Genomic DNA, 72,089 nt, shown 5'->3' on the forward strand with positions numbered 1-72,089 from the left:
AGACTCACGGTTCCTGAAGCTTCCGCCGTGGGGACAAGAAGGAGGATGGCTGGACGGTCCTGCACTGTCCAGGAAAGAAGCCAGCAGCAGAGCAAAACAATGAATAAAAGGTGCACTCCTTAAACCCCAAACTGGTTCTCTTCCACTGGCTATCCGATCTACTGCAGCGATGCACAGTAAATTTGACCAGAATGAGGACCGGTGTCTGGTGTTTGGCGAGCTGGTTGTTCCCACCAAGCTCAAAGGAAGAAGATTCCTTGCAGATCTCCTCTGTCGTTGAAGTTTCAGGCAATTCGGACCTGCATCAGGGCTGCACCAGTAGTTGCAGAATTTGCAGTAGTTGCAGCATTCGTCTTCCTTCCGCTTCTCGTTGGTTCTCTCGTTCCAGTGGCGACTCTGCCTTCTAGTCCCAAAAACCGGCTTTTTATGCACCAAATCCCTCATTCACACAGCCTGGTTGTCAATCACACAGCAGGGTGGCTGTCCTGGCAGGGCAGCCAATTTACGAAAAATGGGGGTGCGAAAGAGTGAGTTAACAGCAGGGAAGTGCCCTTACTCTATCAACATGATACCACAAAATGTGGGGCAAATGCCAACTGTGATTCTGATTTGGTTAAAACCAAAGCACGTCTGATCTCCAAAAACAGGCAAGCCGCCTGCTTTATGGATAAAACTACTGTGGTTGAGGGCAGAATTAGTTTTGAAGGGAGACAACAAAAGACTGCTGTGGATTTAGCCACTCGCAGAAACAACAAGGCTGTGTGAGAGGACAGAAAGGGATAGAGTCGAATTTCTAAATATCCCTTCAACCTACACAAATCTGTCCCTGTGTAGCGCTGGTGTATCACCTACAAATAGGAGACAGAATAAGAAAATAAACCATTTACTTCTAGTTGTTGTTAATAACATTCAGCCTTGTTGAAGTCATGCTCCTCAACCACTCTCTTCCACTATGTGTCTGTATTGGAAGAGACAAATAGCCAGGTTTACACTCGATAGTGTAGTGGTTGGGTATGTACACATCCACATGTTATAAAATCTTTAATGACCCCGGGATTGTGTAACAACCACACACATCGAAGTTTAAAAAGAAGAAACACAAATACAAACACAAAGTATAAAAACTCACAAATTGTGTTTTTAAACCAACATAAAGACAATCCTCACTTCAGTATGAGTTTCCCTAGATGTTATCTTACTGCATATAATGGAGTGAGGTAAGAAATTGCTCTTATATAGAAAATTGCATTCGTATCTATAGACTGTAGCAATTACTGTCTACTGGTTTCAGCGACAGCGTGTGTGATGTGGTCACTTTCTTCAGGACAGTTTTATGGTTTACAACTAGGAGGTAGGTCTAATTAGTAAATACCAATAGTTGGATTTCAAGCAAATAAAGAAGGCGGGAGAGTTACTTTACCACCTCCTTAGTGTGTCTTTTGGCTGGGACAGACGGGTGACTCTGTGTAACAAAAACAACAATATGCACACGTCACTGTTTGGTTAATAACTGCCAATCATGGCTTTCAAATGAACAGTTCTATTAGTACTATTCAAACTATAAATACACAACACAAGATATTATTGATTCTTGCCTTTTATCATGATTCACAATCTGGTGTTAGTCTATGTTTCATTTAATATTTTCCCAAAGGGGATCCCCACTTTGCATATTTTCACCTGCTGGTGTTATTTTGTAGTCTATGCATGCCATTTGCAGTGTATTATTCAACAGAGCCCTGGTGTATACAATATCTATAATATTTATATATACATCATATCGCACTGGCGAACATTAGGGGTCACTAACCTTATTGTTACAGTTGATTTGACATGGTGTTTTCATCTGGGCTCATGTGGAAAATATTCCTACAGTAAATTGTGTCCTCGGTGGTCAGAGGTGGAGTCCTGACCTGGCAAAAGTGAGCAGGGGTTAGTAAGCGCCCTATCTCTATGTCCTGGTCTTTTTAGTCTCTGAATTATAAACCAATTGTAAAGCAATGCGGGGAGCGAGATGATAGAACAGCCCGGAGCCGAAAAGTGTGTGACGTGAGTCACTTGCTCCCAGGCCGTAATCCCTCCACATTTGTCTTTGTTTCCGGCCCGTGGATACTAGGTCTTACCTGGTTGTTTCAGGTGCTATGTGCTATAGTTCGACCATGTACGCAAGGACATCTGCAGCGTCTGTCTGCCCGACCCGTTGTGCAGTCCGTCACTGGTCATGTGACTGTTACCGAACGCATCGCGTTATATTATTTGACCTGAGCGTGCGTTCGCAATCCGCCACCGATCATGTGACAGCTGCCAGGGAAAACGTTGCATTTCATTGGTTATCGCGAATACGCGTTACCTGGAAGACAGGCACCTCTGTCAGTCAGACACTGGTGCCTGGCCACTTCGGTCTCGGCTCACCCTGCACATATTGTTGTGCCGGGGCCGTGTTGGATAATTGAGAACGAGTGTGTGCAATTGCTCTCACTTGTACAGGCTGATATCGTTCCTTGCCCATGTGTTGTTATATATGTCATCTTGTAGCCCAAAGGTTAAATGGCTTCATTCTGGGTCTGCAGGTTGTCACTGTTTTGTAAACGTCATACCTGCAAGATGTTTTGTGGATAAACACCCACAATTGTACATATCCATATGGATTGAAATTGGCGGGCATGGTTTTATACGTGATGTATACATATAGGTGACTGAATTCATGTTATTTGCTGGCATATCTGGAGGACATTTAAAACACATTGGGCCTCATTACGAGGTATGCCGGTAGCCATGCCGCTATTGGCGGCATGGCTGCAGGCAAAACCGCATCCGTGTCCGTGTCCTCGGAATGAGGACTTATCGGACCATTCCGAGTTCGGATGGCCCGGTAATTCCTCACTCGAGGACACGGACACGGTTCATCCCCATTCCCATTTCAGCCCCCATAGGGCTGAATGGGAATGGGAGAGGGAGTAAACAACGGGCCATTACGAGATGGCCCGTTGTTTGCTCCCTCTTCCCCTCGCGGGACCCGGTATGCATGCCTGGTTTTCCCAGGCGTGCTTAACGTGTCCCACAAGCCTTTTACGGCACCGTTTAACCCGTTCCGCCACGGTCGTAATGAGGCCCATTGTGTCTGATCCCAGAAGTTTAGCTAATCATAGCTAAAGTTTGCCAGGGGATATTCTCATTCAGCCCTAATTGGTCTGATTTCAGGCGGAAGACCATTTTTGCTCTCTTCTTAGGAGCAAATTGGCCATGTCCCCACCTCTCCTCAGACATGTCACTTTCTCTATTATTGTGCATGTAATTTGGTTGGCTTTATGTTTACTTAGTTTAAAGTGTTCCACCAATGGGGCATTTTCCCGTTCTGTTCTTATACAAGACTGGTGCTCTTGTATGCATTTTTTTATAGGTCTGGTGGTCATGCCTATGTATTATTTATTGCATGGGCAGTTAATCATGTAAATAACGTTCGAAGTATTGCAGTTGGTCAGCGACTGTTGCAGCCCTGGGGTCGTTAGACCAAGGTCCAAGGTTTGAGATCTTTTTGTGAGGGAGCAAACGTTGCATTGACCGCATGGAGAGTGTCCAGATGCTGGTGTTGTCTCCCAAAGAGTGATTTGTTTGGGAGCTGACTGGGATGGCATATTGGAGTGTATGAGATTGTCTCTCAAATTTTTCCTCTTTTTGATGGCAAAACGTGGTAAAGGGAGGGTCATCGGGCCCATGTTTAGTAATGGCCAAAGTTTCACGATTTCTCTTTTGATTTGGTTCACCCTATTATAATAACTGAACACTGCCGTTATTGTCTTTTCACCTATTGGGCGTATTTTCTGCTGTAAAGTAATGGCTCTAGGCATATTTCTGGCTCTTATTCTGGCCATTTTGGCTTACTTTACAGCAGAAAATACTCCCAATAGGTGAAAAAACAATAACAAAAGGCTATTTTCATAGTCTGCAGTAGAATAGAAAGGGTAGATACCACTGCCACAAGCCGAATCTCAGAAAAAGGGGAACATACAAATGCTCCATGAGAATCAGACAAAAGGGGATAACTATTAACCCCTCCAGTACTCTATTGGAAGATAGAGTGTACTGGGTCTGTAAATCAAAAAAGACTAGTAAAGTCAATGGTAACTTTACATGTTCTGGGAGACAGTAGTCCATCCCAGAAAATGGAGTTTAAAGTGGGAAGTCTGAAAAGACAACCCTGTGTCACTGCACTAAAGGTGCTGGGTGACACACAGTAATAAGATGATGCCTTTGGGGTGGGTGAGACTCCATAGTCCATGAGCATAAAAATGTACAACACACAGCAAAACACATGTAAGAGTGTGAAAAAAGGCTCAAGCTCTTACCAGGAGAACAAGATTAAACCCTAGAAATCTAGCAAAGCTGCTGAGGGACTCTTAGCCATTCTGGAGAATTCTCCCTAACAAACCTCCATATGGAGCCTCTTGGGAAACGTCCTGAAAGACCCCAATACAGCCATTCATCAATATGCACATGAACTTCCTCACAGTCAACGGCACCCAGCACTTCACCCACCTCCATGAGTGTCGGCCACCATCCAAATCTGGATGTTGAATCCCTGCTTTCAGTTTTACCCCACCAAGTGAGAAGGTATAGCTTATTTATGATTGGATTTTGTTGAAACAAACAATGGATCAAATATCCATTCTACTGAGCATAGGAACGTGCTGGAATGGATGGGATTACACCAGAATAATTCTGGTGTCCAAATAACGGAACCAACTCAGGAATATGGCAAAGTACTGTTTCATTAAAAATGATCTAAAACAGGGAGGTTACAACAGGCTGGTTGCTGACACAGTGCTGTTGGGCAGACAGTGGCGAGGGAAAGGGAAAGGTGGTCCATTCACTGCCTGCGTTGATGCCTGTAGAGACACAAGTGAGGCGAGAGAGGGAACACATGTATGTCATCTCCAGCCACTGTAGCCATCTTTACAAAATGTATGATGCGATATAGATGGACACCCCATGCACAGGGTCAACACATATCTGCAGCCGGCATGTCCTGTGCACAATACCTTAACACAACAGCCATGCTGGGTAGCATGCAGAACCACACTTGTGTAGCAACATACTCCCTAGTGCAGACAACTGAAAGCCCATTACATAGAAAGATATGTTTCCATGATGGAGGGTCTGCTTGTTGATATGCCAGCCTACTAGTGTCCTGATATCCAACCAACCACCTACATGACTCAAATGATATCTAACACCAATGTTGCATGGTAGGTGTAGGACAAGGGAAGGAGTTTTCTCCATAGGAGATGTGCATGGAAGAGACTGGCTGTGTTTGCACTTTCATGCAAAAGGCCCCCTCAGGGAAGACTTTCAGGGGAGGGGAGATACAGGCAGCAAGGCAAGACAATTGGGAGGCTGCTCACATGGCCCCAGAACAGGCCTTTGTTGCAGCAGCTGCAGCAGCTTCAGAGATGTGGGCTTGGCCCACGGAGGATGCCTGATTTGTTCAAGAGCAAGCCTCTGCTGCTAATGCTGTGGATGCTGCTGTAGTTGCACAGAGTATACCCGATTGGCCCGAAGCAAGCATCAGCTGCAGTATCTGTGGCATCTGCAAAAGTATGTGACTGCTGGTATGGATGCAGCTGCAGATGTCTGCTTTCAGGCCAGAGATGATGCCTGATTGACCCAATAGCAGATCTCTGCTGCTGTGGTTGAAGATGCAGAGGCTGTCTCCAATGCCAGGGACGATGCTTCATTGACCCAGAGCAGGCCTCAGCTGCAGGTGCATTTGCTGGGAGCAGGCTCGATTGGCACATGTTCTTCAACTGCTGCAGCTGAAGCAAGGGCCTATACTGGGGACAGGGAGGATGCAAACATGACCCAAAAGCAGGACTCCAGGCATAGTGGCTTGCAGTGATACACTTTCTTCTTATTTTCCTGTGTGATACTTGCCAACAGCAATTCTTCCCTTTGCCTCTGGATGATGGAGGCCATCCTGCAGCTTTACTAATCACATTTGGACTTTGCTGGGCTGCTGACCTAGCAAGAGCAAACCGTTCGCTCTGGTAGCAACATGTTGAAAGGGACCCCCCCCTAGCAAATCTACCACCACCCTGCCATACTATGCACCCAGATCGGTACAGCAGCCCTGTCTGTACTTCACCCTGTTCTTCCCAAATTTGGTGGCTTGCCCAGCCAGAGACACCAATTAAAGAGTGTAAGTGATTTCAACCCAGCATTCCACCTAAGTCAATGCCTAGCGCGTGATGCACAGCTGGAACCCTTAATTATATATTTGTGTCTATAAGTTCTTTTATTTCTGAATGATGTACCCTTATATCACGCCCCTCTCTTTGAATCCCCCCGGTCTCACTGAACCAAGAAGAAGGTTGTTTTGCAAAGTTAAAATATTTATTTTATGGATTTGAACAAGATATATATCACACTTTTATCAATTTGAACAATATCTAGATATCACACTATTGATATTTATACAATGATCACCAATGGGTGATATTACAATCAACAATCTCTTTAATCAGTAGGAGTATAGATGAGAAGAATAATGTAACATAGAATAACATTTTGTGTGGGTTCAGTCAAATGCAATGATAGGAAATTAATGCAGCACAGAAATAATACTTTTGGGTGTTCAATCAAATGCAATGTAATCACTCTTTCCCCCTGATACTACTCAGTCCCCCCTAATATGCAATATAGAGATGGAAGGAGAGAAAACAGGTTTCAAGAATATACAATCTCAACCAATACAGTTTCAATCCCAGTCCCCACATCAAGCATAGAGAAACAGGAATGATTTCAAAACAGGTCAAATGCTTTTGAATGTGGCTTGTAATGAACGCGAAAAACACTGAAAATGGATTTAATTCTCTAAATTGGATTCAAAACTAGTGGGAGCCGCTTTGGATAGTTTCAGGTAAACACTAGCAATGATGATTGAATAACTAGCAGATTGGAAACTGAATTCTGAGGTCAGATGCAAAGAATAGCTATTTTACACATGTTCAAATTGAGCCAAATGCAAATCCGCGGCAAACTTTTCTGCGCGCACATTTCAGAAGTTATTAAGGTTTTAGTGGAGGTCAATTTTTCTCAAAAAAAGTCAAGATTTTCAAATGAAAGATGCGCTTTTGAATTACAAACAAGGATTTTCGTTACACTAAGGGAGGCTATGAAAATGCAAGATACCCAACGGGACAGCCACCAGAACAGTGGCGCCTTTGCTCTGACTTTTGGCCGCCAAGACACTTGTCTTTCTTCAGCAAATATATTAGCGCAAAGATGAATTTATCACTACAATTAACAAAGGACTATATGGATGAGGGAAAGATTCAGAAAAACAAGAAAGTTCTACAATGCAGTTCTGGATATGCTAGAATGGGTTGGATAGGATTACTTAAGGATAAGATGTTGGCTCTGGACAATTCTATGCTATAGATACTCACAACTATGGTTTGGAATAGGCCCGTCAAAGATCTGGTCAAAGGGTTCTGGACTGGAATTCTGCTAGCCCACCGGACAGGATTCAGGCGCTTGGTTCTGCACTCAGCACGGCACTCTGGTATCTGCCCGGCCTTTGGACTGGATCTGGCAGGTTGGTTCTGGGTTACAGGTCTGCACTACTGGTTTGGATCTCTGGGTTCCAGCAAGAGTTCTTGGCAAGAAGCAGAATCAGCACAGCCAGGCTGTTCAATTTTTGGTGTGCCCCTTGGAAGTCTGGGGTTAAAATCAGGTTTCAAGATTTTAAAGGCCAGCTGAGAAGGGTTCAGCTTTGGAGTTGGCATCTCTGCTTTCAAAGTTCTGGAGTCTTTGATCTGGGTTCTCCTGCAGAGCGCTTCACCAGTAAATCAGTTGATGGGTGAATCTGTGTGTGTGTCTCTAGGTCCTAAACTGTCCCTATTTATGTATTCCCCAAAGGGGTGGGTAGGCTGAATTTTACTAAGCACACCCTCTAGGATTCCTATTGGTTACATTATTTCCCCTCTCCTGATTTGAGAAGGAAATCTAGTGTCATAGTGATGCTTAATTTCACAATCCAGGGAGTACCTCCCCTTTGTTTCAGTAAAGTAAATCTATTTTTCACATAAATCATATTTACAATATCACCTAACTTGCTAATAATACATATTCACATCAAAGATTTAGTACAGCACATGTCCGTCCGAGTTCCATCTCGGTGAGAGCTTTAGTTCCAGTTTTACAGTTTTTTGCGCTTTTGTTTGGGTACCCAGTGTCAGATCTGTCCACATTTTTCTCAATACATGCACATGACATCTGGGCATAATCCTGTCAAGCTTCATATCTCTAGCATTATCACAATTGCTACAACATCCAAATTTTAGTTGCGCTGTCTCTGAACATCGCACAGAGCTCAGAGTAGTTTCAAACAGTGAGTAGCATTTTCATATTAACAACCTCTAATTTACAGATTTTTACAAATTGTTCACAGTTTTTTGTGAGTCTTTTTTCAAAAAGATATTTTCTTGTAATCTAAGATACACAAATCTGTCTGGCCCCGCCTCCAGAGTTTGATGGGCCCTGAGCACTCCCAGACTCCCTTCCTGCTGGCAGTTGTTTTCTGTTGACAGTTGAATCTGCACATCTTTTCGATCAAGGGAGTCTTTTGTCTCTCTCCCAGAGAAGCAGGCCAAACTCTCCTCCCACCTCCATTAACAACTCAAACAGTTCCTGCGCAGAGAGCAAAAGGAAGGCCCCCTTTGTTGGAGCAAATTGTGGAATGTGCCTTTGAAGTCCAGTGTGGCTGGCCTCAGTTCACTGTAAAACACTTTAAAATTGTTTTTTCTAAAATAAACTTTACATTTTCAAGTAGTTTCATTTCACTCTGTGGGCAGCCCAATGACAGGTTTGGTAGTGTGGTCTCCTGTGTTACCACTGACATAGGCAAAATGGATTGGCAGCCTATTTTTCAGGTTTTCCTGCGCACTTCTCAGAGATCTTTAGTGCACATAAGGCTTTTTGGCAGCCATTCTGTTGTTTCTGATGAAAGCATCACACAGTGATGCTGCAGGGAAGAGCCTAGTGGGTCAGAACATCCCACAAGCAGACCAGGTGGGAAAGTGCATAGTTTGAGATTCTGACTGTTGCCTGTTTTGTTAGAGATGTTCTATTGTTGCATTTACACGGATTTGGGCATTGTGATCCTTGTTAGTGGCACATTCATCCCTGATCTCTTGTTGATGATTGTCTCATGTAGAACTAGCCCATCCCTTTTATCAAGTTGCTGTTCAGGCCCATGTGGCTGGCTCTCATTTCTATCCGTGCCATTGTCCTAGTCTGCATCTTCTTGCGGAATCATCAGGTATAGGCACATTGCGCCACAAGGCTACGTTGTGTAAAATGCAGCAGAGGGCCACAATGAGCAGAACTTCTCTGGCCAGCACATGAAGGCACTTCATGTCCTGTGCACGCACCTGCATCTGTTTTTGAGTACCGCAAATGCCTGTTCAAAGGGATTGCACGTGTGCAGACATTTGCAGAATTGCACCTTGGGGAGCATAGAGAATAGTTGTGGTGATCTACCTTGTTCTTCATAATGAGATGGTTAAAACCCATTTATGCTCATATTATCATGAAACAGGTGTTGCTGTTTCTGTGCCCATGCAAAATGACAGTGCACTTTCTCCCCAGCAGTGCGTGGAGGACTGGTGGGGCCCATGTATGATTCAGGGTGTAGATGAAGGGTGTGCCTGATTGGGGCACATCAATTTGCTTGATGTCATTTGAGAGGACATTGTTGGATCCAAGTTGCCATGTATTTAGGTTCCTATACAAAAACTGGGGCAAGGCCAGTCAAAAAGCAGAATTCTCAGTGTTGAGCGATACATGTGTTGAAGATACACTCTGTCAAATTATTATTGTATACACATTTCAGTACATGTATGGTGATGAACAATTTGGAACTCTTCTTGCAATGACTTGCAATTCATTGCACAAATCAGACACATTAATGTCCTCCGATTCCCCATTTTGTAAAGCTTCCTCTAGCCTCAAGCAGTGGTAAAAGATGCGTTGTGCCACCTTAGTAAACACACATAAACATTCATGAGTCTATTAGTTGTTGACATTTTTTCTCAGCACTTCTTTTTACTTGATATGTCCTGTGTGTTAGGTGTGAATGTGCGTCTATGCTGCACCAACTCTTAGCACATCATGTCCACCGATTCAATGACCGACCTTGACAAGAGTTGCTCCATATCTGTGTCAAACACGCTCTCGGCATACATGTCACCATGTCCACTTCCATGTTCTCTTTTGCTACTTCAATATATCACTTATTCATGTATGTGCATACACGCTCAATGGGGCTCATTTTCTAGGCCCCGCCCCCCTCCCCCGAGTGTAAATGGAAGCGCTAAAGACAGGCATAACAGAGCCTGTCTAAACGCCTCCATTCACACTCCAGTGGATTTTCATTGTTTTGAAGGCAGAGGGTAGAGGCAAAACAAACGTTACATTTTCACCTCCCGTGTGCCCTCTGCCTTCAAAAACAACTTGATTTCATGCCAGCATGAGATTTTCATGCTAGAATGAAACCAGTGATTTCCTATGGAATACGCTTGATTTTTGCAGCAGGAAAAAGCAGGCAGATTCCATAGGAAATCATTTGAAACACAGCCTGCCATGCTTACATTAGAGCAGTATTTACTCTATTTACACTGCAGAGTGCAAAAGAGAGGTGTAAAGACACGTGCACCACAGTGCAAATGGCAATGGACCCATTTGCACGTAACTGCAAATGTATGCAGTCCCCTCCGACAATTTACTTTGTGGAGCAAAATGAGCTCCAATGTGTTTATTGCAGGCAACATATTGCAAACATGATTCATTTGACAAATTAATTTTCACTTATTCACATTATTCAATATCAAACAACAAATACAAGCATTGAATTAGAATCACAAGGAACCTTCAAGATACTGGGCCTCATTAGGAGTGTTGCGGTAAGGCATCAAAGGCGCTGGTGTTACCTCACCGCAACATTCAGAGTTTGCTCGCTCGTACCACTCTGGACGCCTGGTCAGACCAGGCGTGCAGAGAGGCACCCGCGAGCACACTAGGATGGTAGCAGCGGTACCGTTATGAACGGTACCGCTGCTACCATCCTCCCCATTCCCATGGAGACCTATAGGGGCTCAATGGGAATGGGTACGTACCGGGTCCCGTGAATGAGAATTACCGGCCCTCCAAGTGCCCTTTTGACGGACCCGGACCCGAGTTTGGGGGTAGCCATGCCCATAGTAAGGGCATGGCTTCTTTCAAACTTATAATGAGGCCCACTGTGTTCTTACTGCATGCATTATCTGTAATACCGTTTGGAGGTATTACTGCAAAAACCCAATCACCCCCTCAGCCTATCCCAAAGACTTTAATTCAACTATATATCATGAATATATTTTTTTCAAATAAGCACACACTTAGGGAAATACAAGAAACTCTCTGTGTCAAAAATACTATTCAAAGTGAATTACATGGATGATGCAGGATGTGAGGGGAATGGGCCTTTAATATAACATGCTATCGGAAAGCCTAAAATAAGTATTAGAGATATCGTTCTTGCGAAAATTAGACAATAGTCTGTACCCTACAATGAGAAAGGCCTCATGGGAAGATTATAAAACCTGGCCACGTCTTGCAGAGTTAAAGTGCCAACATGCGCAGTAAGCTAGTTAGTCAGGTCATGCAGAGTTAAAGTGCCAACATGCGCAGTAAGCTAGTTAGTCAGGTCATGCAGAGTTAAAGTGCCAACATGCGCAGTAAGCTAGTTAGTCAGGTCATGCAGAGGTAAAGTGCCAACATGCGCAGTAAGCTAGTTAGTCAGGTCATGCAGAGGTAAAGTGCCAACATGCGCAGTAAACTAGTCAGGTCATGCAGAGTTAAAGTGCCAACATGCGCAGTAAGCTAGTTAGTCAGGTCATCGCAAACAATATAATCTAGAGAGACCAGCCCTGTTTTAAAACTTGACTGGAAGCCTAGCAGAGTAGTCAGGAGTGCACATTTTCCTTCATCCACCTACATACAGGTTCTAATCCGATGTGCAGGGGTGATATATAAAATGTCAAGCATTCGACAACCCTAATGATTCCTCTTGAAGTCAATGGTGGTCATTAAGTGGAGGGTCGCACGTCTGAGCATTCTGTTCGGGATGTGTTTGAGCAAGAGGGAGCTGAGATAGTTGGTACATATACTGTCCTGGTCTTTGTGAACAAAAGAATTGTGTTTTGTACAAGTTCTTTGCTCAATAGACATGCGTTGCTCATTTGTGCAGTAGAGCTTGTGAGAGAAAGAGGATTGCATGGTTTAAGGGCAAATGTCTTAATGTCTACTTTGCTTTGGAGAAACCCTAGTTCATGAATTAGAATTTTATTGCAGGCCATGAAGATCGAACATCCAAGTCTGGAGAAAAGCAACCCAAGACCACTTCAATTGAGTATGGCATTTTACGGCAGGGGATGGATTCCCCAATGATGTGTAGCTGGGAATGTGATTTCTGGGGCACTTGGTTGATAATTGGCATGAGTCTATTGTTGAGGCTGAGCCGTAGATTTCTAGCTTTAAAGGAGAGTTCCGGGACTTTTTTTTTATTGTCCCTACGGTTCGGCCATGTGTTTTTAAGCATAACTCGGTAGATCGTAGAAAACTTTCCTATGGACCTTACCCGACTTTTCGTCCATTAACGCACTCAAAATCAGCCGCCATTTTCTGATAATCCTATCATTTCCCCCCATCGCCCTGGCTCACCTGCTTTTGCGGCACTAAATCAAATCCCCCGCCCCTGAAACAGACTTTATCAAAACATTCATATTCCCCGCCTCTATCCGTGACGTGACTGTGCTGCGTAGGCAAACGCGCCCAGGCGTCTTCTACGCGACTCCACACAGAACCCGGAAACCAACACAGATCAGCTCACAACACAGCGCGCCACAATTCGCAATATGAAACTGTACTTTTAAATCAAACCGCAAGATTGTAAATTTGGTAAAGTACATTTATTTGACATCAAATGTTTAGAGAATATTCAGCGATTTTCATTTTTATTTGCTCACGTTCCAAAAAGTTCGTTTTGAGGCACGCGATGTTCCTTTGCTGTACACAGGGTCTTAGATCATCTCACAATACAGCGCCACAATTCGGAATATGAAACTGTGGTTTAAAAGCAAACTGCAAGATTGTACATTTGGCAAAGTACATTTATTGGACATCAAATGTTTAGAGAATATTCAGCGATTTTCATTTTTCTTTGCTCTCGATCCAAAATAGTTCGTCTTGAGGCAAGCGATGTTCGTGTGCAGTACACAGGGTGTTGGTTTACGATAAAATAAGCTCTTCGGTCGCACTGATAATCGCATGGCTGTTCCAACAACGAGGCACTAGGCCACCACAACGGTCTGTATGTTGCATCTAGCCGTTAGTACCGCGTAAGGGCATACTTGTACTTGGCGATCGTCCCATAAAATGGTCAGGGTGGTAACGTTGTTCACGCGGAGAAGCAACTGGCGGTTATAAAAGCCATCCGCCGGTGTCTGGTACTCGTGACACAGACAATAATGGGTGAAGTACCTGTTTGAAAAACATAAAAAATGAAATTAGTCTCACCATCAGATCTTTATTAAAATTATTCATTTTATATATTCGGTCGGTAAATTATTTCATAGCTAGGACAGTGCAACTGGGTTTTAAACGTCAAGGGGGGGCTGTAGGATACTGAGACAGTCCCCCAGTGCAGGGGTTGACAGGGAGTGCAGGTGGAGAGTGGAAGGGCCCAGGACCGAGATCGCAGACAGTGGACCAGTTGTAGCAGGGGAGAGGGAGAGAGAAAGCAGAAGCAAAGAGGAAGGTTTTGAGGTGCTTCCGTAAAAGGAGACGGTTCTCCCCAAGATAGTGCGCGGTACAAAACAATATGCCACATAGAACGAACAAGTCCAACTTAACCCGTCTTTAAAGCTACTGTATAGTAATTAAATTGTGGTATAAACTCATCTAAAGAGTTACTTACATTATATTTGCATTTTCCATTGTGTCTGTGCGTAGGGCAGCCCCGAAATATCACTCCTTCTATGCAGACGTTATTTCTTCTAATGAACGAACATGAAATGGCTTTCGTTTCTGAAATTATATTCATTATCGTTTCTTACGTGGTCCCGGCCTGTCAAGGTCAAATAACAATAGAACCTTATACTGAGTCGTGGGCCATTCTGGCACCCTAGAAAAAATCAAAGCAGCTGACTTTCACTTTGAACGAGCACACATTCCTAGTTAGCTACATTCAGTGTAAGGCCGTCTCACAGGACTTGAAATTTACACTCCATCTTTGCATTTTGTCTGCGTGCTTTGCAGCCCCACAGAACCATAAATACGGAGACATTCTATATTTTTTGAAAAATGATTTATATTACTGTTTGGTTTAATTTAATGCGCAAATGAACAAGGGTGGAGAGACACATTGCATGTACACTGAGCAATCACTTTTATTTACACAATACATAGCTACACATATTCAATGGGCCTGCGACATGAGGAGACTCCAGAGCAAAGTCACAGGTGACACCCGGGTGGTTCGCACTACTGCACGGTGAAGGGAGGGGCAAGGGTGGAGAGACACATTGCATGTACACTGAGCAATCACTTTTATTTACACAATACATAGCTACACATATTCAATGGGCCTGCGACATGAGGAGACTCGAGAGAACAGACAATCAAATTACAATCATTTAAACCGTGATGTGTATTTCTCAATGAGTTCTTCTTTAGGTGGACATGGAACAGAGGCAATGTTGGGTGGCAATGCAGTTGTCCCCTGCACAGGTTCGTTCACAACTCCATTTATGTGCCTATCTAGGACGTCAACAATAAGTTTCTCAATAAACTCATATTGCATATCCTCAAACACTGGTTTGATCACCCATTGTTTACTTCTTTTAGTGAAGGCCTTATTGTAGCGAAGCGTCCCTAAAGTTCCGGTTGTCCTACTTTGTTGACGGCCAACATTATGGTTATGTGCCAAGACCGCTAAAAGAGTCCGATTTATCATGCCCTCCATGCCAAAATGCAATCGTTTTGGCCTGTACTTTAGGCACATATTGTGGAACACCTCCAAATTTCCTGTGTGGCAGAATTCCGTGAGTCCCCTCAAAGCTTTTGTTATAGTTTTATCAAATACAATCTTTTCAATGGCTTTGTGAGTGGGTGATGAAGGAATCAACCACTTCTTCTTCCGTGCCTCCTCTGTGGACAAATGGCCATGTTCACAATTGTGGAAATGTTGGTTCGTGTTCCATCGGTGAACGTTTGTACAGTGTGGCATTACTGACCGCCATTTTTCCAGTAGAATTTCCAACGACCCTCCACATGTTTTTGAGCTCCACCAAAGATGGTTGCTGATTGACTTGGACCACTGTGAAATACCTTGCAATTCTTTTTTTTTACCTGCAGCCGACAATTTTTTATTGATTGATTTTGCAAGATGCCAAACGTCAAATTGGTGATTTATATTTTTGTACTGTTCTCTCATTGTCTTGGCAATTGAAACGTGTCTGTCCGTGGCTATCAGGTCGATCACCATTCCCCGCGATTGTAGTTCTTGCAATGATGCTACAAAGCCAACTTTCTCCATGGCCACTGAGGATGTACTTTGTGACACCTGCCCGACCACCGAACTCACAATTTTCTTACTTTCCATGTCCTGAAAGTGGTAGGTGCAGTACTTGGCTGAAAATCCTGGGCTGTCGCACTGTCCATCACCGGATAGGCTGAACCGTTTGCCCGCGAATGTACTATCAATAGACATTTTTTCCATTCTCCAAGCTTCGCTAATGGCTGGAAATAGATAATCGGTTTGGTATTTGTAGAACTGAGTTTTCGCAATGAAATGGATTCCCACAAACTGAAAGAAAGACTCTAATTTTTTAAAACTTGAACCACTAAAAAATGCAGCCGCTGCACAAAGTAGATTGCCTGCTGGCAGTTGTCCCAGCATAGGTTGTGCAGACCATGTGAAAGGATGATATTTTGTACAGGTGGCATGTATTTTAAGGTTAGTGCCTCGAATTGCACGAGTCACATTAATCAATGGCTCCCCACATACTTCCCCACCAACCGAATGCCCACATTTCATCCGAATAATAAGATCAATCAAACAACTATCGAATACAATGAATTTGGCCTCTTTCCTTATACTGTCACTCTGCATCCCAGCTGGTTCGGCCTGTAACGTTGAGGACATGTCACTCACATGAAAGGTAGAATCTCTGATATCGTCTTCCGCTATGTTCAGTGATATTGATGGTGTTTCATTGTCGTCCACTTCATTCTCTTCCATTGCAACATCTGTTCCTTCTCCGGCGATGGGTGAATAAAACAATTTCTTCAACTTTCTCGCGGTCTTAGTTTTTGCGGGTGTGGATTCTGTGAATTGATCTCCGACTGCATCCGAACTACCAGGAGGACATTCACTATCAATGGCTGGTGGTGGTATAGCTCCGTTGTCAATCACTTCATATTCTTCCCATTGGCACGATGCATCTCCAGTCTCAAGTCCCTGCCAAAAGGTTTGACAAGCAACATCTCTCGTTCGCTTCACTGTCTGTGTAGATCTAGTTCGTACACCCACTCGCAACTAGAGGACAGATTGGAAAAGGGATGTTCAGTTTAAACACAACTTACAGTATTGAACTATTAACAGTGAAAAACAACATAATATAGTGACCAGGACACTAACCTTCTTTTGCTTTCTTTTCTTTGAAACTTTCTTGCCTCGAACTTCAACATCAGGACGCTGTTGCTCCGACTCGTGTGTGCATGTCTCCACTTCCTCTTGCGCTGCAACGACTATGTTTTCACATCCATCACGCACTGACGCTCCATCGACTCCCTGAAACATAGAACTTTCATTAGTATGTATAATAATATCGAAAACACAAAATGTACTTGGGGACCAATACCCACGTACATCTCAATAGCAAAACACGAATGAACGCTTTGTGTAGAACATTCAAACGACAATTATTCACGCATTGTTGATCTAGTTAGATGGAACTGTCAAGATCCATACCTCAGGCTCCTCATAGACTTCCATTGATGATATTATTGAAGATGATGCTTCAGTGACTCCCTGAAACACAGTAATTGCATTAGTATGGTTTTCTATTTTGATAAAAAGAACAGAAACTTTGTGCAGGCGTGAACGGCTCATCTAAATAGACCTGCACAAATGATCAGTTGTCTAAAATAAATAATGGATATGTAAATATGATTCGATTTGCTCGATCGTTGGAAGTGTCACCACCCAGAGATCTGCATCAACTACTAGGGGTGATGTTCTTGTAGAAGAAGCTCCGTCATCTCCCTGAAACATAGTACTTGCGTTAATAAAGAAGGAAGTATAGCGGATGTAATCACGTCATATGATTTCGCTTGATTGAACTGTCAGTATCCATACCTCGAAATGCATAAGAACATCAAGGGACGATGTAACTGCGGTGCACACTTCTGCAAGCTGTTGCGCCGACCCGTAACTGCACGCTCCCCCTTCTTCTTGGACTAATGCTCCATCGACTCCCTGAAACATAGGACTTTCATTAGTAATGAACACAATATTGAAAAAAGAAGACACATAGGAGGGCGACGACAGAAGGACATATCAATGGCTAAAAACGAAAGAAACATTGTGTGTAACAATCACGCTACAAGAATGCAAGATCTGATGATCTCCATCGATGGAACTGTCCGGAAACGTACCTCGAGCATCTGAGTGACATCAACGGTTGTCGTCAATGCGTTGGACTCCTCAGCATCTCCCTGAAAGACAGTACTTGCATTATTTTGGATAACAATAATTATAACTGAAAACAAAGACTAGAGGACGAGTACTAGGGTGTACCATTAGGTAAAATAATTACACGATAAATTAAAACTATTGATTTACATGCCTAAAACAAGTCAGTGGCAGAATAGCTAAGTAAGATTACCCGATAGGCGCTTGAAGTGGCTGATGACTGCAATAACGACACGGATGGAGAATCTTCCGCCTTCATATTGAGTGGATACATAAATGGGGAAATTATTGTTAGCTAATGCTACACACTACCGCAAGGCCGAGAGCTAAATCCGTAAACTTGACTCACCAGTGGAGGGATGTGGACGAATAGAGTGGGAATAGCGGTTGAGAGCAATTTTTGCTTCGCTCGCGGTGTGTTCTTCTTTATTAGCAATGATGTGGAGTACATGTCTGAGCTAAAGTGCCTGCTGCAGATGCGGTATCGATCACCCCTCTTGTCCGCAAAGACTTCTAGGACTCTACTTTCAAGCTCAGACGGTGGATATCCGCAATATCGGACCCATTCTCTTATCTGATCTATTGTCTTAGGGAAAACATGCATTATAGTACCTTCAGATTTTTTATGGGTCTTCGAAGGGCAACCGCCAATGGAACAGGCAGGCATTGTGGAAAGTTCTGAAAAGTAAAGATCAACAATTCTCTATGAATACCAATGTGTTAAAAAATTAAATGACACATAAAAGGTTCAATGCAAGGTTCGTTTTGGTTCTTGGAACTATACACGTTATTCACATGCGGATAAGTATTTGAATAACTTTAAAAAAATAGAAAAATAATTTGACTAAACTCAGAACATGTGACTAGTTCCTTGCATGTACTGTCTTGAACGAAAAGAAATTGGACGCAAAATGAGTATGGTACATGGCCTTACCTTGACGAGCAAACAGTTAGATGCAGGGATCAGAGTAGTTTCTTGTCGTAGAACAGGGAGCAGTTCACAGGTTGCAAACTGACGAGTTTCCTCGAAGTGGTCACGGAAGTTCACAGAGACGAAGAGCAGATAACCAGCACCTTCACGGGTTGACTAGCAACGTGCAAAGAAGTTCTCATTAGAAATATGAAGTGGGTTATAAAGAATTCGAAACAGGGGTGTGTTTGTGAATGAATGACGTGTATATGTCGTGGCATTATGCGGTTTGCAGGGGGCCGTCCAGCGTGAGGGGGGATGCTTGGCAGGAGACACGGGGTCTGGCGGTAGACATGGGAACAACAACCCATGCTCTATAGACCACTTTGAAGTGTACATGGTCTTTGGCACCTCTTGGCCTTTATCGCTCCCTGACAGCTCCACTTGCCAGCACAAGTACCCCGGTGCGAACTGCCTTTGATAGGGCGGGGGGGGGTGGATTGGGGCGGTGGTCGTGCAGACAAGAAACAGGAAGACTCGTGAATGGAGACACACTTATGTGGATTGCAGGGGGCCGTCCAGCGTGAGGGGGGATGCTTGGCAGGAGACACGGGGTCTGGCGGTAGACATGGGAACAACAACCCATGCTCTATAGACCACTTTGAAGTGTACATGGTCTTTGGCACCTCTTGGCCTTTATCGCTCCCTGACAGCTCCACTTGCCAGCACAAGTACCCCGGTGCGAACTGCCTTTGATAGGGCGGGGGGTGGATTGGGGCGGTGGTCGTGCAGACAAGACACAGGAAGACTCGTGAATGGAGACACACTTATGAGGATTGCAGGGGGCCGTCCAGCGTGAGGGGGGATGCTTGGCAGGAGACACGGGGTCTGGCGGTAGACATGGGAACAACAACCCATGCTCTATAGACCACTTTGAAGTGTACATGGTCTTTGGCACCTCTTGGCCTTTATCGCTCCCTGACAGCTCCACTTGCCTGCACAAGTACCCCGGTGCGAACTGCCTTTGATAGGGCAGGGGGTGGATTGGGGCGGTGGTCGTGCAGACAAGACTCGTTTGCCGCAGGGCCTCACCAAGGAGAGGCCATCTAACTGCATGTAAGAGGCAGGCTGCAGGATCTAGTACATGGAAGGCAGGGGGGTGAGTTTATAAATACCTCACCCTCCCAGGAGAATATATGGGTGCAGTTCACCCTGGAGACCCTGGATGCCTAGGCAGTTAGTCAGCAGCAGGCTGGCCTGTGGTGGCAAGGCGGCACGGGCCAGAGGGGGTCATCTCTGTACCCGGTGCCCAAAAGGATGATTTATTATGATCAACCATATTGATTATTTACCTATATCCATGTTTTGTATCAATAAAATCCAACGGCCTTCCTTTTATTGCCAACGCTTGAACAAAGTGGTGTGGTAAGTATTTTTGGGGTCGGAGGCAAGGCCGGGAGGCTTGATGCCAACCCGCAAAATAACATATGTATGTCTGCTGCATATGGGTTCAACGGTTATGTGGATTGAAGGTGGGCGGCCAGCGTGAGGGAGGATGCTGGCCGGAGACATGTGGTGTGACAAGACAAGGCACAGGAAGACTATTCAATGGAGACACACTAGATTCATTTAAAAAATCAAAACAACCATTGTTAAAATATATGTTGGGTTTTATTTTAGATCTTAATTTCAATTGAACATAAATAATAAACATTACACATTGTAAAGTTGCGGTTGCAGCACATCCAGGGAAAATCCGCGGTATTGTCCACTGTCGCTGGGGAAATGTTGTCTAATGGCAAGTACCGCACAGGCAGGTATTACTCTCCGAACGCGGTGTCCGAGCCTCCCGTGAAGCCACCAAGTGAAGCAACGATAGGCCACCAGCCTGTACCACCTGTGAAAATGAAAGATGCAAACTGTATTAAAATGACAACTTTCTTATCACTGTCGATTCAGGTAAAAAATGTCATTCTGCTTTGAAAAAAATTCTATCTAGAAAATGCACAACATGGAACCAATTTACATGCATTCGAATGATGAGACGACCATGAAATAGTAGTGGCATCACTGACATCACAACCAGAGTTTACTTACTCGTTACTCGGATTACGCGGACGAACAGTGCCGCAAAGTTCGTGCATAAGCACCATCATCATCCTCAACACGGTCCGTGAGAGGCAGGCTTCCCTGAACTCTGGCAGCTCGGTGATGCATTGCGGACTTGGCTCGCCTTCCGAAATGTAGGCCAAGCACCCGGAATTTTCACGGCAGCAGCAGTTCTCCTCCTCAGTTGGCATTAGCTCGCACCGATTGCACGTGCACCAGGTGGAGACGCCGTCCATGCGACATGGTCCAGGCTCTTCATCCGTTGACTGGTCCTCCCAACTGCCGTCCGAATCCCCATCGTTTTCGCGTGCTTGCCTTTCCAGTAGTTCTTCCTCGGTGTACTCGGGCTCGTACATATACGGCATTATTGTAGCCATTGTGTGGTAAAGAAAGTAAAATAATTTATAGCGGTGGTACTGGTATCTGTTCACACGGGCTACAATCAATGAAGGTAGCTGACCAGAGCACAGAAACGAGTCACAGAATACTCAAAGTAACACAGAGAGAGTAATGGAATCGAAAATCTGCTGCTGTGTGTTGTGAAACGGTGTGTTTATACTTATTGAGGAAAGAGGCGTCCTGCCATTTCCATGGCGACACGTCATTAGCTGAGGCGCAGCGATTGTTGACACGAAACGTGCTTTGGCGTTGGGAAATGGGCGGTACGCGTCTGCTGATGTCAGGCTCACGGGCGGGGGATTTGATTTAGTGCCGCAAAAGCAGGTGAGCCAGGGCGATGGGGGGAAATGATAGGATTATCAGAAAATGGCGGCTGATTTCGAGTGCGTTAATGGACGAAAAGTCGGGTAAGGTCCATAGGAAAGTTTTCTACGATCTACCGAGTTATGCTTAAAAACACATGGCCGAACCGTAGGGACAATAAAAAAAAAGTCCTGGAACTCTCCTTTAAGGATGGAATTTAGGCATTGAGCCTGGAGTGGTCGGCCATTTCAAGAGAAGCCACCTAGGCTGAGGTACTCTGGAACAGACATCTGTTTTGCACCAAATAAAGTAATGATTATTAGCTCAGACACAACCAATACGTTTTAAAAGAAAGTCAATCATATTGTTGTTTTACGCTTCTTTTAACAAGTTCTTCAGAAGTATCTGGGAATGGTTGGCATAGAGTGAAAAGGAGTTCGTGAACGTTTCTGTCAAGTCACTATTGATCTGAAATATGCTTTGAAAAGCACCGGATACATGGTGGCTCTGTCCAGGACTACCCAGGTCATCTGATTGGCTGGATGGGTGAAATGGGAGAACAGTCCAAGGCCCAATCTCAGAGGAAATGCCTAATCCAGCACCATCAAGATGTCAAGAGGTTTAATTGAGTTGGCTGTACATATGTGGCTGAAAAGTACAATAACGTAAGTGTACGTTTTAATTTCCATAGTCATTACATCTGTTCTCTTTGCCTGTCCGGTCAGTTATGTCACATCTTTGCACTATACAGCACGGGATAACACACTTCTCGGGATGCGGTGCAGCTTGTGGTGTGTACTGCACAAACCAGCTTCTGAATGTGTATTGTATTTTTTTTATTTGCTTCTATGTGAAATGGTGCACATGTTGATTGATAGCTTAACATGACACCACCTAGGAAATGCACATTGAGCTTTGATGGGGATATGCAAAACTGCACAAACATGTTTAGCACTGAAGGAATTACTTTCTGCCATATTTTCTTTTTTTCTTCTGTGCCCTCTCCTTACTACATCTCTTCCTCTTATTTGCCCCCACCTCTTACCCCTTCACTCTTCTCAACTCACCTCGCTACAAGGCCACATTTGCATTGCTTTGCCAGCTCTATTTCACGTAGTCAGACACCTATATCCTTTCAAAACAGAACTCCATTTGCGCATATGACCGAGTCTCAAATACTCCATAGAAGAAAATGTAATTATTTTAGTACATTTTCAAGGGAAGCAAAAGTAAATAGATTACATATAGATTTGAAAAACAATCAGACTCTAACCCTTTAAGAATTGCAGTATTTGGATTGGACCTGTCACTGAGAAAATAAAAAAAAATAAAAAAATCAATTCGGTTTCATATTGATTACAGAAGATTATGACAACGTGCACGCTAAGTCACGTTTTCTCTTCCATGTAGCTGCCTCGAATTTCTAGTAAAAGGATTGCCAATAAAACAATTAAAAAAAACTCTATGGAAAACAATCAAAACAACTTTGTACAAGTTGAACTTTGACATATCGTCTCTAAAATATATGAATGCAGACCCATGCTTCTAATCAACATGAGATAATAATAATCCACTGGAATTAAAATATTATATTGCTTATGTATGTGCTGATGCCTTGTTCCTGACCATCACAAAAGTATTGTCTGGAACGAACAAGAATGTGGGGTAATAGTCCAACATTGCATAGAATGAAGGCATAACCATGTTCTGCCTTACACTTAGGCTCCAACGGATTCTGCTATTAATGCCCCAAAAGGTGGCAGTGCACACCTGAAAACCTAGATGGACATTCTTTTCTAGCAAGTCTGTGAAATCACGCTGATTTAACATGACATTTTACGTTCATGTGTCAAATTAGCACGTTGAAAAAGTGTGAAAAGGAATAATACAACCATTGTATACCTGCATATACACATTCTACTCCAAAAATATCGCATGCTCAGAGAATGTGCTTTTTATAGGAGTGAAAGTGGATTACAAACGCAGAAAGGATACATCAAGCATATAAGCCATGCCAGCTGTCACAACAAATCACACATGTAATTAGGATGTGGGCACAGCACATATAGCAGAGCCCCTGTTTTCGGGTTACGTTTCCGCCTCCCATTTGCCCTCCGCCTTCAAAAATAAATTGGTTGTACACAAGCATGAGATTTTCAGGCTGACGTAAAACCAAAGTTGTCCTATGGAACTGCCTGCTTTTTGCACTACCATGGGACATTATTGTAAATGTTTACTATAAGTGTACTGTGGAGAGCAACGTAGAAGCGTAAAGAAGCTTCCACCAAGCTTCCACCATCTCTTTACACTTCTAATTTGCACTCTGCTAAAATTGCAGGGAGGGGACCTGGTTTCACATAAGTGCAAATGTAAGCGGTCGGTCTGGGCATTATACGCAAAGGAGCAAAATGAGTTCTGCACTGTTTCAAAATATTGCATGTTTTAACATGAGCGCGGGACTCGCACTGGTCTGTTGACATTGTCAAATGCGTTTTCAGTTGACTGGTAGATCCACAGTGAGTGATTAAGTACATTTATAAGGTGCACACTTATGGTGCAAATCATCTTGAGGTCTTGCTTGTATTTAGGTTAACATAGTGTTGTTCTCACTCTTTTTTTAGGCTCTTTAGGTAGGTTTTGAGAAATTGCTTATGCATTCTCCCAGAGCTTTGCTGGTTTATAGAAGGGAGTTACTGGTGAGAAGCAGCTTCAGGCATACAGCGCCTCTCTTTTGCCATGTGCATCTATTTTCTCCCCAACTTTTCTTCTCTTTTTTGCCAGGGTGCTGCTGTTTACTTTACCGCCCTCAAAACCCTTTCCCTTCCCAAAACAAATGATTGGCAGATGTATCTGACTTCGTAAATGTAGAGTATCAATGTGTTGTCCTCTGGGTGCTTTTTATTAAAAAAATATATATAAATCCTAATTTTTGGGCCGAGCAATGAACCACATCGCACCTCCTTGTAAAAATCTGTATTTAAATGGGACTGTTATTTCATGTATTAGTTCTTCAGGATGAAAGACAGAAAGGCCTTAGCAGAAGACAACCTAGATGAGATCACAAACCTAAAGACTAAGGAAGATTAGGGGATGGCAACAAAAAAACAAAAAAACACAACAAATCTAATTTCCCTCTCGCCAGTTACGGTAGATAATTGAATAACATCTGTGTACAGAACAGCCCAGCTTTTTGATGTGTGGTTGCCACTTCAAACATTTTGCAAACTGAAGTAAACTTAGACCTAAAGGAGAGCATATGAGAGTGGCAGCCTTATGGGCTGCACATAACAGGCCCGTCTGTCTTCCATGCTTGGCCTTGTAATGCACAGTGCAGCAGGCCAGGTGTCTGGACCTGTGCTCTGGTCATTGGCACGACTGGTGGCAGGGGGCAGAGGTGTTTTTTGAAGGACAGATGGACGCACACACAACTTGGTGCCAGAAAAGCAGGCACATCTATACATAGGTTTGTCTAGCGCCCATAGCCACAGACTAGAGGTTTTGAAGAGTACAAGTGAAAGACAAGGAGCCCATGGAGGCAATGAGCATATGTCAGCAGGAAAAGAGATGGAATTGGTACAGTCACAGTGTCCATGTGACGTGTCACTCCGTTTCTGCTTTCCTAGACTATTATTGAATGGGAATGCTGTATTTGCAGATATGTGCAATGCACGCAGTTCTAACATTGACACTGGTCCCAGCCCCTGCCATGGGCCTTGGCCTTCTCCCTGCTGACCTGTGACCTGGGAAATGGACCAGTGTATGCGAGCTTATTTACGGCCTATGGTCACAGGAGTCACAATGACACACACATACACGTATATACTCAATCTCCTTTCCACTTCCATACACATCTACTCTCTATCCCTGCAAGTTTGGCTATTGCCGCCTGCTCCAAGACTGAGAGGCAGAACAATTACAACACAAAAGGACCCCTCTCCTGCCTGCGCTGCGCATGTGTCTGAGACTTTCTCAGCAAGCAGGGCCGCCAGGCTGCAGCTAGTGTGTTGGGGGTAGGGGGGGCGTGGACAGTTCAGAGCAGATAACTGTCCAAAAGAGAATAACATTCGCTCAAGCCTCAGACATGAGGGCACGTGCAGTGCTAATGCACAGGTGCAGCCTGAGGCCCTGCTCATGGCACAGCAGGCCACGCCCACATCTGAGTCCCAACCTGAACCTCACGGTGCCTGCTGCGTTGCCTGGGTGCTGGGAGTGCCGCCCACTTCCCGACTCTAGAGGGAAAATAATACATATATGTATATAAAAAGGTACAAGAGGTTATTGATTTTGGCGGTATTTGCTGCTCTAACATGTTCACATTATCGGCTTTACAGTGATAACACTGCCCTGAACATACTCTCTAAATTCTCAAAGTCAGACCGTTTGTCGTTGCAAAAGCCTGTTGCAACAAAGTCACTGTGGCCACCCTAGGCAAGGAGTGTGAGGTTCTCTGAGAAGCAGGGGGTGTCTGGTATGTGATGTGACTGTTGGAGAAGGTAACTGGGGATCCCACAGAGCTCCCAGTGCAAGCCAGAGCGACCTGAAGCACAGGGCTACTCTACAGTTAGTGGGAGTAAAGTCCATAGCTTATTATGAAGGCTGTAATACACCCAGCTAAGCTGCTAAAAGGAAGCAGAAACATCTGCCACAAAAAACCTGCAAGTCGATAGCCAGAGTGGTAGGTCCAGCGTGGCATAGATAACGGGCAGGGCATAACATTTGGCAAAGACAGGGATTATGCATTCACAATGAATGTGCTATTGCGAACTGCAGAATGTGTAAAAAAATCAAATAATTAAAGAAAGGCGGTTTGATTTCCCATGAACTTCCCAGATTGATTTCTAAGTCAGGAAGCAGTGATGGAGTGGACTGGGAACCAAAAAAGCGCCTGCAAAAATGTTTCAAAGTGGACCACCCCATATTACACACTTTCATCAAGTCCACCCTTTCCCTATGAGAACATTTGGAAATAAAATAGGTTATCAGACAAAAGAGTCCAAGGGTGCAGAGGCCTAGAGGCAAGTCCATCCCTGGCGGGCACACACTCTAAAACAGTATGTTGGGTGTCCTGACCCACGTTTAAGCTATCCTGCTACAACATTTGGTGCTGTGGGCTTAGGAAATTCAAGATGGCGGAAAACCCACATGTGCGCCGAAATCCAGGAAAGCTGCGCAGTTTGTGCGCCCACCAAAATGGTTGCCTCACTTGCCACCCACCAGTGCGAGAATGAAAGGCCGGGTTGCCATGAGGGAAATGGGTTGCCAAAGGAAAAACAGTAGCGCCGGTTAGCTTCAAAGCGCTTTAAAACCACCATTGGACTACCCGCACAGTAGTCTGAAACCATTGGGAATGGCAATGCTGATTGCCAAATGCAACCTAGAAGTGTGGGGAATTCATTTCTTAAATCCCAAAAATGAGTGCAGTACCAGTACTCACCACTATCCAAAAGCCGGCGTTTTAAAACCACTCTGTGTGTTTTTCTGAAGGCAAGCAAAATGCCTATTTCAAACCTTGCAACATGTGCAAAATATTCACTGAACACCAGCAGACATTTGGCAGAATGGAGTTTTGTGTGCCTACAAAATCTGGGAAATGAAGAGCCCAAAAACAATGCTTATAACAAAAATGCTATGGAGTCAGCAGCTTAAGCCTAACTGCAACTGGATTTAAAACCACCAAAATCGAAAATGTTAAATTAAATGAGTGACCTATGTTTGGTGTCACATGCCTTTGTAACTGTTGAAATGTCATAGTTTTGCACTTAGAATCAGCATTCTAGCTGCATGTGTAAAATTACAAGTTATTTTAAAAGCAACAAAAAGTTAGCTGAAGGTCTGGCTTAAGGAACTTGATTTTGCCTAGCAACTACCCATCAGGAGTGAAACTTGAGTCACCACTGTGTTCCCAGGCCAACCTTCCTTTTGCTGCCCAGGCTAAGGATATGCCATCTATCTGATAATTGAATTATCTGTGCTCTGCAAGAGAGTGAACAAAGCCCTCTTCACTCAGGCAAAGGTTTTTATTACCGCAGTCGTAAATTGTAGCTTCCTCTTGGCAGGAGCTGGGAGGAGCACTGCCTGTGAGAAGCAAGCTGGCTTGGCAGAAACTGGAAAGACTGGTTTCTGTACCATGTGACCTGAAAAGACACACCCCTGCAGCAAGGATATGGTTTTATAAAAAGATGAATAACTCATAGAGCGGACATGTGAAAATTTTATAAATGATACCATAATTCTTGTGATTTTTCTGCCCACAGTTTAAGACGTGGTAGGAACCGGTGGTATGTTCGGGGAGGTTTTAGCGGAAAAGTGGATATTACTCTAAATGTGTGCATGTTAAAAATCTGAAACTTCATCAGTTAATGTCCCTACCCCCTGCACACATGTATGTAAAGTTGGGTCCATGTCGGAAATTGAAAAAGCAGTTAAAAAGTGAAATATGTGCCAGTTCTGAATGCAAGCTCCCAGGAAGAGCAGAGTTTGAACAGGGGATACCTCCTGTGATGCATGATGGGTGCATATGATTTTAAAACAATATGTACCTCTGCAAATATGTATTTGTTTCAAATCTAGATTTGTGTGTAAGTTGACAGGAGGAGTGGACTTTCTGCAGGCTGTAAAATGACATCAATCTGACTCACAGTTCAGTTTGCCAATCAAGCGGAGGAATGGAAGTTTGACCAATTAGAAGCTGAGAGAGAGGTAGGGTCAGTGATGCTAGAACACACCCACATTCTAAACACATAAAAGCAGACAGACAGGACAGATAGGGACTTTCCAAATCCATTTGCAGCGGGACGCTCTGCCGGAAAAATCCATACTTACCTCCATCAACCTCCAGAAAGCCAAACTAGAGACTTCAATCTATCCAGAACTAGAGACCAGACCAGAGGGAGAAAGCAGTGCTGTACCCAGAGAGAAAGCAGTGCTGTGCCCAGAGAGAGACCCGAGCCCAGTCCAAACCCTGACCAGATCCATGGCGAGGCCCATTTCACTCAAGAATATAGAGTGAGTACCCAAGCAGAACTGTGTAGAACCAATCTCTTAGTTTAAATTCATCTAATTCAATCTATTTAACCTAAGTAGAACTGCCTCCTAGCTGTCACCTGTCATTTCTAGTTGCAAGCTGCACTTGTCATTTTGAGCTTTTGAAATTTGCAAACCCAAAAACGACCTTTATTAAATCGCTCATATCTCCGCGACCGTTTGGGCTAGAGACTTGCAATAACTTTTATTTGATAGCTTAGAATCGTGGCTTTCCTACGAACCAAGAACCGCATTCCTACCCCTTATAGTTTTACCGCAATCGCGGAACACGCATCCGCGAATTTTACCGCGATTTGAAATTTCTTCACATGTAAAAACTGCTGCTGCTTGCCTTCCATTTGCCAGAAATTCGTTTAACCTGCTAACTATCCCTGCCTCATTGCTAGTGTGAGCCTGGACTAATATTAACTAGATACCACTCACCCTGAACCTCTGAAAGGGAATTAACAGCATTTCCAGCATATTTCTCATCCATTGCCAGCACATATCAAAGCAATTTGGGCCTGTGATTTCAAAACTCCTATCTGTTTTCTGTTGTCTAAGCTTGCTGGATTGAACTGATTACATTGATTGCATTTCTGAGAACAGTGTGCATCCTCCCATTTCCTTGCATTGCATAAGGAGGGGGGGAGTGAATAGCCAGAGAAAAGTGATTACATTGTTTGGTTGAAATCATATTGAGTATTTTCTGTACTGCATTCATTGAATATTGCATCCACCTGAGCTTACATAAAGCATCCTCTACCACATTATACTTTTGTTCCTAATTACCAGTGTGCTACCTTATCCATTTCATCTCAACTCCTTAGTAATTATAAAGAAGTGTGCTAGTGCCAGATTCTCTGTTGTCAATCTTTATCATATCAGATTAAGTGTGCTATTCAATTATTAATTTATTATAAAGTGTCATATATATATCTATTGTTTAAATCATCAAATAAACCCTTTTAACTTGCAAAACAGAACTACTTCTTGGCTCAGTGGGGTCAGGGGGATTCCAAGAGAGGGGTGTTATATAAGGGTAGTCATCCAGAACGCATGAACTGGACCTAAAGATATATCCATAAGGGTTTTCATTCAGTATTCTAGACTAGGCGTTGACTTAGCTGTAGTGCTGAATTGAATCCTCTTACAAATTGGGGGCTCGAGCCGAGACGTTGGGTTAGATTTACCAGTTTTGCAGCTTAATACAGTGTGCTAACTGACGGGATACATACACCCGGTCGGATCACCACGCTGCATTACGCTGTGAAGCATTCCTCAAAAGGGACACTCCAAGAAAAGTTCTGTTCTGCAAAAATAAAATACAAACTTCTGTAAGTCAGGACAGAGACCAATCTCTAGAATGACGACCTTAGTAGACATGAAAATAGCCAGAGAGCACCTCTTGCATAAGCTATTTGTGAGAGGTGAATGGACCGAACAGGGCCAGGATGTGTGGTTGCAGGCCATCACACAACAGGTCACTGAAACAGGGTCAGATATATATAGAGATCAGGGTCCCTTACATGTGGCCCTGAGTGAACTATATATGGCTCCTAAAGCCAAAGAGGAACACAATAAAATTGCCAGGATAGCAGCATACCTGTACCTATATATGGGAGACATGCAGGATAGATGTGCTGAAAGCCAAAATCTGGCAAATAGGCAACAGATGGCATTACAGAAGGCCCAATCTGATCTGGACTCTTCTGAGCAGAGGCTGCAGAGGAGCCAGGAGGCAGAAAATAATAGTAGGCAATATATCATTAAAATAAAAGAGGATATGGGCATCCTACAACAGGAAAAGACAGACCAGGATACCCGATTTCTGGCCCTGCAGAAGGAGCACCAAGACAGTTTGGACTCCTTACTGCAGAGCCAGAAAAAGCTGGAGCAACAATTAGACTTTAACAGGGCATGCACGGAGCAGGTAGCCACCCTGCAAAGTCATCTAGATAGAGTGAAGGTAGAGAGCAACAAGCTGATCTTGAAAGACCTGGATACCCAGGCAGAGTTTGATGAGGAGCGCCAAAAAGCTGGTGCCTTCCAAAGGCAAAGGGACGACCTGGCGGCACAAATGCAGGCTCTTAGTCAGGAAAGAGACGCCTTAGGCCAGGAAGTCTGCCATTTAAAAAGAAAAATGGAAGAAAATCACCTGGCCCTCCAGGGGCTGGGAGATCTCCAAAAAGAAAACCAGAACTTGGTAGAGCACACCAGAAGGGTGGAAGATGCTCTAGCAAGAAAGGAGCAGGCCAATAGGGACATTGCCCAGGAGGTAAACCTCCTGCAGCAAAGACTGGCCCAGTTCTCCAGGACCAACCAGGAAGCACAGAGGGAGAATGAGGCCCTCTGTCAACACAATGATAGGCTCCAGCAACAGGTAGCGATGCAGGAGAAACTGATAGAGTCGAGTAAGGCCTTAACAGAGGAACTGAAGGCACAAATGCAGGCTCTTGCATTGCAACAGGGAGCAGGGGCGGATAGAGATGAGGTTCGCTGGGAAATGGAAACTCCGGAGCATAACCTCAGGAGCCCTAGTACCAGAGGCCCTCATACCTCTCAGTCCCTGGACTCTGCCACCCCCATGTCCCCTGGCGCACATGAGCACAGGGCCACAGGGATGGCAGATTACTATCCAGCTAAGAGTATGGGGCTCATAGGCCAGTACCACTCAGGAATGGAGGGGTGGGCATCCGGGTATGGGCACCCAAGTACAGTACAGTTCAATGGGGAACCCCGGGAGAGTAGGCCCATTAAGGGCATCCTGAAAACCTCTGCCCAGTTAGGTCAGTGGAGGGGGTACCCATCAAATCCTGGCAGCAAGGAGGAATCTGAAGACTCCTCTGAACTGCGCAGGACACAGGAGACCAGGTCCCCACATTCTGCCAGCCATTCCCAGGCTCGCAGAATCCGGGAAAACCTGGAAGAACAGACGGGAACCTCTGGGAGCAGTGCCTCTGAGTCCGAGGAAGAATGGACAAGGGTTACCCGAACCAAAAAGGCCAATAAGGCAAAAAGGGCCTTGCTCAAGGACCCCTTAAAGCAGATTAAGGCGATCAGGAGCGTCATCACGCCTTACCATAAGAACGCTAAGTATTCTGTTTGGGAGCACTTAGAGTTGTTTGAACAAATGATGGAGACTTTCCATTTGAAGGACAGCCAAAGCTGCATTCAATATGTAAAGTGGACCTTCTCCCCGGAATACTCCAGTTTCTTTGCGGGGCTGGAGGACCAAAATCATTTAAGATGGTCCACCTATAAGGCGGCCATCCTGAAACATTTTTCTGTTCACAGAAATCCTCAAGAGGCTCGCAAGGCAGCCTACAATTTGCAATGTGGGGAGGATCAGGCCCCACAAGAATTTGTGCAGGAGTTAAAGCGGGCTTTTGCACAGACCACAAGAAGGGTGCGCACGGATAGCCGTGAATTTATAAACACGTTTTTCCATGCCTTGCCCAAATATATCATGACCCAGCTCGTGAGGGATTTTCACGAGAAAAGATCTTTAGACTGGGTCATTGAACAGGCTACCCGGATCTATGAGGTGCAGAAGCCCATAGAAAATAAAAGCAATGCCCAGAAAAACCCCAAAGCCAACAGCACCCCTGCTGCTGTCAAGGTGGCAGAGGTAAAGGTTACCCCCGTTTTGGATCTGGAGATGGGGGGGCCTAAAAACCTACCTGCACCTAATAATGCTAGGCCCAGAAGGTCCTCGGGCCAGTCACAGACAGGGAGCCAGGGAGGCAGCCCCACAAATGGGGTCCCTCGCTCTCCTGACTATGTAAGTCCACGTTACAAGGGAAATCGACCCATCCTGGGTTATGTGTGGACTCCTCCAGCCCAAGGGGGGGGATCCAGCCAAGCACCTAACCCAGGGAACTTCCCTCCAAACTTCCCACCGGAGGGCAGAAATTTACCAAACCCTGGGCAGAACTTTTTCCCCAGATATCCACCCGACTTTCAGCCCCAAAACCATCCATCCTTCTTTCCCCAATTCCCTGAGCCCAGACCACTGAATCCGGGAGAGGGGAGGCCAAGGGTGGAGGGGTACCCAAACCTTCCCAACCCGGGGTATTACCAGAGGAGGGACAGCTACCCTTCCCGGGATCAGCCCAGGGGAGAAAACAGGGCCCCGTATCAGCCTGAGCGGGTTTCCCAGTTAGAGCGCCAGGTTCAAAACATGGCGCGGGATCTGGGTCACATACTGAGGGCTCAGCAGAACCCTCAGATGGGCGTGCCGGCGCAGAACGCACCCAACTCTGGACCTGGTGCTCCAGAACAATGACGGGGGCAGCACCCCGATAACTCACCGGTTCCCAGGGAGGAGGCACAAGGGGAAGGGGGGTGTAAAGCCTTGGAGGAAGCTTCCTTCCTTACTTGTAAACAGCCCCTGGAAACCCAGGAACCGGAAACAAAATCTCTTGCCCCTGAAAGTCTGCCTCCTAAGGAGCAGAGGGGGGGTAGGAGAAACAAAAGACCCAAACAGACTCAGTTTGAGGAGGAGGTACAGATCTTCCAATTTGAGGGAGAGGGATCCTCAGAGGATCCTGGGAAAAGGATCTTCGCCTTCAAAGAGGGGGGAACTCCTCCCAAAGAAAAATGGGTCCCTAGGGATGCAAATTCAGACTGGGGAGATGTGGAGACTGAGCTACCGCCGCCCACCATCTCATCCCAGAACCAACCGCAAGAAAATCCCCTGGTTCAAACCCATCCTGGCGACTGCCTCCAAAAAGGGGGGGGCGGCCCAGAAACGGAGCCAGGGGAACCCACAATGGCTCTGATCTCCAGTTGCAAAATTTTTCTTTCAGATTCCCAAGACTCTCCACAGAATTCTGCCCAAATCTCCTCGCTAGCGATGTCCAAAACCAGAAAATTAGCCCACCAGTTGTCCAAAAATGTACATTATCTGTGCCCCCTTGAGGAGAAGGAGGCAAGATATTATGCCCCGGTACAAGTACAGGGGCAGGGTACAATCTCAGCACTGGTGGACACTGGATCTCAAGCTACCCTTCTGTCCAGAAGGGCCTTTGACGAACTGAATGCAGGAAGGGGAGAGAATTACCAAATTCCTCTCACCTCTCTTCCTGGACAACTGCAGAACTTTGACGGGAAGGAAATTCCCGTCGAGGGGACGGCAGACTTGGACATTAAGATCGGGCGACATAAGTTGAAACACCCGGTCATAGTTGTGACCCCAGAGGGCACCCCTTGTTTACTAGGGAATGACCTCCTGAGAAGGTTGTCACCCCTAATAGATTGCGTAAACAAGGTCCTCTGGACTCAGACTAGCCGACCCATAAAATTAAAACAGAGTGTCAACCATGTTAGATTAAACGGCACATGCCACATGGTTGAACAAAAATCTGACCAAGTAGAATTTCACTTCCAGAACAACCAAATTCCAGACGTGACGGTAATAGCAGTAGGACAACAGACTGGTGATGGGGGGTCCTCTCTATTTCTGAAAATCAACCTTCCTTCCAGTCTAAAGTGGTATTCCACGCTGGAAGGAAACACTCTGAAATTCTATACTAATCCACAATCAGAAACCCCCACTCCTATAGTCCAGAAAGATGTGAAATCAGCTCAAAGCCTGGCTGATATTCAGCAAATTGGAGAGCAGTTGTTCATCCCTGTTCAGTTAAATGATGGGAAGGACTCTGTTCTCGCTCGAGTGTGTGTGAACAACGGTAAGAGCTTCATCAGCGAAGCCATGTTTCGCCAACTCCCAAAAGATCCAGCCATTCCCACCTTCAAACTGATAGACAAATGGGAAATGGACCTGGAAGCACCTAATTCCAAACATCTCCTGCCAAGCAGGTGTATGCTCAAAATCTCCATTGGCAACAAGAGCATAGTCCACAATTGTTGGGTCGTGCGAGACGTCCCTGCCGCCTTTTACTTAGGCAGTGACATTCTCAATCGCTTTGCCATTAGTTTGGACCTAATAAACTTCAAAGCTTGGTCCCGATTAGCGGATAATCCCATGGGCTTTGATGATCCAGAAAAAGCATTTAGGTCAGCTCAATTGCTACCTTATGCAGTTGAAATTCAGGTTAAAGAGGAAGTCACCATCCCAGAAAGGACCCGACAATTCTCCCTGGAAGTGAAAGTTAAAAGGGGACAAGAGTTGAAAAACCCTGATGCTTACATACATCTAAATGCTTCTCTCCAACAGCAAGGGTTGGGGGTAAACCCGACTCCATTAGTCAACATAGAACATGACCCCATTCTAATAGAGGTGGATAACAGCGACTTAAAGAGTATTACTCTAGCCGCAGGCACCATTATTGGAATGGCGGTTGATGACCGACATTTCTCCATTGATCTTGTAAATGAACTGTTAGGACCCATCCCCAAGGACTGTTTTGACAGTGACAGTGATGACAACGCAACACCAGACAGGATTTTTACCCGGCATGGGGGGAACTTCCTGGTGTACACTTCCTGCCCCTATGGTAAGGAAGATGTGACCTGTGACTTCAGGAGGGATGAGGTGATTTTCCAGGTCCATGAGGGCTGCCTTTCCCACCTGAAGCCTCCGGTCCAAATCAGCACTCTGACCAGGGACTTCTCCACCCAGCTGGAGGAGGCCGCGGAGATAGCCAAACCAGAAGTCTTTCCAGGCTTCAGGCAGATGGTGGAAGAGAGAGTCAACCTAGCTGATGCCTGTGTGACTCTGGAACAAAAGCAAAAGTTGAAACAAGTTTTCTTGGATTTCCAAGATCTCTTTGCGGTAGACTCATATGACTGTGGTCGCACCGACATCCACACCACAACAATCCCCACGGACCCTGGCATGACTCCAGTGTTTGTGAAGCAATATCGCTTGCCTCTCGCATCAATGGAGTCCCTTACTGAAATAATTAAGAACCTTGAGTCCCGGGGAATAATCCGTCCAGTCCACAGCACCTTCAATAATCCGGTGCTGGGAATATTGAAGCCAAACGGCCAGTGGAGACTCTGCGCTGACCTCAGGGAGCTCAACAAACGGGTCCACACTTCCCGATGGCCTCTTCCCTACATTGACCAAGGGCTGGCCCAGATTCAGGGGTCACAGGTATTCACTGCAATAGACCTGACCAATGGATACTGGACCGTGCCTGTCAGTAGGGAGGACCAATACAAGCTGGCTTTTACCTTTGGGGGCCAGCAGTACACATGGACCCGGACTCCCTTCGGATACCTTAACTCCGGTAATGAGTTCAATATTTTCCTACATAAGGCCATGCCCGACCTGGGTACGAGGGGTAACCTGGCTTATGTAGATGATGTCCTCATCAAAAGTTCATCTGTGGAGGAACACATAGCAGAGATCCGTTATGTTCTGACACAGTTGAGGGCCGCCGGAGCAAAACTTTCCTTTCAGAAAGCACAGTGGTGTAGAACCCGTGTTAATTTCTTGGGGCATGAGATTACTCCTCAGGGTCTCTGTCCCCAGGAAAAGAAAGTGGAAGCACTTCAGAAACTGAAAGACCCCACAACTCTGCGGGAACTAAGGAGCCTCCTTGGACTGACTAATTACAGCAGAAAGTTCATTGAGGGCTACGCAGAGATCACCAGACCCCTGATTCATCTCCTGAAGGGGGGGGTCAAGTGGGAATGGGGTCCAGAACAAGCCGAGGCAGTAAAACAACTCAAAAGAAGCCTCTCACAAGCGCCTTGCCTAGCTTACCCTGTCAGAAACAAGGAGTTCTTCCTGGAGACGGGGTTCTCTGATACGTGCTTGACGGCAGTATTATACCAAAAGCATGACAAGGTCAATAAAGTAATCTCCTATGCGAGCAAAACTTTATCCTCTGTGGAGGAGAAATTCAACGATTGTGAGAAGGCACTCCTGGCAACGGTGTGGGCATTGAAGAATTACCGCCCGTTTATCCAGGGGGAACACATCATAGTGGAGACTCCACACCAGCCTCTGCAATATCTCCAAAGTGATAGAATCCGGGCCGGAAATGTGAGTAATTCCCGAATTACTTCCTGGATTCTGTCAATGCAAGGCTTTCCTGTGGAGGTCAGATATGGCCAAAACAAGAAGAGTCCCCTCGCGCAAGGTCTGGCTGACTTGCATGATTGTGCCAGAGAAAACTGTCTCGAGGACGAAAGTCTAAAAATAAAGGACAACATGGAGGCATACCTTAATTCCCCCCACAAAGTCTTTGAAGAAGACAAGTGTGAGGGAATGCCCACTGTGTACGTGGATGGATGCTCTTACCATGTTGACAACAACGGGGAGAAAGAACTGGTGGCCGGCGTAGGGAATGCATGGGTGAATGAGTCCCCAGAACCCTCCGCTGGATACAAAATTGGTCCCCGAAGTAGTCAGGTGGCAGAATTGATGGCTGTGCATCATGCCATCCTCACTGCTGTCCAGCATCAACTCCACGAACTGGTCATAATCACAGATTCGGATTATGTACGGAACGGGTTCGTGGAGCACCTGGTTAATTGGAAAACCAGAGGCATGTTATGTGCTAACAACAAACCCTTGAAACATGGGAAGTTGATCCAAAACATTGATGATCTGGTCACCTCGAATGAGATGACCATCTATTGGAAAAAGATCAAGGGTCATTCCAAAGTAGAGGGACCAGACAAAACTGGAAATGACTTAGCTGATCAGCTGGCCAAAACCGGGGCCATCCAAGGGGATCTAATTGAGATTGAGTCCCTGTTGGGGGAAATCCAGGTCACTGCCATCACTAGGTCCCAGACAAATGCTCACAACGACCTCTCAATTGCACAATGGAGTAAGGAGACCCCTGATGCTGATTTGATTACTGCTCAGAAGGGGGATCCAATAATTGGTAAATTTTACCAGCACCTTGAGGACCCTGAGAACTTTCCCCTGACGGATACCGATTACATTGGGAAAGAGGACCTAAGAGTGTTGATGAAATGTCCCAAAATGTTCCGGATCCAAGACGGTTTGTTGGTAAGGAAATCCAAAGCTGGCCACGATCAGTGGGTGGTTCCTACCTCATTCCGAAGCCTGATGTTAAGTCACGCCCATGATGCGGCCACTGCCGGTCATAGGGGGTTTCACACAACATTGGAAATCTTAAGAGAGGTTGCATACTGGCCACACATGGGGCAGGACCTCGACCAGTACCTGAAGGGTTGCCTTGTGTGTGCACAATTTCAGCCATCATCCCTCACACACCGGGCGCCTTTACAAAAGAGGGGAATGACACTGCCATGGTCAGATTTACAAATCGACTTTGTAGGCCCTGTGATTCGCTCGGCTAGGGGGAATAAGTACATGTTGACCGTGACATGCTTGTTTACCAAGTGGGTGGAATGTCTCCCAGCCCCAAATTGCAAGGCAGAAACTGCAGCGGCCTTGATGATTAACCACATCTTTTCCCGTTTTGGTCTACCTCAAAGGATTGAGTCAGACAGAGGTAGCCACTTCACCAGTGAAGTAATGACAAAGATGTGGGAGATACTGGGGGTCAAGAGAAAGCTGCATATTGCTTATAGACCAGCTTCTTCTGGGGCAGTAGAGAGATATAACCGGACAATTGTGAGCATATTAAAGAAGTTTGTGGCAGATTCTGGGCCAAGTTGGGATATCCGATTACCTCTGGTCCTAATGGCCATCAGATCTACCCCTTCATCTGCAACCAAAATGTCACCATTTGAGTTGATGACTGGGCGCAAGATGGTGCTTCCGCAGCATTTGCTCTACAGGACCCAAGAGCAGACACTGATAAATGCCTCCACTACTCATGAGTATGTAGAGAATTTAAGGAAACACCTCCAACATGCTTTTGCTTATGCTCAGCGGAATCTAGAAAGATCGGCTGATAGCATGAAGACCCATTATGACCTGAAAACTTCCAGGAAGGAATATCAGGTGGGAGACCGGGTCTATTTATACAACTTCCAAAGGAACCAGGCCAAGCAGCGCAAATTTTTGCCTACATGGAAAGGACCCTTTGAGATCGTCGATAAGATCTCCCCTGTGGCCTACAAAATCCACATCCCCAGAGGCGGTTCGGCAGAGGGGGAAGACAAGTGGGTCCACATAAACCAGTTGAAATGTTGCCATCCCAGGCACACTCTGCAACAACTGGAGGAATCCTCTGGAATCCTAGCGGGTACTGTATCAGACTAATTCAGTTCCAATCATAAAACCTACCACATCTAGTCTCTAAAATATTGTGATTTACATGAAACTGTCTCTTAGTCATACTGTTTTTATTAAAATAAGAATGTAATGTTTCGTTATGATAAAATGCATATGCTGCCCCACTATCTCAACAGTGGTGGAAAAAATCGCCTATGAGTAGATATTGCCGCTTTTGCTTTATCATCCTAGGAGAGATGAAACCATGAAGGATGACCAAGAAGGACGATCCGGAGACCGGGAACGGAGATCCAATGGGCCCAGTGGACCGCCCAATACTCCCATCAGGACCGGCGAGGAGAACCGATCGATCAGTACCGGATGGAGAAGAAGATGCTGAACTGTGCCATCTACAGAAGAGGAAGAAGATTATGCGGACAGACCGGTGCATGGGTCAAAACCCTTGTGCACGCGACTCCCCATCGACTCAAATTCAAAGTGCAGTCGCGTGGGGGGGACTTGTTGGGTGTCCTGACCCACGTTTAAGCTATCCTGCTACAACATTTGGTGCTGTGGGCTTAGGAAATTCAAGATGGCGGAAAACCCACATGTGCGCCGAAATCCAGGAAAGCTGCGCAGTTTGTGCGCCCACCAAAATGGTTGCCTCACTTGCCACCCACCAGTGCGAGAATGAAAGGCCGGGTTGCCATGAGGGAAATGGGTTGCCAAAGGAAAAACAGTAGCGCCGGTTAGCTTCAAAGCGCTTTAAAACCACCATTGGACTACCCGCACAGTAGTCTGAAACCATTGGGAATGGCAATGCTGATTGCCAAATGCAACCTAGAAGTGTGGGGAATTCATTTCTTAAATCCCAAAAATGAGTGCAGTACCAGTACTCACCACTATCCAAAAGCCGGCGTTTTAAAACCACTCTGTGTGTTTTTCTGAAGGCAAGCAAAATGCCTATTTCAAACCTTGCAACATGTGCAAAATATTCACTGAACACCAGCAGACATTTGGCAGAATGGAGTTTTGTGTGCCTACAAAATCTGGGAAATGAAGAGCCCAAAAACAATGCTTATAACAAAAATGCTATGGAGTCAGCAGCTTAAGCCTAACTGCAACTGGATTTAAAACCACCAAAATCGAAAATGTTAAATTAAATGAGTGACCTATGTTTGGTGTCACATGCCTTTGTAACTGTTGAAATGTCATAGTTTTGCACTTAGAATCAGCATTCTAGCTGCATGTGTAAAATTACAAGTTATTTTAAAAGCAACAAAAAGTTAGCTGAAGGTCTGGCTTAAGGAACTTGATTTTGCCTAGCAACTACCCATCAGGAGTGAAACTTGAGTCACCACTGTGTTCCCAGGCCAACCTTCCTTTTGCTGCCCAGGCTAAGGATATGCCATCTATCTGATAATTGAATTATCTGTGCTCTGCAAGAGAGTGAACAAAGCCCTCTTCACTCAGGCAAAGGTTTTTATTACCGCAGTCGTAAATTGTAGCTTCCTCTTGGCAGGAGCTGGGAGGAGCACTGCCTGTGAGAAGCAAGCTGGCTTGGCAGAAACTGGAAAGACTGGTTTCTGTACCATGTGACCTGAAAAGACACACCCCTGCAGCAAGGATATGGTTTTATAAAAAGATGAATAACTCATAGAGCGGACATGTGAAAATTTTATAAATGATACCATAATTCTTGTGATTTTTCTGCCCACAGTTTAAGACGTGGTAGGAACCGGTGGTATGTTCGGGGAGGTTTTAGCGGAAAAGTGGATATTACTCTAAATGTGTGCATGTTAAAAATCTGAAACTTCATCAGTTAATGTCCCTACCCCCTGCACACATGTATGTAAAGTTGGGTCCATGTCGGAAATTGAAAAAGCAGTTAAAAAGTGAAATATGTGCCAGTTCTGAATGCAAGCTCCCAGGAAGAGCAGAGTTTGAACAGGGGATACCTCCTGTGATGCATGATGGGTGCATATGATTTTAAAACAATATGTACCTCTGCAAATATGTATTTGTTTCAAATCTAGATTTGTGTGTAAGTTGACAGGAGGAGTGGACTTTCTGCAGGCTGTAAAATGACATCAATCTGACTCACAGTTCAGTTTGCCAATCAAGCGGAGGAATGGAAGTTTGACCAATTAGAAGCTGAGAGAGAGGTAGGGTCAGTGATGCTAGAACACACCCACATTCTAAACACATAAAAGCAGACAGACAGGACAGATAGGGACTTTCCAAATCCATTTGCAGCGGGACGCTCTGCCGGAAAAATCCATACTTACCTCCATCAACCTCCAGAAAGCCAAACTAGAGACTTCAATCTATCCAGAACTAGAGACCAGACCAGAGGGAGAAAGCAGTGCTGTACCCAGAGAGAAAGCAGTGCTGTGCCCAGAGAGAGACCCGAGCCCAGTCCAAACCCTGACCAGATCCATGGCGAGGCCCATTTCACTCAAGAATATAGAGTGAGTACCCAAGCAGAACTGTGTAGAACCAATCTCTTAGTTTAAATTCATCTAATTCAATCTATTTAACCTAAGTAGAACTGCCTCCTAGCTGTCACCTGTCATTTCTAGTTGCAAGCTGCACTTGTCATTTTGAGCTTTTGAAATTTGCAAACCCAAAAACGACCTTTATTAAATCGCTCATATCTCCGCGACCGTTTGGGCTAGAGACTTGCAATAACTTTTATTTGATAGCTTAGAATCGTGGCTTTCCTACGAACCAAGAACCGCATTCCTACCCCTTATAGTTTTACCGCAATCGCGGAACACGCATCCGCGAATTTTACCGCGATTTGAAATTTCTTCACATGTAAAAACTGCTGCTGCTTGCCTTCCATTTGCCAGAAATTCGTTTAACCTGCTAACTATCCCTGCCTCATTGCTAGTGTGAGCCTGGACTAATATTAACTAGATACCACTCACCCTGAACCTCTGAAAGGGAATTAACAGCATTTCCAGCATATTTCTCATCCATTGCCAGCACATATCAAAGCAATTTGGGCCTGTGATTTCAAAACTCCTATCTGTTTTCTGTTGTCTAAGCTTGCTGGATTGAACTGATTACATTGATTGCATTTCTGAGAACAGTGTGCATCCTCCCATTTCCTTGCATTGCATAAGGAGGGGGGGAGTGAATAGCCAGAGAAAAGTGATTACATTGTTTGGTTGAAATCATATTGAGTATTTTCTGTACTGCATTCATTGAATATTGCATCCACCTGAGCTTACATAAAGCATCCTCTACCACATTATACTTTTGTTCCTAATTACCAGTGTGCTACCTTATCCATTTCATCTCAACTCCTTAGTAATTATAAAGAAGTGTGCTAGTGCCAGATTCTCTGTTGTCAATCTTTATCATATCAGATTAAGTGTGCTATTCAATTATTAATTTATTATAAAGTGTCATATATATATCTATTGTTTAAATCATCAAATAAACCCTTTTAACTTGCAAAACAGAACTACTTCTTGGCTCAGTGGGGTCAGGGGGATTCCAAGAGAGGGGTGTTATATAAGGGTAGTCATCCAGAACGCATGAACTGGACCTAAAGATATATCCATAAGGGTTTTCATTCAGTATTCTAGACTAGGCGTTGACTTAGCTGTAGTGCTGAATTGAATCCTCTTACAAGTATAATCTCCCCCAACCTACAGTTAAGCAGATGTTTTACACAAAAAGGGAGGCGGTCGGCAAAAGGAGCCAGGACTTTTCAGAGCTACAGAAAATCAGAAAGGTACAGGCTAGCTACCTACAGGGGTCATGTCCTAAAAATGAAAGTGGGGGGACTCATCAACAAATGCATGGGGTGTGTCGTCACCAGAGATTAGCATACCAAGGTGAAATATGCACATTTCATTACATTGGCTTTGCATAACCACTCAAATTGCATTGGACGAATGGCATTTGCCTTTCAGAAAATCAACACACACACACAAAATCAAGAGAGGCGGGCAGTGATTCTGAGGGCTGGTGTTACTGAGAGGTGGAAGAGCTAGACAGAGATTGGAGGAGGTGGATAGAACAGGAAGGAAAGAAAGGAAGATGGTGGAGATGGAGTTATAACTGGATTCAAAGGAAGTGAAGGTGGTAACGGCAGAACGGGAAACCACAAGTAATCAGGTCCAGAAGAGGTCTAAGGGGAGAATACAGACAAAGGCAGAAGTTGTACTGAGTATCTGGAGAGAGAGAGAGAGAGAGAGAGAGAGAGAAAGAGAGAGAACGAGAGAGAGAGAGAGAGAGAGAGAGAGAGAGAGAGAGAGAGAGAGAGAGAGAGGGAAAACTGGGAAAGTCCTGCAGTGAGTCAGTGGTGGTGCATCCTCTTTTGCTTGCTGAACAAATCAGGTGTCGATGATTAACAGTACAGGGCAAGTATGGAGGTAATGAGATTAGGGTAGGAAGGAGCATGCCATCAAAACCAACCTGAGACCCTAAAGCTAGGGCTCAAACAGGAGAGACATTGGTATTAAGAATAACCCATGCATGGGGAATGCCTAACAGAGTTATCCTAGACATTGACAACCAAGACAAGGACACTATGCACCTGGCCATTCCACGGGTTGCTCCAGATGGAACATCCAAGTCAAGGAGCTGCCTAGTGCAGTGTTGAAACTTTTCCCTCTCCCCATGCCATGCCCTGAAGACACAAGACATTTAACAGCCATCTGAGGCCATCTACCATCTCTGATCTGATGAGCTGCAGGCAGCATCTTAAATGACCAAACCCCACCATAATAAAATAATTTCCCACAGACACTTTATTTCCCTAGAGAAGGGAACAGCCTGACCAGACACCAGGTGACAGATCAGACACCTAATTAATCAGTGGAAGCACCCTTCCTTTTTTTTAATTTTTTTTTTAGAAAACCATAATTCCCACAGGATGTTGACCAAGCTAGATGTGAGATACATATTGCCTAACACATGTATGTTTCACCTGTAACCTGACTAAGATTGTAATGTAACCGACTTCTTAAGTATAAGCGCCCAGATGCCTGAGGGTTAGGCGTGCTATATAAATGTAAACATAAATAAATAAATACATAAAATATTGCCTTGGTGTATGCGCCAGGGGGGTGTCAGTAGACAGCACCTTTCCAGGGAGACAGTGGGGTGGAGAGGGTATTTATAATGTTGTTTCCCATATGGCATTTCAGTTTCCCGTAGACATTCAACCTGCTGATGTGTGAACATCTCTGGTCTCATGGTGTCCTGTTTCTCCCTTTCTTTTGCAGTGTTTTAAAATTGGCACTATACCAGTATGTATGTGTCTGCACAATAGGTGATAGTGATGTGGGACTTAGAATCTAATTTTTAGAATATGTGCATATAATAGAAGTGTATCTAGAAAACAAAAAAACAGTAGTGCTCTCCTTTAGGAGGCCCCTTTCTGAAGGAAACTCCAAGACACACCATTGAAGAGAATTTCTAAAAGTGAGCAGAGGAAACAGATGATTTAAATCAAGACTAAAAGAAAAGGAAATCATTACACGAGAGACATCTAAATAGACACCCAAATCACTTAAGCTCCTTTAGAAAATTTCCATTATATGCACAAGTGAGGTTGACAATGCAGTTTGCTCTTTTTCCATAAGAAAAATAAATAGCAATTTGAATTCTGTTTTATTAGGCAGTATTTATGCTCTCGTTAAGCCATCTAGTCCTCGGGAGATTAAACAACACTTTCATATTTTCCAGGCATTTTAATTATGCAATTCTTTTGTAAACACTGACAATATTTTTTGCAGGGGCACTTAACGTCTCGAAGTGAATAGAATGGTGCGACGGAGTTGCTCATTTGTCATCCCAATGACAGTCCTGTAAAGTGGGAAGGAAGGGAATGCCTGAGCTCTGTAGATGCTGCACCATTTAATTATGTTCTACTTTAGTGTAGTAGCAGTATTGATACAAGGCTCTGGGCCTCATTATAAGCACGTGGCAAAATCGGCACTAATTCTCCCAAATGGAGTTACCATTGCCACGCCGAATTGTGTGTGCAAGTGTGCGCGTCCTACAATCAACAGTAACGGTTGTTCCATTCTGCAGAACTAGCGCCAAAAAGCAGTAGCATTCGATCAATCCTCCACTTTTCGGTAGAATTGCCACTATCGCTGGAAAAGTGACTAATTAACATATGTTTATTCTGTCGTTGGAATTTGCATCGAGGGGAAATAGCATCATGCTGTAAAATGGAAGTTCAGCGGCAGCTATCTTTTAAAACTCAATCCTTTCTGAATCACCCATTTTCTGTTGCCACTCAACCCAAGAAGGTGCTCCAAAAGTGTCTGGTGCCAAAGGCAAATGGAAATCGCTAGAAAGGCTCCACCTTCTTATGGGTGTGGTCATCAGCCATTCTATTCGGGGCACAACAAAGAAAAAACCTTTGTTCAGAGAAACAATGCCTTTTGGACAGAGATGACGGAGAATGTTTCAGCAGTTGGCTCTACAACTGGGACAACCCATATTGTTGAATATGGCCTGGGTACACAGACAACTGTCCATCCACTCATAAAAGGCATAGTGGAGCTATTGACCTCAGGGAGGAAAATGCCACTAATGTCTTCCCCAAGGTAGGCATTGAGGTACTGGAGGAGCATCAGTTGCAGCAGCCAGTCAACCTGAGACTGGGGAGTAGGAATGTCACCGCTTTCATCAATGCAGCTCCTGGCCATGCACACAAATGAAACTTCTGTACACATAGAACTCTAGAATACACAAAATTCAAATCGACCCTCATTGACAACCCTGGCACCAATAACTGCCCGGCACCTGTAAATGTCATGTGAACCAGGCATCTGCCAATGCATAGATGGTGGGTCAGGATTCCATGTCAATCTGATGCTGTATGACCTTACAAGTGCTCTGTGGGGAACCTGACCAAATACTCTGTCCATGTCAATGCTGACTCCACAGAGCAATCCACAAGGTGGATATCACAACAGACATCATATCACCTGAAAATGACAACTCTCAGATCCTTCAAGTGGTGTGCACTTCAGAGGCCATATGTATCAATAGTTGGGTAGTCATCCTCCTGAATTTGAACCCACCCCATGATCTTTAGTCAGCATCCTCCAAAATACATAAGTGTCTAGCTTTGCCATGGACCAGTCGGCATGATGAGCGACTGCATACCATTCATCACCCAACAGGTTCACAGCCCATATAGGGAGAAGAACCCTGGGCTAGTAAATCAGTGTCAATAGGATACACATTTGGGATCATCAAACAGCAAAACAAAAACAGCTAGTATCTCTGACTACACCCCTGCACCTTGCAATAATGGCACCCAAAGGAATACCCCTGCTAAAACAGCATCTAGGGCCAGCACCAGAATGCCAGCTGGACACATCAGCCACACTGGCTCGACCCCAAAGCAAAAACAAAAGTTGATGGCTGGAAGGTTTTGAATAAATAATAACCACAGGCGCAGCCCTGGGCAACCCACCAGACCATTGTTTTTCATGCTGCCAAGGCATTACAGAGGAGGAAATACCATATGCAAATTAAGCGTGGTTTCACCCCAAAAGGGGCAGTCCAGCCTGAACTGGTAGGTCACATCCCTTCTGCACGAGACCAACCCTGACCCAATCCCTCCAGCTCTGGTCACTGACACTTCTGCCATTGACACTGCCGCCAATGCAATTCCACCACCTGCCAGCATCACAACCAACAATTCTTCTGTTGACACAGCCCACCTGCAGCCAATACTATCAGTCTTCAGGCCGATTTGGAGACCAATGAGCACTCCAATACCACATCGACCACCCAGGGGATGACATTGGCAACCACTCTCCTGGCCACCCACCTCATCCGTGACTCATTTCTTCCATCGATCCAATGCCACCAACATCATGACACAGACAATATGACTGATGATGTTGGCATTGGACAATTGCATGCAGGTGTTCGAGAGAACGAGTTCCTTTGCAAAACCCCAGTCTTGTGCACACCCTTTACAGAATGCCACTGTAAACCCTAGAAGGGATCTGGAAGAGGTGCAGCAATTCTGAGCTGCGCCAGAAATGCATAGAACATATTGCAAAGCAACTGCAACACCTGTAGGAAATTAGGAATACTATGCAGGGATCATCTCACCATGTGCAAAAGGATATAGACAGGCAGTGCCAACACCTATCTGCAGGAATGGTATCAAAAGCAGCCATGGTGCAGAGGGTCAGATAGATCATGTGGGCAATCTCAGCAGGTGCAGAGGCAATACAAAGAACCCTGCTACTTATCTTGCAGCATGGCCAGTAGCAGCCAGGAGTTGGAAACCGTCAACATCAGTCACTTTCACAGACCGCTCACTGTCGGGTAGTGCCTGCCATTGGCCATACCGCAATGTGGCACGCATGCAGATAAGCAAGCTGCCATGCCAAAAAGCTGTGGAAATTTGACTAGACTCATGCCAGGCACAAGGAAGGTCGGAGGGCAATGGTGTTGTAGATGAGGGAGGTGGGAATGAAAAAGGGTGACGAAGATGATGGAGGTAGCAGTGCATTGGTTTTGAGATGAGTGAGGTGGGAATGAAAGGGTGTAGGAGATGGGGGAGGGGTGCAAGTGTTTTTGGAAAGCAAAGATGACTTATAATAAATGTGAGCACAGTCATCTTTGAGTGACAGATTTACTATGTGATTATATACAATTGTGTAGGTTTGTGCAATGAAATGTCCCCGAAAGAAATTCTCCATCAGTTCTAGCCGCACAAGGAATATTTCCCTGCCTTCATCACAGTCACTGTGTGACGGGAAGCAGTCCCCAGCGTGTGTGTCATCATCCTCCTCGGGGGGTGCCATGTCAGCATCCAGGAACCGAGAGACATGTCTTCTAATGCACAAGCTGTGCAGCATCACACATACAGCAGAGCTTTTGCTCACCTTGTTTGGCTTGTACATTGTGGTGCTTCTTGTCTGACAGAGACACCAGAACTGACACTTCCTCAGGCCAAATGTATGCTCTGTGCCTTGTTGTATGCTTCCACCTGTGCTGTGCATGGGTTCCAGACAGGTGTTGTAGTCCAGGGAGCAGAGGATAGCCAGTGTCACCTGCGGAGGCAATGGAGATAGGCGTTGGTTACATAACTATAAACAAGTATAACAATTGGTAATGACATAATGATCAACATGTCACCTACTGTATATAGAGCGCATTTTCAATTCACAGTTGGCTCTCCCTACATGATATAATGCCTCAAGGGGAAATGGAATGCCAATTTCACACATCCATGATCCACAAGAAGTAGCAGTCATACACTGTAAATGGATTAGCAATGAACCTGTTGTCTGAGGATATTCAGTACTGGGCACTTGTGCTCTGATAAACTTCCTGGTCAACGTGTGCACTTTGTAATAGTGCTCATGCTCTTGGGAAATGCCATTCATGGTTTGCAGCCTTCATGTCATCAGTACCTGTTAGTGTTGCCCTGTTATCTTGCACATGAAACATATGGTGTGCCCTGTGTAAGTATTGTTTCCCTATGCATTGTGGTAAACTGTAGTTCACTTTTGTATATTTGGGTTTTTGCAATTCTGTCCTGCCCTGACTTTGTCCTGCAGGGCTTTGTCCTGTGGGGTAAGATTTCTTGTGTGCTGTGTCTTAATGCAGGACGTTCATGCAGAGGCTGTGACAGGGCATGCATTACATTGACATCACATAGGTGATCCCCATTCTTTCTACCATTCACACTTGAGAAGCTTGCATGTGGTGTTTAATGGTGATTGTACTTGCTCAGGATCCAGGTCTATGGCCCTCTATGGGTTTTCATGTAGGCAGGTGGTATACTGCTTCACAGGAGAACCTGAGACACGTCACAGCAATGGGCCATGGTGAGGTTTGTGTCACAGGTTACCTGAACATTCAAGGAATAACGTTGGTTCCTGTTTTGGATGCCTAGGGCCCACCAATGGTACAAGCATGCAGTGCAGAGCTTCCATGATATGAGGGCAGTGGGATGCTGCAGAGCTGTGCCTTTGTTGCATTGACCGGTCCAGAGGCGGTGGGCAGGTAAAAGCCATAGGGTTCATGGTAATTGCTGTCAAGCTCTTGGATAAACAAATTAGAAAGCACAGGCTGTGCAATGGCATGCACCATGCAACAGTGTGCTGGCGGTTTATTGTGGCCAAAAAGTGCAGTAAGGACACACGCTTCAGGTTTTGTGGGATGGCTGTTCTCCTTTGTAGATCTGCTTGTATCAGGCAGAGTAGCTCTGCTATGGTCTCCCCATTAAGGAAGTAGAGTGTTAGCAGCTGCCAATACGTTAGTGCCAAAGGTGGTGGCCTGACCTCAGTAATGGGTGCTCTACTTGCAATTCATCTCCTCAGCCTTTCTGCTGCTTGCACTCTGCAGTGCTGCTGTGCATGCCTGCGGTACTCATTGTAGGGCAGGAGCTCCTGCATATTGAGTTTTGCTACAGTAAGGGCCTGGTTCATGGAATTTGGTACAGAAATCCACAAGGGCTGCTCGCCGAGAAGGACACTATACAAGCCTGCAGGCAGAAAAAAAAAATGCACGCCCTGTGTATTCATGGAATTTACAGAGCAAAGTAACCGTATTCGCAAGTCGTGCCCAGAACGCCTGACACGCCCACAGGTGAAGCATAAACAGCCAGAACAGCTACCATTGCGTGCTCCCCCTGGCGCGAATACATGCAGCCTTTAAACAGTGCATGCGGTCCCTCTAAAGCAGGCCTGTGATTCGGAACCCTGCAAGGGATCCCCCGTAACTGCATCCAGCACCCCAACAACATGCGCATACAAAATCATAACTCGCCAATAACTCGGGAAATCTGCGTGTGAACTCCCGTAAAATGTTCCTGCACATGATACATCGGAACCCCGATTGAGTACGCGCACCCAGACATTCGACATGCAACCACACCTGGACGCTTCAAATCACATGGCAAAGTGTGCTTAAGCCTGCCTTTGTGTGGTGGATCATATGAAGGACTTGCACAGCCATTTCCCAGCCAAGAAGTTGCACGATCGAATAGATGAATACATATCATGCCATGCAATTGTGAGCATGCGAGGGACTGCCTGCATGGTGTCCCTTGGAATGCCCACTTCTTTTGCAAGTTCTTCCCCATTTTTGGTGTTTCGTCCACTTCCCAGCCCTCTGCACAAGCCATGCCCAGTCTCTACTTAGAGTCTCGTGCAAGGCCCTCGATGGCTCGTACAGACGTGCCGATCCAGCGCAAACTCCATGCAAGTCCAGGAAAAGTACTGCGCATTTGATTCCATGAATCAACAAAGGCGGATTTGTGTGCAGTTGCGTGCGCAAATGCCCTATTTTCTGCTCAGATAATTCCATGAATTGGGCCCTTAGTGTCTGCATGGCTTTGGAAGAGTGTTTAGGAAAGCTGTTGCCCTTGCATACTGTTTAAGGGCCCACTGGGTGCACCTGTGACTTAATTTCCATTTGCCATATGCATTTACCTCCACCTTTAGGGTAGAGGTAACTGCACTCTATTTTTGGTTGAAATAGCATCTGATATTGGTGGCATTTATCTATATTTCCACTTGCAATCAAGTGTAATTACCTTACATTTTTGTTTCTGACGCCAATTCCTCCGGCCCATTTTCGATGATCTTTAATTCCACCTCGTGATCAGAACCCTTGTCATGTAGGCCTTATCTGGGGCAAAAGAGGAAAGTACCAGTGCTCTATGTTTCTGCTTCTAATCCCATGAATGGCTTTAAACCCTCTGTTAGTAAAGCACTTATTTTGGGCCTCATTACAAGTATGGAGGAGCAGAAAAGAATGGGTGGTAACATAATTTCCAGCATATTCCTGCTCGGCCATACTACGGGTATGGCTCTGGAATGGAGAATTTACCTCCGGCATCATGATGGAGATAAATCCTCCAACTCACCGCCGAAGAATCTGCAATATCCTGCCATCGCCACTTGCTAACTTGCAATAATTACGTCGGGCCAAGTAGCAGAAACAGTCATTCAGTTGAGCGGCATACTGGGGGATTCACTGCTGGAATACCACACAACTCATATTGAGGCCCCTTGACTTGTGATCGCTTGAAAGTATGTTCGTTTTTGCAGCTATGTCCTGTTATCATTTACTGCAGATTGACATTTTGATATTGTTTAAAAACATACAATGATTCATCTTGGATGATTGAAAGCTCATGTGATGTCACATCCTCTGATGTCAATGAGTCATCAACGGTCATCAAAACAGAGTGACAGTAACCAAACCCAGAGGCACAGTGAGAGTAACCAGACTGCAAGGTGGAGTGAGAAAAATCTGACCCAAGGGCAGGATGAAAGAAACCAGTCCCCGAGGTAGGCTGAAAGAAACCAAACCCCAAGGCGGGTGTGACACGCAAAACCCCAGAGGGCGGTAAAGACCCAGCGGTAGCTAAGTGTAGAAGCCATCACATGATTATCTGGGGGGGGGGGGGTATCGAGAGTACATGGTGGGGACTTTTGAACCAAGGGGTTCCAAAGGGTGGAAGATGACCTAAGACTGAGACAAAGTGCCAGGTAATCCAGGGCGAGTGAGAGACTGACCAACAACCCACAGAGGGGAAGGTGCAAGAGCCATTTGGTGCTTGAACTGTACAATGGGGCACAAACCCTTTCTGAAAAAGTGACATTATGGTGGAGCCTCAAACGAGCCACCATTCTATTGTTTGGGCAAGATGCCCTTATTGTACCTTTGCTTAAGTTACGTTCTTTAAAATTCCAATGGTAGGAACAGGAATCAGACAAGAGCAGTTTCTGGATGCTGGATGTGTTTTTTTTGTAGAATACCCTGATGAGCACCCTTGTAGACTGCTTTCTTTGCTTTAAGAGTAGGGCTAGATGCCCCTGGGCTTGGTGCACTATACAAATGAGAAAGAAAGAAAGAGAGAGAAAGAAAGAAAGAAAGAAAGAAAGAAAGAAAGAAAGAAAGAAAGAAAGAAAGAAAGAAAGAAAGAAAGAAAGAAAGAAAGAAAGAAAGAAAGAAAGAAAGAAAGAAAGAAGGCCAATAAACAAAGGGATAGCTTAGGTTTCCAGTGTTCAAATAAAGAACTAATTTACCAAAATTCCACCTTGTCTGACTGCTGTTTGTGACTTAGCACATGCCCTATGATTTTCTTGCTAAATGACATAGCTGCCTGTCACAATGCCCACCAGAATCCCTCGAATTTGAGTAAAGTATGTGATACCTATCTTCTGGCCTACTGCTAATATCATTCAGACTGGGATATTGAAAACAAAATCAATCTATTTGCTGCTGAATTTTTTAATTGGAGAAGTGGTCGTAGTGTACGAAAAGAAGTGATGGAACTATGTTCCCTGTCACGCTTCACACAAATCCCATCGCCATGCCCACGCTCAATACAGACCCTCAGAAACATCTGCCTGCTGTTTAAGGGAACGGCCAGTGTACTGCACTGATGTGCAAGTTCCAACTTTTTCCTACACTTTCATTTAAAAATGAAACCATTCCGGAACTTTACTTTAATTTAGTTTATTATATTTATGTTGCGAACCAATTAGCCCGGAAGCATACAGGTGCAGAAAAAAAAAAAAAAAATTTAAAACACAACAAATGGAATGATTTAGTTTTAAAAATAAAATTGTAGGAACAGTAAAAGATAATAAGTAAAACTAGAGGAACACTGGTCCCAATCGCTCCCGCCCTATTCCACCACTTAATTGTCGGGGCATAAATGTTTCCCCCCAATATGCAGAAGTGCCGGGCATAGAGCACAGACCTCTGCAAGCAGGGGGTGGTTTCTCAGGAAAATATTTTAAATTAATGAGTTAAAGGTGTGCATTTTACAGCACACATTGTGTGAAAAACTGGGCAAAAAGCCACACATAATTTGCAATCAGTTTTTTAGGGCAACACATGAACACATGAACAAATCCCATAGATTCAAATCAGTGAACAAGAGAATTTTACAACACATTTCATGATGCCTTTGCCCACAATATTTGGCAGCATAACAACATTTTCATGCTAGCTTGCCAATATACGTCCATGCTGGCTGCACCTATGTATGTAAGTATTCCCACAAAAGAACATAATCATGCTTTCTTTACCAATAATGCCAGTAATATACTATAAGAAACATGTCCTTGCAGTCTCAGCAAATTTAGATTAGTATCCCTTTGAAGGATTGCAAGGCACACTAAACCAACATGTCAGGATGTTGAAGTCACAAAGTTACTATCCCGCTGCAATTTGTGTTGTAATGAAACAGAATTCACATATAAATGTGAACAATATATAAACCAGATGAGTTGCACTGATAAAGGGGGAATCTTCATACAAGGATTGAAATGGTGTAGAGCCGTGGCTTTTCTAAAAATAAAAAGATGTGGGTAATTTCATCTTATAAATGGGTCTGCTAATGGTACCCACCTTTCGCCAAACTCCATGCCAAAATCCTAGTGACCTATGTGCCCTGCTACATCACTCTGCACCACCTACTTTCTAGTAGCTGTGGCTGCATTAACAATATGCTCCTTGGTTCTAAAACTACATAATTATGATAAACCCTCATCCTGGTGCCAGTTTAATCTATAAACATAAGCCATATCTTATTTGGGGTTTGATGTCAGAAGGTTCACATTATGTGTAATGCCACATCAGATGCATAGCCTACTAGTGTTAACCCTGTAGGCTCAGACAGTTCTGGGTTGCTCTGTGGATTCCATGCTCCTGCCTGTCTGCATTCCAGTGAATGAGACAATAGGGCAGGCTGCCTGCCTCTCCTGAATCTTTGGAAGGGATGATAAAACATTCTTGCCAGACCTGGGCTCTCCAGCCTGGCATCAAAAGGCTAGACACATGGCAAAAGGCTGCCTCACACTAAGGGGTTTGCAAAACTGACAGCCTTTGAAGGGTCAGAGTTAGAACAGACAGGGACTGCAAGTCCGTTGGGAGAAGAGTTCCCCAGCTTCTTTCTGAGGGCTCTCCTTTCCTTCCTGTTTCCTCTCCTCCCTGCAGAAAAAGGCGCTCTGTGTCAGACCTCAGAAGGCAAGGGATACTTGTCTCAAGGATATATTTGGACTCCTTAAAGCAGGGTAGCTTTCAACCAATCTCCTGTGGCCCATTGCCGATAAAAGAGGGGTAGCCTTACTTTTGGACCAAACAGGACACATGGAGGAATTATTTGGATCTCTTTGGGAGAGTTTTTTTAATTATTACTTTAGTATTATTGTTAGGGTATTTATTGAGCGTGGACCTAGCTTTGGGAAGCAACAGAGGATTTTACAATCATAGGGTGAAGAACAAGGAAAGGGAGCAGAGAAACAAGGAAGTGTGGATCTAACAAGAGGGGAGGGAGGGCAATTGTCAGCCATGGGATCTACAAGTAACCCGGGAAGAAAACGGTGGGGATCTGATTACACAGTCTCAAGTATGTTGAGGAGTGGATGGTGTATGCACCTAGTTGTACGGGAGGAGCCTTTCCTTGAAGAGCACGGTCTTGAACTCCTTATTAAACTGTAGAAGCAAGGTGGCGAGTCAGATGTTGATGGGAAGGAGATTGCAGAGTCTTGGGGCATAGGCAGAGAAGGCCTGTCTTCTGTTTTTTTTTTTTTTACTTTATGCACTAGCGGAGTTCAAGTCTGATCATGGTGTTACTTCTGCTGGATCGTAGCCATCTGGAGATGCTCAGTTGCTCAGTGAGGAAGTTTGGGGACTCCCGTGTGACAGTCTTGCAGATGATGCAGCAGGATTTGAAGATGATACAGGTTTCCAGCAGGTGTCAGTGCAGTTCGATGGGTGTCGGGGTTATGTGGTTGAAATTGCAGAGTCCTTTGATGAATCATTTATTATTTATTTATTCAGATTTGTAGAGCGCACGTCAGCCCGGGGGCATCGTGGCGCTTGTTAGAGACATATCTTGGTTACAAATAAAACAATACAATTAAAGCAATATTAACAAGGAATACAATTATTTACAGTGGAAAATATGGTATAAGTACAGTAGTAATGCAGTATATTTACATGGATTTGCAGGGGTCACCTTAATATGCAAGGAAAGAGGTCTTCAGTTTCCTACGAAAGATCGGGAGGGAGTTTTCCGCTCTATTGTCTGCAGGGAGAGCGTTCCAGGTCTTGGCGGCAATGTAGGGGAAGCTTAGGCCACCAGCTTTGGCTTTTTTGATGCGTGGGATGCAGAGTAGGTTGGTGTATTGCGTCCTAGTCAGACGGGTGGAGGAGAGTTTGGAGATGGTCTCTGATAGATAGGACGGGGCGGAGATAGAGAGGCAGTTGTGGGTGAGGGTGAGGATTTTGAGTGTGATCCGTTCTTTAACCGGGAGCCATTGGGCTGAAAGTCTGGCATGGGAGATATGCTCTCTTCTTGGGATGCTGAGAGCTGCCCAGAGTGCATTGTTCTGTGTGACTTGGAGTCTGTTTAGGTTTTTTGCTGATGTGCCCACTAGGAGGGCATTGCAATAGTCCAGTTTGGCTCCAATGGTTGCTCTGGTTATGGAGAGGCAGTTGGATTTGGAGAGGTAAGGCTTGATGGCGTTTATGAGTTTAATGGTATGGGCAGATGAGGAGGTGATAGCGCTGACTTGTATGTTCATGGATAGAGAGGAGTCTATGTATACTCCCAGAGTCTTTACCGCTGTGGAGACGGGGATGATGGAGTTGTCAATGGAGAAGTTAGCAAACAGTATGTCCAGTTTGTCTAGGGTGCTCTGTTGACCCAATATCATGATTTCCCTCTTGTCTCCATTTAGGCAGAGGCCGTTTACTGCCATCCAGGCCTGGATGATGGCGTAGATCGAGTGGAGTGCCTTTGCGTCGTTGTGGTAAGAACCTGAGAGGGGTAGAAGTACTTGTGTGTTGTCTGCGTAGTTCGTGTATGTGATGCCGTAGGAGTCGAGTTTGTCAAAAAGAGGTTTAGTGAACAGGTTGTAGAGTGTGGGGGCAGTGCAAGAACCTTGAGGGACTCCACAGTGGATTGTTGTGGGAGTGGCGTTGGCGATGTCCGAGAAGACTTTCATGGCTCGACCCTCTAAAAAGGAGGTGACCCATAGAGCTGATTCTTTTGAGAAGTTGGCAGAGTGTGTGAGGTGTCAGGTGAGGGTCTTATGAACAACTAGATCGAAAGCGGCGAGAGGTCTAGCAGGAGCAAAAGAGCTGGCTTTCCCTTGTCCATGATTTGGGTGATCTGATTTTTTAGATCCACCAGGGCTGTTTCTGTGCCGTGTCCTTTCCGGAAGCCCGATTGCCTTGTTCCAAGGATGGAGTGGGTTTCCAGAATGTGCTGGATTTGGCAATGTGCAGCTTTGTCCAGTATTTTCGGGAGGAATGGCACTGTGGTTATTGGTCTGTAGTTGTTGGGTTGTGTGGGGTCGAGGGTAGGTTTTTTTAGGAGGGGCCGGACCCAAGCTTCTTTGAGGCTAGCAGGGATAATGCCTGTTTTAAAAGATGCATTGATGAAAGCTGTAAAGAGCGGCGCAAGGCAATCTTCACAGTCTTTGACGAGTTTATGTGGGCAGATATCGCCTTTGCAGGGGGAGGGTTTGAGATTTTTTAGTAGATTGATAACTTCTGTTTCAGTGACGTCCCTGAAAGAGAAGTCAGGTATGGCGGGTTTGGACGAGGAGGGTGAGGCGTTAGAAAGCTTGGGACCTGTCTGTTTAGGTAGTGCTTTGCAATGGTCTTTGATTTTCTTTTGGAGAAGGTCAATTTTGTGTAGCATGGCCGTTTGAATGCTGGCACACCACGCCTCATCTTGGATTATTTCATCTGGGGTATTGGGGGGGGGGAGATGAGCTTGTTGAAGATGGTGAAGATCTCTTTAGTGTGCGATTTGGCATTGGAGATTCGTGTGTTGAATGCATTGGCATTAGCAGCAGTGATGGCTGTTTTGTATTGCTTGGAGATTAAGTTGAACTCATTTTTGGTGCTGTTGCATGGATTGGATTGCCAGCTTTTTAGGGCTGCTCTTTTGTGGGATCACATTGAGTGCAGTTCTTCAGTGAACCAAGAGTTGGTGTGTAGTGATTTCTTTTCTTTTTTCCATTCTAGTGGTGCTATTTCATTGATAGCTTTAGTGACAACATCTTTGTAGATGTCTGCCAGAATATTGGGGTCATTCATGAAGGGGGGTGCTAGTTTGGGGGTGTTGAGGTATGGGCGCAGGTTGTCCTCTTTGAGTTTTTTAGAGCTTCTGACTTGTGCAGCGATAGCAGGGGTCAGAGTTTTGTGATTTTTGGTGATAGGGATCGAGAATTCGATGCAGTTGTTGTCGTTCCATGGCAATGATGAGATCGAGGTGATAGTGGAGAGACAATTATGGTCTGCGACCCAGTCTAGAATACGGCCTTTGGCGTGAGTGGGAGTTTCTACTTTTTGGGTGAAGCCTGGGGCGTTAAGTTCTTTGGGGAGGGCGACTGCAGATTTGTCTTTATCATCATGAAATCCCAGGTTGAGGTCTCCTAGGAGAAGGGTTTTGGGGGAGCTTTTGATATTATTGCTGAGGATGTGGATAATGCTTTCCTGAGAGTCAGGGGTGGGGGCTGGGGGGCGATATAGTAGGTGAATGTTGATGGTGCTGTTGGGTGACAGTGTGAGTTTGGTCGATAAGAGGTCAGAGTTGTTGGTCGAGGAGTGGCTAACAAGTCGGAGCTGAAGATTCTCCTTGTAGATGAAGGCTACTCCGCCTCCTATTCGTTCTGGTCTGTCTTGTCTGAGAATGGTGAAGCCAGGTGGTAGTGCAAGAGTGACGGCTGGGCCTGATGCTTCATGTAACCATGTTTCTGCGATGGCTAGTAGGTCAATGTTGTTATTGGTTATGAGGTCATGAATATCAGATGCATGAGCTGGGAGGGATCGAACATTGAGGAGCGCACATTTGATGTGAGGTGTGATTGTGTAGGTGAGGGTGGTAGACGTGACTGATGTGTTATGTGTGGTTATAATGTGGGGTGTGGTTTGGTTAGTGTGTGGTTGTTTGTTGGTGAGAGGGTTTTTCAGTGTGAGGGATGTGTTTGGAGAGGATACGGGAGCTCAGTCTGTAGTTTCTGAGTTCAATGGGTGGGGGTTGTGTGTTGAATGTTTTGGTCTGTGTGCGAGCTCTGAGTCTATCCAGTCGGTATGTAAGAGGATTCAATTCAGCACTACAGCTAAGTTAACGCCTAGTCTAGAATACTGAATGAAAACCCTTATTGATATATCTTTATGTCCAGTTCATGCGTTCTGGATGACTACCCCTATATAACACCCCTCTCTTGGAAGCCCCCTGACCCCACTGTTCCAAGAAGGAGTTCTGTTTTGCAAGTTTAAAAGGTTTATTTGATAATTTAAAATATATATATATATCACACTTTATAATAAATTAATAATTGAATAGCACACTTAATCTGATATGATAAAGATCAACAACGGAGAATCTGGCACTAGCACACTTCTTATAATCACTAATGAGTTGACATGAAATGGATAAGGTAGCACACTGGTAAATAGGAACAAAAGTATAATGTGGTAGAGGATGCTTTATGTAAGCTCAGGTGGATGCAATATTCAATGAATGCAGTACAGAAAATACTCAATATGATTTCAACCAAACAATGTAATCACTTTTCTCTGGCAATCCCCTCCCCCCCTTGATGCAAGGGAAGGAAATGGAAGGAAAACACACAGTTCTCAGAAATGCAATCAATGTAAATCAGTTCACCCCAGCAAGCTTACACTACAGAAAACAGATAGGAGTTTTGAAAACACAGGCAAAATGCTTTGATATGTGCTAGCAATGGATGAGAAATATGCTGGAAATGCTTTTAATTCCCTTTCAGAGGTTCAGGGTGAGTGGTATCTAGTTAATATTAGTCCAGGCTCACACTAGCAATGATGCAGGGATAGTTAGCAGGTTAAACGAATTTCTGGCAAATGGAAGGCAAGCAGCAGCAGTTTTTACATGTGAAGAAATTTGCAAATCGCGGTAAAATTCGCGAATGCGTGTTCCGCGATTGCGGTAAAACTATAAGGGGTAGGCGGTTCTAGGTTCATAGGAAAGCCACGATTCTAAGCTTTCAGATAAAAGTTACTGCAAGTCTCTAGCAAGTCTCTAGCCCAAACGGTTACAGAGTTATGACCGATTTAATAGAGGTCGTTTTTGGTTTTGCAAATTTTAAAAGCTCAAAATGACAAGTGACAAATTTTGCAGGTAGAATGACAGGTGACAGATTTGGATCTATCAGGCAGTTCTACTTAGGTTAAATAGATTGAATTAGATGAATTTAAACTAAGAGATTGGTTCTACACAGTTCTGCTGGGTACTCACACTATATTCTTGAATTAAATGGGCCTCGTCACGGATCTGGTCAGGGTTTTAGACTGGGCTCTGGTCTCTCTCTGGGCACAGCACTGCTTTCTCTCTCTGGTCTGGTCTCTAGTTTGGCTTTCTGGAGGTTGATGAATTTGAAGTCTGGATCTCTGGATGTTGTATGGTCCGGCAGAGTGCGTTGCAGCAAATGGAATTGAAGGTCTCTATCTGTCCTGACTCTCTGCTTTTATGTGTTTTTAGAGTGGGGGTGTATGCAGCATCACCAGCCCCTACCCCTCTCCACTTGCCATTGGTCAAGCTTCCATTTCTCACTTGATTGGCGAAGGAGCTGTGAGTTAGAGTGATGTCATCCATTTATGATCTCTTGAAACAACTCCCCTATCATCTGTGCACCCAAATCTATATATGATCAAAATCCATATTTCACAGTTACACAGTTGTTTGAAATTACACATACATGGTGTGGCTGAATTTAGCCATGTCTCTGTCCAAATCTGCTCTTTCTAGGAGCTTGCATTCAAAAATGGCAACTTCTAGCACTTTTTCATGTGCTGAACAACATTGGATCTTCATTAAATTTTATACAACTCTTCCTCACATATCTACCCACATACCAATGCATTTTCGTTTGTCTAGCTGAAACAGGGAGTCTGTAATATTAATAAACAATGGGGTTTTGCCCCAGAACATCACACAAATTGGAGTTTGGGCTTGAATTAAAGGTACATTTTTTAAATTAAAGCTCTCAATGTTATACATTTCTGTCATTTGATTACAAAGAGTTATCAGTGTTTTTGTAAAATATATATTTTACTTTCAATTCAGTCCTCAGAGTGTTGAAGTCCGCCTCCAAGACTTGGGTGGGTCAGTCACAGATCTCTGCTGGCTGGCAGATCTTTGTTGACAGCAAACATCCAGAATTAACATATTCCTTTCAGAGGAAAGGGTCCTTTGTGTGGTGTCTGGCAAGCTCACATCAGGAGGCCAGGGGGCCACTTTGCATTTAATTAACAGAACCCTGTTATTTCCTGGCTTCTTGTGTTGAGTTCTGAAGTGTCAAGAGTTCTCAGGACAGGCAACCCCTTTGAACCTTTGATGAAATAAGACCCCTTTCTTTGCACTCATGCAGTTTGCAAGACAGCTCTACTGTCAGAGTTTAGACCGCTAGCGCCACCATCAGGATTTTGTGGTTACTGCATCCATCCTTGGGATTTTTTTTTTTAGATTGATTCCTTTCAGCAAGTGATATTATATGGAGTAGATTGTCCATGTTCAGGACATGGCATTGGTGTGTTTCTGCAGTAAAGTAATTCTGTGCCCATGATTTTGTCATATTTGACATTCAAGAAAAATGAATTCCCAACAGTATGGGTTTGCTTTTGGCAATCAGCATTGCATCTCTGAACTCACAATATAGGCAAAATGGGATTTTCCTGTGCATTTTCTGGGGAGCTCTGGCCATTATGATGTTTTCAATGCCAGTACTGCACAGTTTTGAGGTAGGGCCCGGATGCATGGGTAAATACATCCCACAAGCCCCCCTTCTTGCGGTGGCCATCTGATCCTTCACTAATGGGACCCGCAAGATCTGGGATGTAGTTCTCCTCTTCTTCTGATAAATGGCACAGTTCAGCATCTTTTCCTCCATCCGGTCGGATCGATCGGTTCTCCTCGCCGGTCCTGATGGGAGTATTGGGCGGTCCACTGGGCCCATTGGATCTTCGTTCCCGGTCTCCGGATCGTCCTTCTTGGTCATTCTTCATGGTTTCATCTCTCCTAGGATGATAAAGCAAAAGCGGCAATATCTACTCATAGACGATTTTTTTTTCCACCACTGTTGAGATAGTGGGGCAGCATATGCATTTTATCATAACGAAACATTACATTCTTATTTTAATAAAAACAGTATGACTAAGAGACAGTTTCATACAAATCACAGTATGTTAGAGACTAGATGTGGTATGTTTTATGATTGGAACTGAATTAGTCTGATACAGTACCCGCTAGGATTCCAGAGGATTCCTCCAGTTGTTGCAGAGTGTGCCTGGGATGGCAACATTTCAACTGGTTTATGTGGACCCACTTGTCTTCCCCCTCTGCCGAACCGCCTTTGGGGATGCGGATCTTGTAGGCCACAAGGGAGATCTTATCATCGATCTCAAAGGGTCCCTTCCATGTAGGCAAAAATTTGCGCTGCTTGGCCTGGTTCCTTTGGAAGTTGTATAGATAGACCCGGTCCCCCACCTGATATTCCTTCCTGGAAGTTTTCAGGTCATAGTGGGTCTTCATGCTATCAGCTGATCTTTCTAGATTCCGCTGAGCATAAGCAAAAGCATGTTGGAGGTGTTTCCTTAAATTCTCCACATACTCATGAGTAGTGGAGGCATTTATCAGTGTCTGCTCTTGGGTCCTGTAGAGCAAATGCTGAGGAAGCACCATCTTGCGCCCAGTCATCAACTCAAATGGTGACATTTTGGTTGCAGATGAAGGGGTAGATCTGATAGCCATTAGGACCAGAGGTAATCGGATATCCCAACTTGGCCCAGAATCTGCCACAAACTTCTTTAATATGCTCACAATTGTCCGGTTATATCTCTCTACTGCCCCAGAAGAAGCTGGTCTATAAGCAATATGCAGCTTTCTCTTGACCCCCAGTATCTCCCACATCTTTGTCATTACTTCACTGGTGAAGTGGCTACCTCTGTCTGACTCAATCCTTTGAGGTAGACCAAAATGGGAAAAGATGTGGTTAATCATCAAGGCAGCTGCCGTTTCTGCCTTGCAGTTTGGGGCTGGGAGACATTCCACCCACTTGGTAAACAAGCATGTCACAGTCAACATGTACTTATTCCCCCTAGCCGAGCGAATCACAGGGCCTACAAAGTCGATTTGTAAATCTGACCATGGCAGTGTCATCCCCCTCTTTTGGAGAGGCGCACGGTGCGTGAGGGATGATGGCTGAAATTGTGCACACACAAGACACCCCTTCAAGTATTGGTCGAGGTCCTGCCCCATGTGTGGCCAGTATGCAACCTCTCTTAAGATTTCCAATGTTGTGTGAAACCCCCTATGACCGGCGGTGGCCGCATCATGGGCGTGACTTAACATCAGGCTTCGGAATGAGGTAGGAACCACCCACTGATCGTGGCCAGCTTTGGATTTCCTTACCAGCAAACCGTCTTGGATCCGGAACATTTTTGGACATTTCATCAACACTCTTAGGTCCTCTTTCCCAATGTAATCGGTATCCGTCAGGGGAAAGTTCTCAGGGTCCTCAAGGTGCTGGTAAAATTTACCAATAATTGGATCCCCCTTCTGAGCAGTAATCAAATCATCATCAGGGGTCTCCTTACTCCATTGTGCAATTGAAAGGTTGTTGTGAGCATTTGTCTGGGACCTAGTGATAGCAGTGACCTGGTTTTCCCCCAACAGGGACTCAATCTCAATTAGATCCCCTTGGATGGCCCCGGTTTTGGCCAGCTGATCAGCTAAGTCATTTCCAGTTTTGTCTGGTCCCTCTACTTTGGAATGACCCTTGATCTTTTTCCAGTAGATGGTCATCCCATTCGATGTGACCAGATCATCAATGTTTTGGATCAACTTCCCATGTTTCAAGGGTTTGTTGTTAGCACATAACATGCCTCTGGTTTTCCAATTAACCAGGTGCTCCACGAACCTGTTCCGTACATAATCCGAATCTGTGATTATGACCAGTTCGTGGAGTTGATGCTGGACAGCAGTGAGGATGGCCTGATGCACAGCCATCAATTCTGCCACCTGACTACTTCGGGGACCAATTTTGTATCCAGCGGAGGGTTCTGGGGACTCATTCACCCATGCATTCCCTACGCCGGCCACCAGTTCTTTCTCCCCGTTGTTGTCAACATGGTAAGAGCATCCATCCACATACACAGTGGGCATTCCCTCACACTTGTCTTCTTCAAAGACTTTGTGTGGGGAATTAAGGTATGCCTCCATGTTGTCCTTTATTTTTAGACTTTCGTCCTCGAGACAGTTTTCTCTGGCACAATCATGCAAGTCAGCCAGACCTTGCGCGAGGGGACTCTTCTTGTTTTGGCCATATCTGACCTCCACAGGAAAGCCTTGCATTGACAGAATCCAGGAAGTAATTCGGGAATTACTCACATTTCCGGCCCGGATTCTGTCACTTTGGAGATATTGCAGAGGCTGGTGTGGAGTCTCCACTATGATGTGTTCCCCCTGGATAAACGGGCGGTAATTCTTCAATGCCCACACCGTTGCCAGGAGTGCCTTCTCACAATCGTTGAATTTCTCCTCCACAGAGGATAAAGTTTTGCTCGCATAGGAGATTACTTTATTGACCTTGTCATGCTTTTGGTATAATACTGCCGTCAAGCACGTATTAGAGAACCCTGTCTCCAGGAAGAACTCATTGTTTCTGACAGGGTAAGCTAGGCAAGGTGCTTGTGAGAGGCTTCTCTTGAGTTGTTTTACTGCCTCGGCTTGTTCTGGACCCCATTCCCACTTGACCCCCCCCTTCAGGAGATGAATCAGGGGTCTGGTAATCTCTGCGTAGCCCTCAATGAACTTTCTGCTGTAATTAGTCAGTCCAAGGAGGCTCCTTAGTTCCCGCAGAGTTGTGGGGTCTTTCAGTTTCTGAAGTGCTTCCACTTTCTTTTCCTGGGGACAGAGACCCTGAGGAGTAATCTCATGCCCCAAGAAATTAACACGGGTTCTACACCACTGTGCTTTCTGAAAGGAAAGTTTTGCTCCGGCGGCTCTCAACTGGGTCAGAACATAACGGATCTCCGCTATGTGTTCCTCCACAGATGAACTTTTGATGAGGACATCATCTACATAAGCCAGGTTACCCCTCGCACCCAGGTCGGGCATGGCCTTATGTAGGAAAATGTTGAATTCATTGCCGGAGTTGAGGTATCCGAAGGGAGTCCGGGTCCATGTGTACTGCTGGCCCCCAAAGGTAAAAGCCAGTTTGTATTGGTCCTCCCTGCTGACAGGCACGGTCCAGTATCCATTGGTCAGGTCTATTGCAGTGAATACCTGTGACCCCTGAATCTGGGCCAGCCCTTGGTCAATGTAGGGCAGAGGCCATCGGGAAGTATGGACCCGTTTGTTGAGCTCCCTAAGGTCGGCGCAGAGTCTCCACTGGCCGTTTGGCTTCAATATTCCCAGCACCGGATTATTGAAGGTGCTGTGGACGGGACAGATTATTCCCCGGGACTCAAGGTTCTTGATTATTTCAGTAAGGGACTCCATGGATGCGAGAGGCAAGCGATATTGCTTCACAAACACTGGGGTCATGCCAGGGTCCGTGGGGATTGTTGTTGTGTGGATGTCAGTGCGACCACAGTCATATGAGTCTACCGCAAAGAGATCTTGGAAATCCAAGAAAACTTGTTTCAACTTTTGCTTTTGTTCCAGAGTCACACAGGCATCAGCTAGGTTGACTCTCTCTTCCACCATCTGCCTGAAGCCTGGAAAGACTTCTGGTCTGGCTATCTCCGCGGCCTCCTCCAGCTGGGTGGAGAAGTCCCTGGTCAGAGTGTTGATTTGGACCGGAGGCTTCAGGTGGGAAAGGCAGCCCTCATGGACCTGGAAAATCACCTCATCCCTCCTGAAGTCACAAGTCACATCTTCCTTACCATAGGGGCAAGAAGTGTACACCAGGAAGTTCCCCCCATGCCGGGTAAAAATCCTGTCTGGTGTTGTATGGTCCTCACTGTCACTGTCAACACAGTCCTTGGGGATTGGTCCTAACAGTTCATTTACAAGATCAATGGAGAAATGTCGGTCATCAACCGCCATTCCAATAATGGTGCCTGCGGCTAGAGTAATACTCTTTAAGTCGCTGTTATCCACCTCTATTAGAATGGTGTCATGTTCTATGTTGACTAATGGAGTTGGGTTTACCCCCAACCCTTGCTGTTGGAAAGAAGCATTTAGATGTATGTAAGCATCAGGGTTTTTCAACTCTTGTCCCCTTTTATCTTTCACTTCCAGGGAGAATTGTCGGGTCCTTTCTGGGATGGTGACTTCCTTTTTAACCTGAATTTCAACTGCATAAGGTAGCAATTGAGCTGACCTAAATGCTTTTTCTGGATCATCAAAGCCCATGGGATTATCCGCTAATCGGGACCAAGCTTTGAAGTTTATTAGGTCCAAACTAATGGCAAAGCGATTGAGAATGACACTGCCTAAGTAAAAGGCGGCAGTGACGTCTCGCACGACCCAACAATTATGGACTATGCTCTTGTTGCCAATGGAGATTTTGAGCATACACCTGCTTGGCAGGGGATGCTTTGAATTGGGTGCTTCCAGGTCCATTTCCCATTTGTCTATCAGTTTGAAGGTGGGAATGGCTGGATCTTTTGGAAGTTGGCGAAACATGGCTTCACTGATGAAGCTCTTACCGTTGTTCACACACACTCGAGCGAGAACAGAGTCCTTCCCATCATTTAACTGAACAGGGATGAACAACTGCTCTCCAATTTGCTGAATATCAGCCAGGCTTTGAGCTGATTTCACATCTTTCTGGACTATAGGAGTGGGAGTTTCAGATTGTGGATTGGTATAGAATTTCAAAGTGTTTCCTTCCAGCGTGGAATACCACTTTAGACTGGAAGGAAGGTTGATTTTCAGAAATAGAGAGGACCCCCCATCACCAGTCTGTTGTCCTACTGCTATGACTGTCACGTCTGGAATTTGGTTGTTCTGGAAGTGAAATTCTACTTGGTCAGATTTTTGTTCAACCATGTGGCAGGTGCCATTTAAACTAACATGGTTGACACTCTGTTTTAATTTTATTGGTCGGCTAGTCTGGGTCCAGAGGACCTTGTTTACGCAATCTATTAGGGGTGACAACCTTCTCAGGAGGTCATTCCCTAGTAAACAAGGGGTGCCCTCTGGGGTCACAACTATGACCGGGTGTTTCAACTTATGTCGCCCAATTTTAATGTCTAAATCTGCAGTCCCCTCGACGGGAATTTCCTTCCCGTCAAAGTTCTGGAGTTGCCCAGGAAGAGGGGTGAGAGGAATTTGGTAATTCTCTCCCCTTCCTGCATTCAGTTCGTCAAAGGCCCATCTGGACAGAAGGGTAGCTTGAGATCCCGTGTCCACCAGTGCCGAGATTGTACCCTGCCCCTGTACTTGTACCGGGGCATAATATCTTCCCTCCTTCTCCTCAAGGGGGCACAGATAATGCACATTTTTGGACAACTGGTGGGCTAACTTTCTGGTTTTGGACATCGCTAGCGAAGAGATTTGGGCAGAATTCTGTGGAGAGTCTTGGGAATCTGAAAGAAAAAGTTGGCAACTGGAGATCAGAGCCATTGTGGGTTCCCCTGGTTCCAGTTCTGGGCCGCCCCCCCTTTTTGGAGGCAGTCCCCAGTATGGGTTTGAACCCGGGGATTTTCTTGCTGTTGGTTCTGGGATGAGATGGTGGGCGGCGGTAGCTCAGTCTCCACATCTCCCCAGTCTGGATTTGCATTCCTAGGGACCCATTTTTCTTTGGGAGGAGTTCCCCCCTCTCTGAAGGAGAAGATCCTTTTCTCAGGATCCTCTGAGGATCCCTCTCCCTCAAATTGGAAGATCTGTACCTCCTCCTCAAACTGAGTCTGTTTGGGTCTTTTGTTTCTCCTACCCCCCCTCTGCTCCTTAGGAGGCAGACTTTCAGGGGCAAGAGATTTTGTTTCCGGTTCCTGGCTTTCCAGGGGCTGTTTACAAGTGAGGAAGGAAGCTTCCTCCAAGGCTGTACACCCCCCTTCCCTTTGTGCCTCCTCCCTGGGAACCGGTGAGTTATCGGGGTGCTGCCCCCGTCATTGTTCTGGAGCACCAGGTCCAGAGTTGGGTACGTTCTGCGCCGGCACGCCCATCTGAGGGTTCTGCTGAGCCCTCAGTATTTGACCCAGATCCCGTGCCATATTTTGGACCTGGCGCTCTAACTGGGAAACCCGCTCAGGCTGATACGGGGCCCTGTTTTCTCCCCTGGGCTGATCCCGGGAAGGGTAGCTGTCCCTTCTTTGGTAGTACCCCTGGTTGGGAAGATTTGGGTACCCCTCCACCCTTGGCCTCCCCTCTCCCGGATTCAGTGGTCTGGGCTCAGGGAATTGGGGAAAGAAGGATGGATGGTTTTGGGGCTGAAAGTCGGGAGGATATCTGGGGAAAAAGTTCTGCCCAGGGTTTGGTAAATTTCTGCCCTCCTGTGGGAAGTTTGGAGGGAAGTTCCCTGGGTTAGGTGCTTGGCTGGATCCCCCCCCCTTGGGCTGGAGGAGTCCACACATAACCCAGGATGGGTCGATTTCCCTTGTAACGGGAATCAGGAGAGCGAGGGACCCCATTTGTGGGGCTGCCTCCCTGGCTCCCTGTCTGTGACTGGCCCGAGGACCTTCTGGGCCTAGCATTATTAGGTGCAGGTAGGTTTTTAGGCCCCCCCATCTCCAAATCCAAAACGGGGGTGACCTTTACCTCTGCCACCTTGGCAGCAGCAGGGGTGCTGTTGGCTTTGGGGTTTTTCTGGGCATTACTTTTGCTATCTACCGGTTTCTGCACCTCATAGATCCGGGTAGCCTGTTCAATGACCCAGTCTAAAGATCTTTTCTCGTGAAAATCCCTCACGAGCTGGGTCATGATATATTTGGGCAAGGCATGGAAAAACGTATTAATAAATTCCCTGCTATCCGTGCGCACCCTTCTTGTGGTCTGTGCAAAAGCACGCTTTAACTCCTGCACAAATTCTTGTGGGGCCTGATCCTCCCCACATTGCAAATTGTAGGCTGCCTTGCGAGCCTCTTGAGGATTTCTGTGAACAGAAAAATGTTTCAAGAAGGCCGCCTTATAGGTGGACCATCTTAAATGATTTTGGTCCTCCAGCCCCGCAAAGAAACTGGAGTATTCCGGGGAGAAGGTCCACTTTACATATTGAATACAGCTTTGGCTGTCCTTCAAATGGAAAGTCTCCATCATTTGTTCAAACAACTCTAAGTGCTCCCAAACAGAATACTTAGCGTTCTTATGGTAAGGCGTGATGACGCTCCTGATCGCCTTAATCTGCTTTAAGGGGTCCTTAAGCAAGGCCCTTTTTGCCTTATTGGCCTTTTTGGTTCGGGTAACCCTTGTCCATTCATCCTCGGACTCAGAGGCACTGCTCCCAGAGGTTCCCGTCTGTTCTTCCAGGTTTTCCCGGATTCTGCGAGCCTGGGAATGGCTGGCAGAATGTGGGGACCTGGTCTCCTGTGTCCTGCGCAGTTCAGAGGAGTCTTCAGATTCCTCCTTGCTGCCAGGATTTGATGGGTATCCCCTCCACTGACCTAACTGGGCAGAGGTTTTCAGGATGCCCTTAATGGGCCTACTCTCCTGGGGTTCCCCATCGAACTGTACTGTACTTGGGTGCCCATTCCCGGATGCCCACCCCTCCATTCCTGAGTGGTACTGGCCTATGAGCCCCATACTCTTAGCTGGATAGTAATCTGCCATCCCTGCAGCCCTGTGCTCATGTGCGCCAGGGGACATGGGGGTGGTAGAGTCCAGGGACTGGGGGAGATGAAGGCCCCTGGTGTTAGGGCTCCTGCGGTTATGGTCAGGAGTCTCTCTTTCCCAGCGGACCTCATCTCTATCCGCCCCTGCTCCCTGTTGCAATGCAAGAGCCTGCATTTGTGCTTTCAGTTCCTCTGTTAAGGCCTTACTCGACTCTATCAGTTTCTCCTGCATCGCTACCTTTTGCTGGAGCCTCTCATTGTGCTGGCAGAGAGCCTCATTTTCCCTCTGTGCTTCCTGGTTGGTCCTGGAGAACTGGGCCAGTCTTTGCTGCAGGAGGGTTACCTCCTGAGCTGTGTCCCTATTGGCCTGCTCCTTTCTTGCTAGAGCATCCTCCACCCTCCTGGTGTGCTCTAACAAGTTCTGGTGTTCTTTTTGGAGGTCACCCAGTCCCTGGTGGGCCAGGTGATTTTCTTCCATTTTCCTTTTTAAATGGCAGACTTCCTGGCCTAAGGCGTCTCTTTCCTGACTAAGAGCCTGCATTTGTGCCGCCAGGTCGTCCCTCTGCCTTTGAAAGGCACCAGCTTTCTGGCGTTCTTCATCAAACTCTGCCTGGGTATCCAGGTCTTTCAAGATCAGCTTGTTGCTCTCTACCTTCACTCTATCTAGATGACTTTGCAGGGTGGCTACCTGCTCCGTGCATGCCCTGTTAAAGTCTAATTGTTGCTCCAGCTTTTTCTGGCTCTGCAGTAAGGAGTCCAAACTGTCTTGGTGCTCCTTCTGCAGGGCCAGAAATCTAGTATCCTGTTCTACCTTTTCCTGTTGCAGCACATCCATATCCTTCTTTATTTTAATGATGTGCTGCCTACTATCATCTTCTGACTCCTGGCTCCTCTGCAGCCTCTGCTCAGAAGAGACCAGGTCAGATTGGGCCTTCTCTAACACCATCTGTTGCCTATTTGCCAGATTTTGGCTTTCAGCACATCTATCCTGCATGTCTCCCATATATAGGTACAGGTATGCTGCTATCCTGGCAATCTTACTGTGTTCCTCTTTGGCTTTAGGAGCCATATATAGTTCACTCAGGGCCACATGTAATGGACCCTGATCTCTCCATAAGTCTGACCCTGTTTCAGTGACCTGTCGCGTGATGGCCTGCAACCAGGCATCCTGGCCCTGTTCGGTCCATTCACCTCTCACAAATAGCTTATGCAAGAGGTGCTCTCTGGCTATTTTCATGTCTACTAAGGTCGTCATTCTAGAGATTGGTCTCTGTCCTGACTTACAGAAGTTAGTATTTTATTTTTGCAGAACAGAACTTTTCTTGGAGTGTCCCTTTTGAGGAATGCTTCACAGCGTAATGCAGCGTGGTGATCCGACCGGATGTGTGTATCTGGTCAGCTGGCACGCTGTATTAATCTGCACAAATGGTAAATCTAACCCAGAATCCCGGATACGAGCCCCCACTTTGTAAGAGGATTCAATTCAGCACTACAGCTAAGTTAACGCCTAGTCTAGAATACTGAATGAAAACCCTTATTGATATATCTTTATGTCCAGTTCATGCGTTCTGGATGACTACCCCTATATAACACCCCTCTCTTGGAATCCCCCTGACCCCACTGAGCCAAGAAGTAGTTCTGTTTTGCAAGTTTAAAAGGTTTATTTGATAATTTAAAATATATATATATCACACTTTATAATAAATTAATAATTGAATAGCACACTTAATCTGATATGATAAAGATCAACAACGGAGAATCTGGCACTAGCACACTTCTTATAATCACTAATGAGTTGACATGAAATGGATAAGGTAGCACACTGGTAAATAGGAACAAAAGTATAATGTGGTAGAGGATGCTTTATGTAAGCTCAGGTGGATGCAATATTCTATGAATGCAGTACAGAAAATACTCAATATGATTTCAACCAAACAATGTAATCACTTTTCTCTGGCAATCCCCTCCCCCCCTTGATGCAAGGCAAGGAAATGGAAGGGAAACACACAGTTCTCAGAAATGCAATCAATGTAAATCAGTTCACCCCAGCAAGCTTACACCACAGAAAACAGATAGGAGTTTTGAAAACACAGGCAAAATGCTTTGATATGTGCTAGCAATGGATGAGAAATATGCTGGAAATGCTTTTAATTCCCTTTCAGAGGTTCAGGGTGAGTGGTATCTAGTTAATATTAGTCCAGGCTCACACTAGCAATGATGCAGGGATAGTTAGCAGGTTAAACGAATTTCTGGCAAATGGAAGGCAAGCAGCAGCAGTTTTTACATGTGAAGAAATTTGCAAATCGCGGTAAAATTCACGAATGCGTGTTCCGCGATTGCGGTAAAACTATAATGGGTAGGAATGCGGTTCTAGTTTCATAGGAAAGCCACGATTCTAAGCTTTCAGATAAAAGTTACTGCAAGTCTCTAGCCCAAACGGTTACAGAGTTATGACCGATTTAATAGAGGTCGTTTTTGGTTTTGCAAATTTTAAAAGCTCAAAATGACAAGTGACAAATTTTGCAGCTAGAATGACAGGTGACAGATTTGGATCTATCAGGCAGTTCTACTTAGGTTAAATAGATTATATTAGATGAATTTAAACTAAGAGATTGGTTCTACACAGTTCTGCTGGGTACTCACACTATATTCTTGAATTAAATGGGCCTCGTCACGGATCTGGTCAGGGTTTTAGACTCGGCTCTGGTCTCTCTCTGGGCACAGCACTGCTTTCTCTCTCTGGTCTGGTCTCTAGTTTGGCTTTCTGGAGGTTGATGAATTTGAAGTCTGGATCTCTGGATGTTGTATGGTCCGGCAGAGTGCGTTGCAGCAAATGGAATTGAAGGTCTCTATCTGTCCTGACTCTCTGCTTTTATGTGTTTTTAGAGTGGGGGTGTATGCAGCATCACCAGCCCCTACCCCTCTCCACTTGCCATTGGTCAAGCTTCCATTTCTCACTTGATTGGCGAAGGAGCTGTGAGTTAGAGTGATGTCATCCATTTATGATCTCTTGAAACAACTCCCCTATCATCTGTGCACCCAAATCTATATATGATCAAAATCCATATTTCACAGTTACACAGTTGTTTGAAATTACACATACATGGTGTGGCTGAATTTAGCCATGTCTCTGTCCAAATCTGCTCTTTCTAGGAGCTTGCATTCAAAAATGGCAACTTCTAGCACTTTTTCATGTGCTGAACAACATTGGATCTTCATTAAATTTTATACAACTCTTCCTCACATATCTACCCACATACCAATGCATTTTCATTTGTCTAGCTGAAACAGGGAGTCTGTAATATTAATAAACAATGGGGTTTTGCCCCAGAACATCACACAAATTGGAGTTTGGGCTTGAATTAAAGGTACATTTTTTAAATTAAAGCTCTCAAAGTTATACATTTCTGTCATTTGATTACAAAGAGTTATCAGTGTTTTTGTAAAATATATATTTTACTTTCAATTCAGTCCTCAGAGTGTTGAAGTCCGCCTCCAAGACTTGGGTGGGTCAGTCACAGATCTCTGCTGGCTGGCAGATCTTTGTTGACAGCAAACATCCAGAATTAACATATTCCTTTCAGAGGAAAGGGTCCTTTGTGTGGTGTCTGGCAAGCTCACATCAGGAGGCCAGGGGGCCACTTTGCATTTAATTAACAGAACCCTGTTATTTCCTGGCTTCTTGTGTTGAGTTCTGAAGTGTCAAGAGTTCTCAGGACAGGCAA

The sequence above is a fragment of the Ambystoma mexicanum genome, chromosome 2p (assembly GCF_040938575.1).
Source record: "Ambystoma mexicanum isolate Mex_15411 chromosome 2p, UKY_AmexF1_1, whole genome shotgun sequence".
NCBI lineage: Eukaryota > Metazoa > Chordata > Amphibia > Caudata > Ambystomatidae > Ambystoma > Ambystoma mexicanum.